The sequence below is a fragment of the Aotus nancymaae genome, unplaced genomic scaffold (assembly GCF_030222135.1).
Source record: "Aotus nancymaae isolate 86718 unplaced genomic scaffold, 86718_ANA_hifiasm-v0.15.2.pri h1tg000003l, whole genome shotgun sequence".
NCBI lineage: Eukaryota > Metazoa > Chordata > Mammalia > Primates > Aotidae > Aotus > Aotus nancymaae.
Genome location: NW_026988414.1, coordinates 2,260,177 through 2,316,970, shown reverse-complemented (window position 1 = coordinate 2,316,970; position 56,794 = coordinate 2,260,177). Strand labels below are relative to the sequence as shown.

The window sequence follows — 56,794 nt, the reverse complement described above, 5'->3', positions numbered from 1 at the left end:
CGTGACAGCTGAGGCCAGCAGAAGACCCTTTCCCAAGTCCCTCACCCCACCCATTTGCAGCTAGGAACTGGGGCTGCCACCAGCCAAGGATATCACTTAGGAGGGGTCTGCAGAAAACAGGGTGAGGGATGGCCTGAGACCAGCCCCTCAACCTGTCCCCATGCCCCTCCTTCTGATGGGCATGCTCACGCAGGAAGCCAGGAGTGCCTTTCTGCTCAAAGTAGCCCCAGGCCAGCGCTGGGGAGGCAGGACAACACTCCCCCACTCCAGGGGCAGCAGTGGGGGACAACCCTGGCCCTTGGGGTGGTGGGTGGCGAGTGGCACAGCAAGGAATCCCAGAGTCAATGACCTGGGCTGATTCTCCCTTGTCCCGCCCCGACCATGCATCAATGTGCCCCCAAAGCACCAGCTATGGGGCTCCACGCATGAATAGCCTTGCACGGGGACGCCCCACTTTATTTATTTATTTAGTTAGTTAGTTAGTTTTTTTGAGAGGGAGTCTTGCTCTGTCGCCCAGACTAGGGTGCAGAGGCACAATCTCAGCTCACTGCAACCTCTGCCTCCTGGGTTCAAGCGATTCTCCTGCCTCAGTCTCCTGAGTAGCTGGGATTACAGGCGCGCACCACCACACCTGGCTAATTTTTTTGTATTTTTAGTAGAGACTGGGTTTTGCCATGTTGGCCAGGCTGGTCTTGAACTCCTGACCTCAGATGATTCACCTGCCTCGGCCTCCCAAAGTGCTGGGATTGCAGGCATCAGCCACTGTGCCTGGCCCTCACTTTAGTTAGAAGGTACAGCAGCTACACTTGTGAGTGAACCGAGGAATGTCTCCCACCTGCCCCTGGTACCCCCTGAATACTCCTCTCCATCCTCCATCCGGATTTCCACCGCAGGACCTCGTTCTTGCGGGTTGAGCACTGGCCCTTTCAGATGTGCAAACAGACCTGGGGAAGAGTGACCACCTGGTCGCCATGTGACTTCTTCCTTCGGTGGCTGGACAGCTTCCTCCCTGGCCGCAGCAGGGACTCTGACCAGCAGGAGAGCCTGGGGCACCGGTGGGCGCTGCGGGGAAGGGGAGGAGGATTCTACTGAGGTCTCCAGCTGCTCAGGCCCACCCCACTGTGCGGGCCAGGCCTGTGCCCTGGGGAGGAGGGAGAGGCAGATTTGTGTTTTCTGGCTCAGTTTGGCCTCTGCCTCAGGTAAGTGCTTTCTGGGCTTCCATTTGCCATTCTTTTTTTTTTTTTTTTCCTTGATACGGAGTCTAGCTCTGTGGCCCAGGCTGGAATGCAGTGGCATGATCTTGGCTCACTGCAACCTCCACCTCTCAGGTTCCGGTTCAAGCGATTCTCCTGCCTCAGTCTCCCGAGTGGCTGGAATTAACAGCCATGCGCCACCATGCCCAGCTAATTTATTTTTATTTTTATTTTTTTAGTAGAGACGGGGTTTCACCATGTTGACCAGGCTGGTTTTGAACTCTTGACCTCATGATCCACCCACCTTGGCCTCTCAAAGTGCTGAGATTACAGGCGTGAGCCACCTTGCCCGGCCCCATTTGCCATTCTTGCACTGAAAAAATACTATGAAACACAAAATCCCTGGCCACAGAGGCTGCACCATGCTACGAGGAAGCAAAGCTAAAGGAATAATCACAGCACCACTGAGGCTATGAGCGGGCGCTGCAGGGGCCCAGGGTGCACAGACGGGGCCCTCAAACCTCATTTAAGGCATCCTGGCAGGCTTCCTGGAGGAGGTATGCCTGGGAGGAAGAAGAGTACACTAAGGCCGGGTGCGGTGGCTCAAGCCTGTAATCCCAGCACTTTGGGAGGCCGAGGCGGGTGGATCACGAGGTCAAGAGATCGAGACCATCCTGGTCAACATGGTGAAACCCCGTCTCTACTAATACAAAAAATTAGCTGGGCATGGTGGCGCGTGCCTGTAATCCCAGCTACTCAGGAGGCTGAGGCAGGAGAATTGCCTGAACCCAGGAGGCAGAGGTTGCGGTGAGCCGAGATCGCGCCATTGCACTCCAGCCTGGGTAACGAGCGAAACTCCGTCTCAAAAGAAAAAAAAAAAGAGTACACTAGATGAAGAGGGGAGAGGCGACAGTCTTTCTGGCTGAGGGGACGGTGTGTGTGTGCAGCGCTGGGCAGTGGCGCGATCTTAGTTCACTGCAACCTCCACCTCCTAGGTTCAAGCAATTTTCCTACCTAACCTCCTGAGTAGCTGGGATTACAGGAGGCTGCCACCACGCCCAGTTAATTTTTGCATTTTTAGTAGAGAGCAGGTTTCACCATGTTGGGCAGGCTGGTCTCGAACTCCTGACCTCAGGCGATCCACCCGCCTCGCCCTCCCAAAGTGCTGGGATTACAGGCGTGAGCCAACGTGCCCGGCCATACCTTTCTACTTTTCAACCCAAAGGGAGGGCACCCTGAAGAATGGCTAGGCTGAAGCTGCCTGTGCAGTGATGGGGTCACACCAGGTGGAGGCCTGGGAGGTCGGTCCCAGGAAGGCCGGCTTCAGAAAAAGCGGGAGCCCTTCCCACGGAGGCGCTGGCCCTGCCGTTGGACCATGAGGATGTCAATGACACTTCCTCCCTGTGCTCTGGAGAAAACAAACTGCCTTAATCGTTCACACATGCTGCTCGGAGAAGCTGAGGGAGGGGTCGAGGCGGCCCTCCCTGTAAAAGAGGAAACATTCAAACACTGCTGTCGCTATTGTAGCCCTAATTGCAGGGCTGTGTGGGCACATTCCTGGGCACCCATCCCAGGATATCGTTTTTGCATGAGGATGAGGTACCCAAGGTCTTGCCCCAGGCTGGAGAACTTGCTGCCTTTGCTCATTTGGCCAAGCGAGCTTGAGCCTGGGAGAGGGCATTGTGGTGTCTGCCTTTTTTTTTTTTTTTTTTTTTTTAATGAAATAAAAGAACTTGAGAGAGAAAGGGAGTGGGAGGGAGAGAGAGAGATTGAAGGAAAGACAATCAGCTCTTGCAAAAACCCAAACCAGAGAAATAAAGACTAGAGTTTCTGGTCCTGTGACCCTGGACAAGGCACTTCTCTGGGACTTGGTTTCCTACTCTGTAAAATGGGAGTGATTACAGAACCCCCGGAACAGTGTTGTTCCCATCCAGAGGCCGGGTGCGGTGGCTCATGCCTGTAATCCCAGCCCTTTGGGAGGCCGAGGCAGGCAGATCACGAGGTCAGGAGTTTGAGACCGTCCTGGCCAACATGGTAAAACCCCGGCTCTACTAAAAATACAAAAATTAGCCAGGTGTGATGGTGGGCACCTTTTGTAATCCCAGCTACTTGGGAGGCTGAGGCAAGAGAATCACCTGAACCTGGGAGTCGGAGGTTGCAGTGAGCAGAGATCGAGCCACTGCACTCCAGGCTGGTGACAGAGCGAGACTCCGTCTCAAAAAATAATAATAAGTCCTGTCCATGAATGGGCACTTCAGTGTTTATGGTGCAGGAGCACAGAGTGAGGGATGGAGTTTGGGAAAAGATACGTACTCCCCGTCCTGGGGTGAAATGGCGCTTTCTCTGTCCAGAGAACCGGCACACCCGGTTCAGCTCTTCCCCTCCCCGCTTCCTCTGATACCTGCCTTAGGCGCCCCACTTGGGGACCAAAACCAAGTGATACCTCCAGCTCCTGCACCTCCGCTTCCCGCCCCTGGAGGGCGCCGTGGGGCCGCTGCAGGGCCCTGCGCTGGGTTCCCGCGGATGTGGCAGAACACACCCCATCCCCTGCCGTCCCGGAAGATCTCCAGGGCTGGCCACGGGCTCCTGACCCAGCCTCCTCGGGAAAGACAAAGAAGCACATCCAAATGACCAGCAGGGGCCACAGCGTAAAGCTGAGCTTAAGCGTTCGGGAACTGGAGCCAACAGCCATGAAGACGTTCGCACGCTGTCACCCAGCAAACCCATCTCTAAGCTCTACTTTGAAAAATAATGAAAACCGGCGGGGGCGGGCGGGGAAACGATGTGCACAGCAATGTCTATCACACATTTTATACGTGCAGTGTAAAAAATCTGGGAAGACACAAGCCAAAATGTGAATAGCTTGATTTTTTTTTTTTTTTTTTTTTTGAGACCGAGTCTCACTCTGTCACCCAGTCGCTCAGGCGGGAGTGTGGCACAATCTCTGCTGACTGCAACCTCTGCCTCCTGGGTTCAGTCGGTTCTCCTGCCACAGGCTCCCGAGTAGCTAGGACTACAGGGGTGCGCCACCACGCCCGGCTAATTTTTTGTATTTTTAGTAAAGATTAAAAATACAAAAAAGCCAGACCATGTTGGCCAGGCTGGTCTCAAACTCCTGACCTCAGGCAATCCACCCACCTTGGCCTCCCAAAATGCTAGGATTACAAGCGTGAGCTACTGCACCCAGCTGGATAGCTTAAATTTTATGGTGATTCACAATCCACAAGTCTCCATATTTTTAAAACAACTTTATGGAAAAACAAAGCAGTCTTTAAAAAGAAAGCAGGGCCGGGCACAGTGGCGTGTGCCTGTAGTCCCAGCTACTCAGGAGGCTGAGGCTGGAGGATCACTTGAGTCCAGGAGTTCTGGGCTGTAGTGCGCTATGCCAGTCGTGTGTCCACATTAAGTTCAGCATCAATATGGTGACCTCCCAGGAGCGGGGGACCACCAGGTTGCCTAACGAGGGGTGAACCGGCCCAGGTCAGAAACAGAGCAGGTCAAAACTCCTGTGCTGATCAGTAGTGGGATCTCGCCTGTGAATAGACACTGCACTCCAGCCTGGGCAACATAGCAAGACCCCTCTCTTAAAAAAAAAAAAAAAAAGAGTCCAGGCACAGTGGCTCACGCCTGTAATCCCAGCACTTTGGGAGGCCTAGGTGGGCAGATCACGAGGTCAGGAGATCAAGACCGTCCTGGCCAACATGGTGAAACCCTGTATTTAAAAAAAAAAAAAAAAGAAAGAAAGCAGGCCATGTAACAGCCTCAAGTATGGAATTTGAAGCTGTTCAAAGGTTTAAAAATGTGCCTTCTTCTGTGTGTTTTGTGTCCCGCTGGTGCCTCACGCAGAGCTGGACATGTATGTCCCCTGGACGCTTGTCGGTCAGTGGAGGTACTGGAATCTGCGTTTGAGAACATCCATCTCCCAGGCTGGAGTGCAATGATGAGATCCTTGCTCACTATAACCTCAAACTCCCGGGCTCAAGTGATTCTCCTGCTCTGGCCTCTCAAACTGCTGAGATTACAGGTGTGAGCCACTGCATAGTAGCTCTCCAAGAATTTCTTAATTCTTACTTCTCATCTTAGAAGAAGTAGCAATGGATCGAGCTTGCGATGTAAGGCAGCCAGGAGTGGGCGCCTTGAAATCAGAAGGGAGACTCAAAAGAGCGACGGTGTGGTAGACATAATTCTTAGACGGCCCTGCCAGCCGGGTGTAATCCCAGCACTTCGGGAGGCCGAGGCAGGCAGATCACCTGAGGTCAGGAGTTTGAAACCAGCCTGACAACATGGCGAAACCCCATCGCTACTAAAAATACAAAAAATTAGCTGAGTGTGGTGGCAAATGCCTGTAATCTCAGCTACTCAGGAGGCTGAGGCAGGAGAATCGCTTGAACCCAGGAGATGGAGGTTGTGGTGAGCCGAGAGTGCGCCATTGCACTCCAGCCTGGGTGGCAGAGCAAGACTCCATCTCAAAAAAAAAAAAAAATGCTACCGTGATTCCACCCCAGGTAGCCCCACCTTTGCGTAATCCCTTCTGCTTGAGTGTGAGTGAAACCTGTGGCTTGTTTCTGACTAACAGACCGTCGGCAAAGGTGAAAGGATTTTTCAGATGTAATTAAGGTCTCCAATCAGCTAACGCTGATATAAGCAAAAGGAAGATTTTCCTTGGTGGGCCTCGTCAGGTGAGCCCTTTGAAAGATCCGGTCGTCCCTGAAAGAAGAGATTTAAGCAGAGAGCCACTTTCCCGCAAACAGCTGTGTTGAGAACTGCCTTTGGAGGGGGAGGCCGCCAGGAGCTGAGGGCCTCCGTTTCAGAACCACAAGGAGCCAAATTCTGCCGACAATTCAAACGAGCTTGGAAGGAGATACTGCGCTCCAGGTGAGACGCAGTCTGGATGACACCTTGACTGCAGCTCAGGGAGATCCTGAGCAGAGCACCCAGCTGGGCCCTCCCCGGACTCCTGACCTACAGAAACTGTATGATCATAAATGTGTATAGTTTTTTGTTTTGTTTTGTTTTTTGTTTTTGAGATGGAGTCTCGTTCTGTTGCCCAGGCTGGAGTGCAATGGTGGGATCTCTGCTCATCACAACCCCCACCTCCCAGGTTCAAGCATTTCTCCTGCCTCAGCCTCCCAAGTAGCTGGGATTACAGGCATGTGCCACCACACCTGGCTAATTTTTTGTATTTTGAGTAGAGATGGGGTTTCACCATGTTGGCCAGGTTGGTCTCAATCTCCTGACCTGGTGATCCGCCCGCCTCGGCCCGGAGTGCAATGGTCTCCCAAAGTGCTGGGATTGCAGGCGTGAGCCACCGCGTCCAGCCCATAAACGTGTGTAGTTTCAAACTGGCAACTTGTTGCGCAACAATAGAAAACTAACACAGGGAGGAATGAAGTTTGAAAGTTCACCTTGAGCTTGGCCTCCCTTGACGCACGGGACACCCAGGGAACCCCCAGACCTGCCATGGAGCAGCCTGGATGGTAGGCCCCTGCTCGTTTCTTGCCAGGTCACAGCAGCGGCTGCTTGTCTTATTTATCTCCTTCCTGGCCATTCTGCACAGTCAACAGGCTAATTGTCTAACACACAGCCTTGATCACATCTCTTCCCTGCCTAAAGCCTCCCTTGGCTCCCCAGGGCCCTCGCAGCAAAGATCAATTACCCAGGCCAGTTGTCTGCAGTGCCACCATCCAGTCTGAACCCTGCCTCGCCCCTACTACAGATTCTTTTTTAATCTTTTTCCTTTGTTTGCTTCAGCCCTGCAATTTTTTCTTTTTTGAGACAGAGTTTTGCTCTTGTCGTCCAGGCTGCAGTGCAGTGGCACAATCTCGGCTCACTGCAACCTCCACCTCCCGGGTTCAAGTGATTCTCCTGCCTCAGCCTCCTGAGTAGCTGGGATTATAGGCCTGCACCACCACGCCCAATTAATTTTGTGTTTTTAGTAGAGATGGGATTTCTCCATGTTGGTCAGGCTGGTCTCGAACTCCTGACCTCAAGTGATCCGCCTGCCTCGGCCTCCCAAAGTGCTGGGATTATAGGTGTGAGCCATGGTGCCCAGCCAGATTCTTCATACAATCCTAACAATTCAGTCCCCTCTTTCCACTATGTCCCTCCTCCCCCAAACCCTCTGCCAAAAAACCCACTCCAGTTAGTTTACACCATAGTGTCACCTTTTCAATTTATTATTATTATTATTGAGAGGGAGTCTCGCTCTGTCACCAGGTTTGAGTGCAACGACATGATCTCGGCTCACTGAAACCTCCACCTCCTGGGTTCAAGCAATTCTCCTGCCTCAGGCACCCGAGTAGCTGGGATTACAGGCATGTGCCACCATACCTGGCAAATTTTGTATTTTTAGTAGAGACGGGATTTCACCATGTTGGTCAGGCTGGTCTCGAACTCCCGACCTTGTGATCCACCTGCCTTGGCCTCCCAAAGTGCTGAGATTACAGGCATGGGCCACCACGCCCGGCCAGTACTATTATTTTTTTGAGACATGGCCTCACTCTGTCACCCAGGCTGGAGTGCGGTGGCGTGATCTGGGTTCGCTGCAACCTCCACCTCCTGGGTTCAGGCAATCCTCCTACCTCAGCCTCCCAAGTACCTGGGACGACAAGCATGTGCCACCACACCCAGGTAATTTTTGTTTTTTTTTTTGAGACAGGTTTTCACCATGTTGCCCAGTCTGGTTTTGAACACTAGGCTTAAGTGATCCATCCACCTCCGTCTCCCAAAGTGCTGGGATTACAGGCATGAGCCATTGTGCCTGGTCAATGTCACCTTTTTTTTTTTTTTGAGACAGGTTTTCACCATGTTGCCCAGTCTGGTTTTGAACACTAGGCTTAAGTGATCCACCCACCTCGGCCTCCCAAAGTGCTGGGATTACAGGCGTGAGTCACTGTGCCTGGCCAGTGTCACCATTTTTTTTTTTTTTTTTGAGACAGATTCTTGCTCTGTCTCCAGATGCCAAGTCGGAGTGCAGTGGTGCAGTCTCGGCTCACTGCAACCTCTGCCTCCGAGGTTCAAGCAATTCTCCTGCCTCAGCCTCCCGAGTAGCTGGGACTACAGGCCCGCGCCACCACTCCCAGCTAATTTTTGTCTTTTTTAGTAGAGACGGGGTTTCACCAGGTTGGCCAGGATGGTCTCAATCTCTTGACCTCGTGATCTGACCACCTCGGCCTCCCAAAGTGCTGGGATTACAGGCGTGAGGCACCACGCCCGGCCCAGTGTCACTTTAAAAAAAAAAAAACAAGTTTAATTCTGGTCAGCAAATATAAAAAAAAAAAACTATTACTCCGTGTTATAATTTTATATTTGGAAAATGGAGGGAAAAAGCCCTATTTTCATAATTGAAACTTCTAAAAGTGAAGCTACTCAAAGCCTTCTTGGCTGGTGTCGATGCTGAGGGGGCAGCCACCGTCACGTGGGTGGCCTCGAAGCCGCATCTCCAGGGACCGTCAGAAAATCATCAAAAGGGGCTTAGAGGTGCAGAAACGCTGCCTACCTCCCAGGCTCACTCTCTCTTTTGGACACATATGTATCCACGTATATCCATATTACATTATATATATTTAACATGAATAGTAAAACAATCTGGAACGTCGTAAACTGTAGCGCGACCAGGGATTTTCTCAGGGAGGTGGGATTCTGGGTGGTCTCTGTTCTTTACATGTGCACTGGTAAATTTCTCTACTTGGGTACTAAAAATTGACAAAACTCTAAAACATCCTATCCAAACTGGAGCCGTATTTCTGGAGGATGCTACGTACTACATTCCTTACAAACAGACGTGCGTTTTTGACCCCCTAATTTTACTGCTGGAAACATATTTTAGGCGGGGTGCAGTGACTCACGCCTGTAATCCCAGCACTTTGGGAGGCTGAGGCGGTAGGATCGTTTGTGTCCAAGTTTTTGAGACCAGCCTGGGCAACATAGCAAGACTGTCTCTACAAAAAATGTCAAAAAATTGGGCAAGCGTGGTGGTGCATGCCTGTGGTCCCAGCTATTTGGGAGACTGAGGTGGGAGGATCACTTGAGCCCAGGAGGTCAAGGCTGTAGTGAGCTATGATTGTGCCACTGCACTCCAGCCTGGATGACCAGAGCAAGACAGGAAGGAAGGAAGGAAGGAGGGAAGGAAGGAAGGAAGGAGGGAAGGAAGGAGGGAAGGAGGGAAGGGAAGGGGAGAAGAGGGGGAGGGGGGAGAAGAAGGGAAGGAAGGGAAGAGGGGGAGAGGGGAGGAGAGGGGTGAGAGGGGAGGAGGGGGTGAGAGGGGAGGAGAGGGGTGAGAGGGGAGGAGAGGGAGAAGGGGGAAACAAAGAAAGGAAGGAAAGAGGGAGGGAGGGAAGGAAGGAAGGGAGGGAAGGAAGGGAGGGAGGGAAGGAAGGAAGAACAAAAGGAAACGGAAAGAGATGGGGAGGGAAGGAGGAGAGGTAGAAAGGAAAGAAAAAGGAAGGAAGGGAGAGAAAGAAACAGTTTAACGAAATGCCTGTGAGGTAGGAGGTAGGACTCAACTCTGGAGGCAGGGCTCAGACACTGGACCAAATTGAGGACTAGCTAAAACAGGGATGGGGCAGAAGCAGCTTTCCATAACACAGGTCACCAGTGTGCCAGGTCAGTTGACTATTGCCACGGCAACACCCGGGAGTTACCCCCTTTTCCATGGCAATGACCCAACGACCCAAGTTACTACCCCTTCCCTGGAAATTTCTGCATAAGCTGCCCCTTAATCTAAATAATTAAAATATAACTAAAAGTGGGTATAAATATGACCGCAAAACTGCCCCGAGCTGCCCCTGTGTCCCCGTGGGGTAGTCCTGTCCTGCAGGCGCAGTCACGGAGCTGTGGATCGGCCGGAGCTGTGACGCCGCCGCTTCAGTGAGGCTGTCTCTTGTGCTCCACCGTGGCTCGCCCTTGCATTACTTCCTGGGCAAAGCCAGGAATCATCACGGGCTAAGCCCTGCTTTGGGGCTCGCCTGTCCCGCATCCGCCGTGCACAGAGACGGATGTGCGAAGGTTCCCATGAAAGCGTGGCGTGTGCTCATTGCAGCCTGATGAATTCATTATCCAGCAACCAGGGCTGATTAAATAAATGATAAGCGGACCGAGCCAGGACGCTGTCACAGTTCATGCTACTGACCATCGAGAGCCCTCGGAGGACGTGCAGATGTGTGATCAGAGGACATTCCCAAGTGATGACGAAAAAGCAAATCTGAGGTCCCTCTTCAAGGCTGTGAACACCCACCTCTGTGACACGCTGGTGTCTCCCCAGTGCCGAGAAACCCTCCGTAAGTATTTTTTGCTGTGGAATTCCATCCTGAATATAAACAACCCTCTAGTCTTCAATTTGGTCCAGTGGGGGAAGAAACAACCTGAATCTCCCTGTGACCCTCTGAGTATACGCACAGACACACGCATGTACACACTCATCGTTCACATCTGTTTCTTCACTTAACAGATCTGCCCTAGGAGCTGGGGGCACAGGCACGGCAGGGAACAGAGCAGACCTAAATCCCTGCACCGCTCGAATGCATATTCTAGTGGACACAGGCAATGAGATAAGACACAGGCCGGGCGAGGCGGCTCACGCCTCTAATCCTAGCGCTTTGGGAGGCTGAGGTGGGTGGATCACAAGATCAAGAGATAGAGACCATCCTGGCCAACATAGGGAAACCTCGTCTCTACTAAAAATACAAAAATTAGCTGGGTGTGGTGGTGTGCGCCTGTAGTCCCAGCTACTCTGGAGGTTAAGGCAGGAGAATCAACTGAACCCAGGAAGCGGAGGTTGCAGTGAGCTGAGATCATGCCACTGCACTCCCTCCTGGCAAAAGAGCATGACTCTATCTCAAAAAAAGAAAAAAAAAAAAAAAAAAAGGGCAGGCACGGTGGCCCAAGCCTGGAATCCCAACACTTTGGGAGGCCGAGGAGGGCAGATCATGAGGTCAGGAGCTCAAGACCAGCCTGGCCAACATTGTGAAACCCCGTCTCTACTAAAAATACAAAAAGTAGCCAGTCATGGTGGCAGGCGCCTGTAGTCCCAGCTACGTGGGAGGCTGAGGCAGGAGAATCACTTGAACCAAGGAGGTGGAGGTTGCAGTGAGCCAAGATCACGCCACTGCACTCCAGCCTGGCAACAGAGCAAGACTCCATTCCAGAGAGAGAGAGAGATAGAGAGAGAGAGAGAGAGAGAGAGAAAGACACAGAAGGTAAAGGGGTTCTGCACACGGATGACCTCGAGGGACCTTGCTTCCTCATGAGAACCTGACCTCCCTCCGAGCAGGTGAAAGCCACCTGACGGCTTTGCACGCAGGGGTGATGGGAGCCTGTGGCCCTGGGTGGGGACTGGCTGTGGGGGCTCAGGGTGGACTTGGGACATGGTCGGGAGGTGCTGCAGTTATCCAGGACCTCATCACAAGACACTTGAACAGGAGTCCCAGAGTGTCTGAAGCCTGGCCGGGGTCGGCCTCTGCGTGGTGAGAGTCCTGGAGGGATTGATTTTCTTCTGTGAGCGTTCCCATCGTTTCTAAACCTTTGACATTGACCATTACTTATAAGTACATGTAATTAACAAATGTTTCAAAACTTCTGAAACAGGTTTAGAAATTTAAACAAGTCTTTCTTGTGTTTTTGAGACAGAGTCTCGGTCTGTCGCCCAGGCTGGAGTGCAGTGGTGCAATCTTGGCTCACTTCAACCTCCAATTCCCAGGTTCAAGCGATTCTCCTGCCTCAGCCTCCTGAGTAGCTGGGATGACAGGCACCCGCCACCACACCCGGCTAATTTTTATATTTTCAGTAGATATGGGGTTTCACCATGTTGGCCAGGCTGGTCTTGAACTTCTGGCCTCAAATGATCTGCCTACCTGGGACTCCCAAAATGCTGGGATTGATTTACAGGAGTGAGTCACCACACCCAGACTAAAAACGTAAGCGTGTTTTAAATATCCCATCGTGCCAATTCAAGCAATGCCTCTTCTGGGAAGCCTGCCTGGATTCTCACCAGCCCCAACAGATAATACCCTCTTTGAACTGCCTTGAATTAGAAACAGTCCAACCTTCTAGCCTAGCCTGCCTGGAAGCCTGCTCCCGATGGCAGCGTCCTACAGGGATACGCACACAGAGGCCCAGGCCTCCCCTCAGTCCTGTGGGCTCTGCCTCCCCAGGGGGTCCCCCGGTTCGGTCCCTGCCTTGCAGACCAGCATCCACGGTGATGAACAACAGGCCCCTCTGTCCACCGTCATCACTGCCTGCTCTCATCCTTACCCCAAAGTCCTCATGCACCAGGGCACAGCTGCCATCACCTGCCTCAAGCTTCCTCCTAAGAAGGCATGTGGGGTGGGAATGAAGTCTTCCTTTTTTTTTTTTTTTTAGAGATGGGGTTTCATCGTGGTCAGGCTGATCTTGAACTCCTGACCTCAGGTGATCCGCCCGCCTTGGCCTCCAAAGTGCTTGGATTACAGGCGTGAGCCACCACACCCGGTCCCGCGCAACTCTTAAAAAAGAAAAAGAAAAGAGAACAGAAAACCATGAGTTGCCCTCCCTGCCTCGCTGGCCCACTGTGTTCTGCTGCTGCCCAGAGGCTGGCGCTGGCTCTCTGGGGTCCTGGCTGTGTGCCAGGAGGCATCTCCCTGGCCCTCGACTTCCTGAGGATGGGGTCTGATCTTGGGCAGGAGCAGCACAGTCCTCCAGGGTCTCCTCTCCCTTAAAAAATTCACTGGGCTCCTGACAGCAGCCAGCACACCATCCTGGGTACTGCCCCTCCCTTCCCTCGGCCGCACCTGGGTCCTCCAGCTCCTGGGTGAGCAGCCAGGGCACTGTCTGAGCCACTGGAGAAGCAAGGGTCACATCACTGCCCACTGTGTCCACTGCCCAGCTGTCCACCCCTCCCTGCCCTCCCCATGGCAAAGCCAGAGGTCCCTTAGGAAACAAACCCAGCCATACCAAGCCTGCCCTGGCATGGCCCATGGCCCCGAACTCCCTGATAAGGCCCAGAGGCTCCAGTGATGCCACACTGCTGATCCCTTTACCCCTCCCACACCTATATCTCCTTTCTATGCCACCTGCCCCCACCCCCACCTCCCTTCAGTCCCCACTACTCCCCCACCCATCCCCACCCCACCGCACCCCAAGCCTCCCCTCCATACCCCAATCCTCCCCCACACCCACCCCACCCCTGCCCTTCCTTTCACAGCCACCGCTCCCCACACCCATCCCCACCCCACCCCACCCCAAGCCTCCCTTCCATACCCCACTGCTCCCCCATTCCCAACCTACCCCATCCCAAGCTTTCCTTCCATACCCCCCTCCTCCACATCCACCCCCAACACCCACCCCACCTCACTACAAGCCTCCCTTCCACGCCCCAATCATCCCCCACCCCCACCCCACCCCAACAACCACTCCACCTCTACCCCTCCCTTCCATATCCACCCCTTCCCCACATCCCCTTGCCTCCCTTTCATACCCCATACCTCCCCCCACCCCCACTCCCTCTCCCCACCCCACACCCCCTCCCATCTCCCCTCCACACCTTCATCCCCGACACTCCCCTCCCCCACTCTCCCCACCGCCCCTCCACTCAGCCTCAGGACGGAGGGGTCTGGGGAATGGTGCTGAGCTCTCCTTTTTGCTCCTCGCTTTCTTGGCTTGGACGTTCCCCTCAAAACCGGTCTTTCACCCCCCACCGCAGGTGAGGAGCCACCTCCCCAGGCAGCCTCTCCGTAGCAGGGGTTAGACAGCCCCCATCTGCCTCCATGGGGCGCTGAGCGCTTGGGGTTGTCGCCGAAGCTGTCCTGCTGAGCTGCCCACCCCAGACCGGAGCTGTGGGGGGCCAGAGGGCAGGACGAGGTTACCACCCCACCCCAAGGAGACACTCGCAGTCCGGCAGAACAGGGGCGGTGCCAAGGAGAGGACCTCGTGGTCCCATGGTCTCTGGGCTCCAGTGCGTCAAGGGCCGCCTCCATCACCCAAGCTCCAGGTTCGTGCCCCATTGCCATGGGCACCCGATGCCCCTGCTCACCCGGGTCCCGTGAGTTCCCACAGGTTATTCAGCCCACAGAACCCCTCTTTCCCCAGGAAGGAAAATATAAATATAAAAATGCACCTTGGGTTCACCCCCTGGATGGCCCGTGCCCTGGGGTCTGTCCGCCCTCTGGCCTTACAGTGTCCCAGCCCAGGGACAGTGGGCAGGTCACCGCTCTCCTGTGAGGAGACCCCCCTCACCAGCCTCCTTCCTGTGAGCCTCGCCTCCTTCATCTAAAAAGCAGAAATGCCTCCCCTCTCAGATTGTTTTAGGATACCCAGGAGGGTGTCCGGGCTGCTGTCAGGAGCTCAGTGAATTTTTAGGGAATTTTGGTTTTGTTTTGAGATAGTCTCCCTCTGTTGCCCAAGCCGGAGTACATTGGTGTGATCTCGGCTCATTTCAGCCTCAACCTCCCAGGCTCTAGTGATCCTCCCGCCTCAGCCTCCCGAGTAACCGGGACCACAGGCGGACACCATTACACCAGGCTAATTCCTTTTTTTTTTTTTTTTGGTAGGAAGGAGATCTGCTAGTCTCAAACCTGCCCTAGGCTCAGATCTTCCCACCTCAGCCTCCCAGAGCGCCTTGAATTACAGACGTAAGCCAACCACCAGCCTGTTTTAAGGATCAGGTGAAAATAATCCAACTAGCACGCGTAGCCCAACGCTTAGCAAACAGTAGGCGCTCAATACTGGACGGCGCCCTTCCGGTTTCTCTCCCGCTGGCCGCTGCGGCCCGAAACAGAGGCGCCCCCTTTCCACCAGGGGGCAGTGTTTCCCCTCTCAGCCCCGAGCGGGAGCCGGGGACTCGAGGCGCGCTCGGGCGGGGCCTGGGGTCCCTGCGCTGCCTGAGAACCCGCGGCACGGGAGGTCCCTTCAGTCAAAGGGCGCCGGCCTCGGGGTGCAGGGAGGGAAAGTGAGGCCGTGCAGCCCAGGGGCTCCACACGGGGGCTTTGGGAGCCTGGCCCTGCCCTTCGGGGTGCTGGTCCCGGAGCCTCGGAGGGAGCTGATGGTGGCCGCCCGCGGGCTGAGCAGCCCTGCAGAGAGGGGCGACCTGACCAGGGCAGCATTCGGGTGCTCCCGGCTCCTCTCGCCAGATGCCACCTTACCCGCCCCCCGGGAGGCAGGAGACTGCTGCTTGCCGTGTGATTGACACCCAGTCAGGGGTGTTTGTGTCTGCGCCAAACTGGCCCTAGACAGTCACCGGCAAGAACGCCCAGCGCGCTGGAGCATCAGGCCAGCTCGGGCAGCAGGGGACACCAGGAACGGGCAACCCAAGATGAGTTGCTGGGCCGAGCTGGACAGACACTTCCATTTAATGAACAAAAACCACACATCTCAGTTCATGGGTCTAGGAGAAACCACACACACACAACACACACAACACAACACGTACACACACACACACACACACACACACACACACACACACACACACACACACACGGATTCCCCATTGAGGAGACATCTGCAGTTTCCAAACCTTGAAGATACTGAAGGGACCAGAAAATTCCTTTGAGTGGCTCGTCACCCAAAGCTCCCTGTCCTCCACCCACAGCCCTTTGGAGGGACTCAAGCCTTGGGAGAAGGCTAAGCTTCCTGTGGCCCCTCCCACCCATCCCTGAGCCAGAGAGAAGACTCCAGCCAGCAAAGACACCCAAAGCCAAGGCCAAGGGAAGCGTCAGAGAGGGCGGAGGAGCCAGCCCTGCCCTTGGCTCACTCAGCTTCCACCATGCAGGACCCCAAGACCCCAGCCTTGCTTCCACAGAGAACTGGCAGGGGCTTACTGGCCCGGCCATCACGGGGACTCACATGGGAGCCTCTTAAAACTCCAGATGGTGGCCCGGCGTGGTGGCTCACACCTGTAATCGCAGCACTTTGGGAGGCCAAGGCCGGTGGATCACTTGAGGCCAGGAGTTTGAGACCAACCTGGCCAACATGGCGAAACCCCGTCTCTACTAAAAATGCAAAAATTAGCCAGCCTTGGTGGCACCCACCTGTAATCCCAGCTACTCAGGAGGCTGAGGTGGGAGGATCACTTGAACCAGGGAGGCGGAGGCTGCAGTTAACCGAGGCTGTACCACTTCACTCCAGCCTGGACAACAGAGCAAGACTCCGTCTTGGGGGAAAAAAAAAAATCCAGATTGGCTGGGCCAGAATCTCTGGGGTGAGTCTGAAAAGTCTGCATTCTTAGCCCAGGATTCAGATGATCATTTGATTTGGGAATCTTAAATAGAGTCTCCCTTCTCGCTTTTCACTCTTAGGGAGGGTGATGCTCTGTTATTTTAGCTGAAGGATTTTCTATCAATCTTCACAATCTGTCCTGAAATGGTTTCCATCAGCCACTTCATGCAGGAATCCAAGGGGCTAAGAAACACACACATACACACACACACACACACGCATGCACGCACTCACACACATGCATGCACGCACTCACACACAGGCCCACTGGGCCCAGAGACCCCCCACATGCAGCAGGCTGCCAGGAAACCAGGACTCAGTGCCCACCACAATCTGGAAGGAACATCAAGTCCCCAGGTACAGCCACGGCGGCTCTTGGCCTATGGTCTGGTGGCCAAGGAGGCGTCTGCTGCTGGTCACAGGTGGCGGGCCGCTTCCCAGAGGATCTGCAGAGCCATGGAGGCACAGGGGAGCTGGGCCAGGGTGTAGGTCACGGAGCGGATTGGTGCCCGCAGCTTTCCCAGGTAGGCCACGGTGTGCAGCACGCGGCCCAGGAGGAAGACCAGGAAGTGCATCCAGGCAACAAAAGGGTTAGGACCCAGAAAGGTGTAGACAAAGCCCAGGAAAAGGAAGGGGTAGATGGTCTCCATGTCGTTCCGGTGGGCCCTGGGGAGAAACAGGGGTGTGGTTAGCTAGGAGTTAGCTTTGGGGACATGGGCCCTTCTGAGAGTGTCGTGGAAGCTGGGGCGCTCTGCCCTGACAAAGCCTTGACCCACTGGGGGTCACTTCAAGCATCCCAGACTCTCAAATCCATTCGTGACCAGGTCAAGGAGACGCCGACCCCAGAGTCCAGAAGAAGAGCAGCTCCAGGCTTATGCTTGCAAGCCGCTGAGACAGAGGCCCCGGCATGGGCCGGGAGTCACAGAGGGCTGCTGGCCTCCAATGCTCTCACCACGGCCCTTACCCTGGCTTGCCAGGACCCCACTCCTGCCGCACTCTCCCCTCCGTCTTCCTCTCTAGTCCTTGGACACCAGGCAGGAAAAGTGGGGCTCAGAGGTGCTGAGTGCTTTACAGAGCAGCGAGTGGAGGAGCTGGGACTTGAACCAAGTTCTGACTCGACTTTGTGCCCTTTACCTCCAGGGCAGGGTTTCTCTGAGTCAGGCCTGAGGTCACCCTCCTTTTTTTTTTTTGAGATGGAATTTCACTCTTGTTGCCCAGGCTGGAGTGCAAATGGCATGATCTTGGCTCACCGCAACCTCACCTCCCAGGTTCAAGCGATTCTCCTGCCTCAGCCTCTCGAGTAGCTGAAATTACAGGCATGCGCCACTACGCCCGGCTAATTTAGTATTCCCCTCTCCATGTTGGTGAGGCTGGTCTCGAACTCTCAACCTCAGGTGATCCGCCTACCTCGGCCTCCCAAAGTGCTAGGATTACAAGCGTGAACCACGGTGCCTGGCCTCACCCTCCTTCTGAATGCAGGTTCCTGGGCCCCTCCCAAGTAGAAGCCAGAGCCCAAGAGCAGACGTTTGACATGAATGCTGGGCTGTTTCCTGCCGCTAAATGTAAGTTCCACCCCTCCTTTTCAGGGACAGTCATCACAAGATCCGCTTCCACTCACTGGAACCACCCGCTGGCCAGCCTCTGCTGAAGCTCTTCGTTTTAGAAATGCTGTCCTGCCTCTTTTTTGGTTGAAAGTAATCAAGCATGTGCGTATGTGTGGCGGTTGTGGGGGGTAGGGCTCTGTCTAACCCCACCGCAAATAAATGACCCACAAGGAAAACTCACCCACTTCTGCTGAGAGTTGCTTCACATTTTCTATGACTCCCACTAATGGTTGGCTTCCTTTATGAAAGGTGGGGAGGTTGAGTCCCATACATTAGAGGCTGAACGAGCAACTAAAGCCATCGATTGCCACATGGGAAGCGCAAATAAACAGGAACTCGGTGCCCAGGGCATGGCCTCCCCCAGGGACAGGCCCCAAGTGTGAGGTGCAGGAACAGAAGCAGGTTCTCCAGGACTTCCTGCTCCAGGCCTTCTTGCTAAAATGCGTTTCACCAATAACTCCGTGTCCTCTGGTCAGGCCCAGACTAGCAGCACCCGTGTGGGGACCCGCTGCTCGGTCCTCCTCTTCCTTCCCACTGGCAAGACAAGTCTTGGACCAGGGCAACTGTGTGCGGGCCTGACCAGAAGAAAGCGGGCAGGGCACGGAGGGGGCAGAGAGGGGGCAGGGAGGGGGCCTGGAGTGCTTCTTCACCTAGCACTGTAGGGGGCTTTGCAGTGTGCCTGGGGCGGGGATGGGCAGGGAAGGAGATGTCTGTGTGGGAGCCTGAATGATGAGAAGCTGGCCCTGCAGAGGAAACACTTTCCAGGGAGGAAGACTGGTGCGTGCAAAGGTCCTGAGGTCGGAGCAAGCACGGCATGTTCAACGTGCAGGTAAGTGAGCCCATGGCTGCGATGCGGGGCACAAGAGGGAGTGAGGCAGAATAAGAGCGGAGGAGGAATTCGATCCGAGTGTACAAAACTCCTGTAAACCCAGCAGGGCCTCGATCTTTCTCAGACCAAACTCAGGACACAGCACCTGGCATAAGGGTCCCCATATCCTAAGACTGACATGAACCTCTCTTCTCCTTTTCTGTCAGATCCTGACCTTGCAACCCAGAAACAAGAAAAGCAAGTCTGTGGCAGACCAGGTCACCCAGGGCAGGGCAGGCCAGGTCACCCAGGGGTAGGGAACACCGTGGCCTGCCTATGTCAGAGAGAGTCTGGCTCTGGGTAGATCCTGGGGTACTGCCCTCAGGGAAGAAAAGAGAGGGAGGAGCCGGGTGCGGTGGCTCATGCCTGTAATCCCAGCACTTTGGGAGGCCAAGGTGGATGGATCATCTGAGATCAGGGGTTGGAGACCAGCCTGGCCAACATAAAAAAACCCTGTCTCTACTAAAAATACAAAATTAGCTGGGTGTGGTGGTGCATGCCTGTAGTCCTAGCTACTCAGGAGGCTGAGGCAGGAAAATTGCCTGAACCTGAGAGGTGGAGGTTGTGGTGAGTCGAGATCACACCATTGCACTCCAGCCTGGACAACAAGAGTGAAACTCCCTCTGGGCCAGGTGCAGGGTGCGGTGGCTCATGCCTGTAATCCCAGCACTTTAGGAGGCCGTGGCAGGAGGATCACAAGGTCAGGAGTTCGAGACCAGCCTGGCCAACATGGTGAAATGCCATCTCTACTAAAAAAAAAAAAAATGGTAGGGTTTGGTGGCGTGCACCTGTAATCCCAGCTACTTGGGAGCCTGAGGCAGGAGAATCGCTTGAACACGGGAGGTGGATGTTGCAGTGAGGGAAGATCGTGCCATTGCACTCCAGCCTGGGTGACAAAGTGAGACTTCGTTTCAAATTTAAAAAAAAAAAAGAAAAGAAAAGAAAAAGAAAAGAAAAAGAAACTCCCTCTCAAAGAAACAAAAATAAAAGAGGGAGAAACCAAAGACTGGGGCCACCTCCAAGTCAAGTAAGTCCCTTACCGGGACTCATGAGGAAAAACACTAAGTGTTCCTCCAAAATCACTCCATCCTTGGCCAGGTGCGGCGGCTCACGCCTGTAATCCCAGCACTTTGGGAGGCCAAGGTGGACGGATCACTTGAGGCCAGGAGTTTGAGACCCCGTCTCTACTTAAAAGTACAGAAAAAAAAATTAGCCGGACGTGGTGGCGGGCGCCTGTAATCCCAGCTACTCGGGAGGCTGAGGCAGGGAATCACTTGAACCCAGGAGGTGGAGGTTGCAGTGAGTCAAGAACACGCCACTGCACTCCAGCCTGAGCAACAGAGTGAGTGAGTCTCTGTCTAAAAAAAAAAAAATCACTCCATCCTCTGGAACTGAAGCTGTGGGTACCCACATCCCCCTACACGCTGATTAGAGGGACGCCTTTGGAAAACCCATTTTCAATTATGTCCCAAAATGAGGTCTGCCTGTCACAGTGATTCACAAGAGAGTGCCACCTGGATGAGGAATTTTGTAATGTTTACTTGAAAGTTGCAGGAAAAGCACAAGTAGCGTATGCAACCCGTCCCCGGCTATGGCGACCCGTCCCCCGGCTATGGCGACCCAGCCCCCGGCTATGGCAACCCAGCCCCAGCTATGGCAACCCGTCCCCCAGCTATGGCGACCCGTTTCCCGGCTATGGCAATCCATTCCCCCGGCTATGGCAACCCGTCCCCCGGCTATGGCAACCCGTCCCCGGCTATGGCAACCCGTCCCCCGGCTATGGCGACCCGTTCCCCGGCTATGGCAACCCATCCCCACCCCCAGCTATGGCAACCCGTCCCCCGGCTATGGCAACCCGTCCCCTGGCTATGGCAACCCATTCCCCCGGCTATGGCGACCCGTCCCCCGGCTATGGCGACCCGTTCCCCGGCTATGGCAACCCATCCCCACCCCCAGCTATGGCAACCCGTCCCCCGGCTATGGCGACCCGTTCCCCGGCTATGGCAACCCATCCCCACCCCCAGCTATGGCAACCCGTCCCCTGGCTATGGCGACCCATTCCCCCGGCTATGCCTTAAAGTATGTGTTGGTATTTTAAGAGCACGTCAATGTTTAGGAAGCTGTTAAGAGAATCACAGGACAGACAGTTCACAGACACAGCCAAACACTGAAGAGTGGGTGGAGGAAAAAGTTGGGGAACACAGGTGGGAAGGAGGAACAAGCAGTGGGGAGGTTTGTGGCAGACGTGGGTCCCGCTCTGCGGGGCATGTCTTCTGCTAGCTGGGGAGGAGCAAGCCTTGCAGAAACCGTGTGGTGGGGACTGAGCACCCCCTTCTATTTCCAGCCATTGGGCAGCGACTCAGAGGTCACCAGCGTGGTAGGAGAGGTGGTCAGGAGCTCTGACTCTGAGCCCCTGGCGCTGGCCCAGCCCTCCCTCCCTCGTCTGGTCTGTCTCAAACCGCAGTGGGGCCCCTCCAAGGCCGCAGGGGTGCCAGGGACAGGGAGCAATGGAGACATCAGGAATGATGGAAGGAAGCTCACTGCCCTCCTCCCACCTCCAGGCTCCAAACCGAGAGACATGGAGGCAGGCACGTACCACAGACATGCTTGGGTGAAATGCATCATTCAAATAATAACCACTTTTTTTAAGGTAAAAGCCACTCAAAGCAGATTCCTACTAGACCGGACTTGTAGCGTCTGCTGCAGCATCGGGCCCGCCTCACCCTCCAGACTCTTCCACGCCAGCTGCATTTTACTGCATAGGTGACAGCGGTGACGACAGTGACCCCCAGACGTCCAGGACGGGGCAGCTGCCGGCTGCTCCAAACGGTCTCCTCTTCTCTCCCCCGCGCCCCGCCGGCATCCATGGTGGCAGTTTCCTTGAATGTGTCTCAGGGTTGACACAATGCAGTGCTTGCTTCGTTTCAAAGGCAGGTATACAAGACAGCGACATCACCTTCTCGGAGAGGGACAGCCTCAGGAGCAGGGCCAAGAGTGCCAGGGTTCTCAGAATGCCAAGTGGGTGGATCCCTGGAAAGCGCTTACAACACTCCTGGACACTGCATAGGGAAATCGTTTTTGGTTTTTTTTTGGAGACAGAATCTCTGTCACCCAGGCTAGAGTACAATGGTGCAATCTCGGCTCACTGCAACCTCCACTTCCTGGGTCCAAGAGATGGAGTTTTGCTCTTGTTGCCCAGGCTGGAGTGCAATGGTGCTGTCTTGGCTCACTGCAACCTCCGCCTCCCAGGTTCAAGTGATTCTCCTGCCTCAGCCTCCCGAGGTGCTGGGATTACAGGCAATTGCCATCACATCCGGCTAATTTTTGTATTTTTAGTAGAGATGAGTTTTTGCCATGTTGGCCAGGCTGGTCTCAAACTCCTGACCTCATGTGATTTGCCCACCTCAGCCTCCCAAAGTGCAGGGATTACAGGCATGAGCCACTATGCTCGGCTGAGTAGGGAGATTTTAATCGAGCCACCATCTCCTCCATCGCCATCACGAGCCCTGTCCTGGACACCATCGCTAAAGCTCTTTACCCTCTTGGCTCTGCCAGACTTCCTGACTGCCCTCAGATGCCCAGGCCAAATGAATAAAAAGTACTTTATGGGGCTGTGTGTAGTGGTGCACACCTGTAATCCCAGGCTGAGATGTGAGGATCACTTGAGCCCTGGAGTTTGGAATCAGCTTGAGCAACAGAGCAAAATCTCATCTCTACAATAATAAAAATTTAAAAATTAGCCAGTCATGGTGGTACGTGCCTGTGGTCCCGGCTACTCAGGAGGCTGAAGTGAGATCATTTGAGTCCAGGTCACGGCATCAGTGAGCCGGGATCCCACCACTGCACTCCAGCCTGGGCGACAGAGCAAGATCCTGTCTCAAAAATAAATAAATAAAAAAGGCCGGGTGCAGTGGCTCATGTCTGTAATCCCAACACTTTGGCAGGCTGAGGCAGGCGGATCACCTGAGGTCAGGAGTTCGAGACCAGCCTGACCAACGTGGTGAAACCCCATCTCTACTAAAAATACAAAAATTAGCCAGGCGTGGTGGCGAGCGCCTGTAATCCCAGCTCCTCAGGAGGCTGAGGCTAGAGAATTGCTTGAACCCGGGAGGTGGAGGTTGCAGTGAGCCGAGATTGCGCCATTGCACTCCAGCCTGGGCAACAAGAGTAAAACTCCATCTCAAAAAAGTTTTTTTTTTTTAAGCACTTCATGGCGTGGTGGAAAGTGAGTGTCAGGTTGGAAACCTCCCGTTCTGCTGTGGTGCTAATTAGCCCCATGGCCTCAGGCATATCTCACTCTCTGGGCCTGCCGTTCACTATGTACAAATGAATATGCTGGATGACATCTAAGGGACTTCTAGGGCTGACATTTTGGGACCTAAATTCCTGACAAACCAGTTCACTCAGTTTAAGTCTATACATTCCAAACAGAGATACTCCAGCTTAGGTCACATGTCTGCCTCCCTTCTTTGGGACCACAAGATAACCCCCTCCATATCGTTCCACACACACAACCTCAGATTTTGGCCAAAACGCACATTGCCAGGAACTCTGGAGAGGTATCCTGAAAAGGTGGCTGGTCCCCGGCTTCTCCCTGAGCTGGGCTCACATTTGGACTCCAACATGTGCTAACCTGCAAGGCAGATTTATGCCCAAGAACCAAGTCTCGAGTGCTTTCCATTTGACAGAAGGTGACTAGAGTCACACCATAAACCCTGGTCTAATATTTAACCCACTTTTGCTTCCAGGTGGCCTCTCCTTCGGGTTCCAGCCAGTTCTCCGGTAGCAGACACAGGATGTAGAATTCTCTTAGTTCTGCACTCTTGAGTTTCCGTGATGTTCTGTGAAATCAGGTGGCAGATGAGGGGCCCAAGGGACCCAGGCACTCCCCAGATCTGGCATGAGCCCAGTGTACGGCCGGCCTCCAATAAATCCTCACCAAATGGCTATAAAGTATTATTAGATAAAAGGCGCTCAGAAAGTGCTGAGTTGAATTTCAACCATTTAAGCCCCAGTACTACCGATGATGGGTTATTTTGGGCTGGGCGCAGTGGTTCACACCTGTAATCCCAGCATTTTGGAAGGTCGAGGCAGGTGGATCACCTGAGGTCAGGAGTTCAAGACCAGTCTGGCCAAGATGGTGAAACCCCGTCTCTACTAAAAATACAAAATTTAGCTAAGTGTGGTGGTAGGCGCCTGTAATCCCAGCTACTCGGGAGGCTGAGGCAGGAGAATCGCTCAAACTCGGGAGGAGGAAGTTGCAGTGAGCTGAGATCGTACTATTGCACTCCAGCCTGGGCAACAAGAGCGAAACTCCGTCCCAAAAAAGAAAAAGGATGATTGGTTGGTTGGAAATATCTTGGCACCGCCCGGGTCTATTGTCTCTCCCTGGCATGGTTTCAGCCAGTAAAAATAAACCAAGTGTCTGTAAGGCCACTTGACCGCTCCTATGCCACATGAAAGCTTGGCTACAGAAAACCTCTGCAGTCTGGAGGAGCCAAAACGCATCCTGTTGGTGGCTGCTGTGAGCTGGCCCCGGGTGACCCACCGTCCTGGCTGCTTGCTGCCTGAACAGCTCATCCCGTCCTTCTCCACTGTCCAGGAGGGACGAGACAAGCAGGAACAAGAGTCACCAATGGGAGTCATGTATGGAGGGGACTTTTGTTCATGCAAGTACAGCTAGTGCTTAGCACAGGGTCTTGGACATAGTAGGTGCTCATTAAAGGACAGACAGATTTCATATGAAGGATTTGAAAGGGTGAAATAGCAAGGAATTCCACTTCCTACATGACACGTCTGTAATTTTTTTTAAAAAACACAAGTGTGCATATTATTGTCAATGGCCAAGAAAAGCATAAGAAAACAACCCACAGGCTTTCTTTCAAGTGAAAGACATTTGTATTATTTAAATGACAGTGCCCCACCCATTTCCACCTGTGACGCAGGGGAATGTGTTGAGACCCGTGCGACGGTTTGTCTCCGGCCTCAGCCCGTCCAGCTCCCCATCCTCCCCACTTCCCCTTCAAGCTCCTCTGATGACCCCCAACCCCTGGAGTGCCGCCACCTCACTCTCCAGTTAGCTGGTGAAAAATGGCAGAGCAGAAACTGCCAAAAAATTTTAATATTGACTGTGATTATGTGAAATCAACATTTAGTCTCTGATGGGATTTTTTTTTTACAAAGCCACTTTTTTCAAGAATCTTTTTTTTTTTTTTGAGGTGGAATCTCACTGTATCCCCCAGGCTGGAGTACAGTGGTGCGATCTTGGCTCACTGCAACCTCTGCCTCCCCGGTTCAAGCGATTCTCCTGCCACAGCCTCGCAAGTAGCTGGGACTACAGGTGTGTGCCATATGCCTGGCTACATTTTGTATTTCTAGTAGAGACGGGGTTTCGCCATGTTGGTCAGGCTGGTCTTGAACTCCTGACCTCGGTGATCCTCCCACCTTGGCCTCCCAAAGTCCGGGATTACAGGCATGAGCCACTGCATCTGGCCAAGAACCATTTTTTGAGTAACATTTACCAACGTGGAAAGTGTTCGTGAAATAACGTTAAGAGAAAATCAGAACTCCAAATTGAATGTACCGAATGCATGCCTAATTTATGAAAAATATTTAGATACAGAAAACAAAGAGGAGAGAGATGCAAGCGCGAACCGTGACTAGAACTGTGAGTGGCGGCCGGGTGCGGTGGCTCACGCCTGTAATCCCAGCACGTTGGGAGGCCGAGGTGGGCGGATCACTAGGTCAAGAGATCGAGACCATCCTGGCCAACATGGTGAAACCCTGTCTCAAAAAATAAATAAATTATTTTCCTGTAGGCAAGCATAAGAAAAAAAAAAAGAAAAAATTAAATAATTAAATATATATATGTGTGTGTGTGCATATATATATACATTTTGTTATTTTGTTGCACCCTGCGGTTTTGCTCACACACAACCACAAAGACAAATGAAAGAGGTGTTGAGACCAGGTGCGGTGGCTCACGCCTGTAATCCCAGCGCTCTGGAAGGCTGAGGCAGACGGATCACCTGAGGTCAGGAATTTGAGACCAGCCTGGCCAACATGGTGTAACCCATCTCTACTAAAAATACAAACATTAGGCAGGTGTGGTGGCACGTGCCTGTAGTCCCAGCTACTCGGGGGGCTGAGGCAGGAGAATCGCTTGAACCCAGGAGGCGGAGATTGCAGTGAGCCATTGTACTCCAGCCTGGGCGACAGAGCAAGACTCTGTCTCAAAAAGAAAAAAGGAAAAAAGAAAAGAGGTGTCGAGGTCTTCTGTTCATAGCGCAGAAAGACCCCAAATGCCCATCGGGGGGGAATTGGTTAGAGAAGTTACAGGCCATACATTCAACAGAGTGCAGCGTGCTGGAGCACCAATACAGTGAAAGCAGCTCCTCTGTGAGCGGACATAGAACAATCTCTGTTGTCATATTAATAATAATTTTTTAAAAAGCACAGTACAGACCAGTGGATAAAGGGTGAGTCTATGGGGTAGAGCAGGAAAAGCGAAGCACACATGTTTGTAAATGCAGAAAGTCTCTGTGGGAAAACGCGTGGCCCCTGGCAGGAGGGTTTGCCCCTGGACAGTAGAACTGGGTAGTTAGTGCCTTGAGGTCAGAGGTAGGAGGGAGCCTGAATTTTCACTGAATATACCTTTCTCACTTTGTAACTGTGAGTCATGACCATGTCTTACAAAGTTTATTAGAAATTAAATCACTGAATAAAGTAAAACAGTCAGAGCAGAATAGGAACTCAGAAAACCTCAGCCCCTGGGAATCCTCCAACCCCCCACCCTGTGTGCAGAAGAAAGTCTGGAAGGGCAGGCCACGTCGAGGTGTGGCCAGGCGGGGGGCCTGAAGTACTTGCCTGAGGCAGCGCTCCACGTCGGGGTCGCCCCGGCAATACTGGAGGCCTCCATGTCTCAGGGCGTCCTCGGGGTTGGCAAAGGCCTGAAATACACCAATTGAGAGTCACTTCTCATGAGACGAATGGCCCAGTCACCTGGGGCTGTGTTTTGTCCGTGGCCAGAGTTCACAGCAGCAGGACAGAGGTGCAGTTACAAGTTACACGCACGCCCATCCAACCGTCATCCATGACTCCTACCCTGAGCCAGGGGCTGGGAGCTCACTGTGAAAAGGCCCCCCGGCCCTGCTTTTATGAAGCTCACAGTCTGATGGGGGAGTTGCCAATGAACCAGGGAAGGCCAGGAAGGTTTCACCTGGTAAGGAGAAGACAGGGCTGGCCTTGAGGACATTTACACGGGACCTGACCCAGTCCGAAGGTCTGAGAAGGCTTCTCTGAGGCAGTGACATGAAAGCTGAGGCTTAGGGCTGGGCGAGGTGGCTCACACCAGTAATCCCAGCACTTTGGAAGGTCAAGGCAGGAGAATCGCTTGAGCCCAGGAGTTCGAGACCAGCCTGGGCAACATAGCAAGACTCTCACCTCTAAAGCCAGGTGTGGTGGCTCATGCCTGTAATCCCAGCATTTTGGGAAGCCAAGGTAGGAGGATCTCTTGAGCCCAGGAGTTTGAGACCAACCTGGGCAACATAGTAAGACCCCATCTCTAAAACAAGCCAGGTACGGTGGCTCATGCCTGTAATCCCAGCACTTTCGGAGGCCAAGGCAGGTGGATCACTTGAGCTCAGGAGTTCAAGCCAGCCTGGGCAACATGATGAAACCCTATCTCTACAAAAAATTAGCTGTGTGTGGTAGTGCACACCTGTGGTCCCAGCTACTTGGGTGGGGGCTGAGGCAGGAGGATCACTTGAGCCCAGGAGGTTGAGGCCACAGTGAGTCGTGATCTCAAGGCTGCACTCCAGCCTGGGCCAACAGAGCCAGACTCTGTCTCAAAAAAAAAAATAAAACAAACAATCTGAGACTTGAAAGATGTGTTGACATGAACCAGATGAAGGAAGGGCTGGAACAACAACATTCAAGGCAGAAGGGACAGCATGTGCAAAGGCCCTGGGGCCGGAAGAAGCAGGGCATATGTGAAGAACAGAAAACAGGCACGCTGGAGCACAGAGGGCAAGGGACAGGGGCCCAAGATGAAGGTACAGGGATCATCGGGGGTCCTGGAGGAGCCTTAGGAATTTGGACCTTGCACTAAAAGCCATGAGAGAGTCTTGAGAGCCCCGGGCTGAAAACCCAGCTCCACGCTGATCAACCACAGGATCCTGAACTCTGCAAACTCAGGATAAATCACAGCTTATGTGCCATGTGACGAGGGAGAGGGAGACCTGGAGAAGCCACTAGGAGTGAGGAAGGAGACCCTTAATCACCCTTAAGCATCTGAGACCACCTCCCCCTTGACTTCCACATTGACCAGGTGCCACCTTTACTTAAACACAATCAAACCCCCACCTAAATCACTGTACCCTACCCTACTCCAGGGCCCAAGACCCTTTCACATGTAAATCCTAGAGTTGTGGACCCAAGACCCTTTCCCGTGTAATATCTAGAGTTGTTGGCCTTTATAAAGGCAGAGATTTCCTTTGTTAGATGAGCTTGGCTGTTAGGCAGCCATGCCACCTTGCTCCCGGCCAAATAAATCACCCCTTTCTTCCCAGTTCAGTGTTCAAGAGGTCTGTTTCCCAAGGCTGCTCCTGCTTCAGGATGACACTCAGCACAAGGAGGTGCTCAGTGAATCGTCACTTTCACTGGAAAGCAGAGACTTAAGGTCACACTGAGATCATCGGAGGTCCATGGCTCCTGTCCCAGTGTTCCCTGCTGGCGTCCAGGCAAAGCCAGACCCCACCAACCCCACAGTAGGGCCTGAATTTCAGCAGCACCTTTTCTAAATTGTTCAGCTGATGGCAAACGCTGTGCTTCTGACTCATGACTGTCCCCCAAGGACTGGTTTGTACTCCCTGGTGGGCCTGCCCTGCCCTACCCCAGAGGAGACTGCAGCTCAGATTTGCGAGATTGGAACCTTCACACACAAAATTCCTCTCTGCTGGCCCTTAAATCAGTGAATCACCAATGCCCATGGCCTCCTCCGTGAATCTGTGATAACTTTCAAAGGGCCTCAACACGGCCGGGCACAGTGGCTCACGCCTGTACTCCCAGCACTTTGGGAGGCTGAGGCAGGTGGATCACCTGAGGTTGGGAGTTCGAGACCGTGGAGAAACCCCGTCTCTACTAAAAATACAAAATTAGCCAGGTGTGGTGTCACACGCCTATGATCCCAGCTACTTAGGAGGCTGAGGCAAGAGAATCACTTGGACCCAGGAGGCGGAGGTTTGGATGGGCCGAGATCACGCCACTGCACTCCAGCCTGGGCAACGAGAGCGAGACTCCATCTCAAAAAAAAGGGGCTTTTGTCTGCAGTGTGTAGGATCCACTCTTTCCCTTGTTGGAAGTCTCGCTCCTGGCCTGCACTTCTGCCTTTACCAGAACATGGAATAGGCCCATCCTAAGGCCCAGTTAAAACAAAGTCCTTATTTCAAAAAGAAGACACAAGCCAGGGTCGACTGCCTAACTCAAATAGTAGGCTCCTGAGGACTTGCTCTGAGGAAAGAAACCCCTCTTTCCTGTCTCTTATCTCAAAGAAGGAGAACGTAAAAGCTGAGACATAGCAGGCATGAGGTCAGTGGCCTGGAGGTTAAAGATTAAACCCCCCCACCATTAAAATCTCAGGCGATCTTAAGGGTGGGGGCGATATGGAGAAATGCCCTGTATGGTTCCCATTCAATCTTGTCAAACCCCCACGGGTACTTCATCAATCAGGACCTCCTCACATGTACTTCCTAAAACTGTAAACCCAAGGTCCTTTCACATGTAATATCTAGAGTTGTGAGCCTGTATAAAGGCAGAGGTTTCCTTTGACGGACGAGCTTGGCTGTTAGGCAGTTATGCCACCTTGCTCCCGGCCAAATAAACCACCCCTTCCTTCCCAGTTCGGTGTTGGAGAGGTCTGTTTCTTGTGGCCGCTCCTGCTTCAGCTCCACACTGAAATGACCATCACAAAATAACTGCCTTAGGAGTCCACTGCCCATGGGATTGGTCCCTCTGCAGATAGAACTTGATACCAGTTAGCCAGGCCAGAGCCAGCTGCAGTGCAGACCAGGAGGCCCAATTGCGCTCCCTTGAAAGTGACCTGAGGCTGCTGTGCCCATGTTAATTTCAGTTACTTATAAGTCTTTTTTTTTTTGAGATGGAGTCTGTCGCCCAGGCTGGAGTGCACTGGCACAATCTTGGTTCACTGCAACCTCCGCCTACAGGTTCAAGCAATTCTCTGCCTCCGCCTCCCGAGTAGCTGAAATTACAGTCACCCATCACCATGCCCGGCTAATTTTTTGTTTTTAGTAGAGATGGGGTTCCACCATCTTGGCCAGGCTGGTCTTGAACTCCTGACTTAGTGATCTAGCTGCCTCAGCTTCCCAAAGTGCTGGGATTACAGGTGTGAGCCACCACACCCAGCCTGGAAGTCCTTTTTTTTTTTTTTTTTGAGACAGAGTCTCGCTCTGTAGCCCAGGCTGGAGTGCAGTGGTGTGATCTCCACTCACTGCAATCTCCACCTCCTGGGTCCAGGTTCAAGCAATTCTCCTGCCTCAGCCTCCCAGCTAGCTGGAATTACAGGAAGGCACCACCATGCCCAGCTAATTTTGGTATTTTTAGTAGAGACGAGGTTTCTCCACGTTGGCCAGGCTGGTCTTGAACTCCTGACCTCGTGATCTACCCACCTCGGCCTCCCAAAGTGCTGGGATTACAGGAGTGAGCCACCGTGCCCAGTACTTAAAAGTCTTAAGAAGAAACATTGATGAGGCGTTGCATTCTCCTGGCACTCCTGTCATGACCCTATTTATAGATGAGGACACTGAGCTCCCAGACTTGCCCAAGTCCCCAGGCTGGTGGGCGGAGAAGCCAGGGCCTGCGACTGTCACCTCCACCAAGTCATTCCTGGACGACACTGAGCACCCAGAGCAGAGATAAGAGGGGGCCACGTTGTCATGAGGAACACCTCAGGGTCAGCCCAAGGAGCGGGGGTTTTCTTCTGTGGTGTCCCTGCCAATCAGGCAGAAAGGCGCTGGGACAGGCTTGCCTCCTCCCCTCCCTGAATTCATATTAAAAGGAAATCATCGGCCAGGCGTGGCAATTCACGCCTGTAATCCTAGCACTTTGGGTGGCCAAGGCGGGTGGATCACCTGAGGTCAGGAGTTCGAGACCAGCCTGGCCAACATGGCAAAACCCTGTCTCTACTAAAAATACAAAAATTAGCCTGGTGTGGTGGCACACGCCTGTAATCCTAGCTACTCGGGAGGCTAAGGAAGGAGAATTGCTTGAACCCGGGAGGTGGAAGTTGCAGTGAACCGAGATTGTGCCATTGCACTCCAGCCTACGCAACAGGAGCAAGACTTCATCTCAAAAAAAAAAAAAAATTGAAATTGTTGCTGGGTGCAGTGGCTCACACCTGTAATGCCAGCCTTCTGAGAGGCCAAAATGGGAGGATCACTTGAGCCCAGGAGTTCGAGACCAGCCTGGGCAATCTGGCAAAACCCCACCTCTACCAAAAATAAAAATAAAAAATTAGCCGGGCATGGTGACACACACCTATAGTCCCAGCTACCTGGGAGGCTAAAGTGGGAAGATCACCTGAGCCTGAGAAGTTGAGGCTACAGTGAGCTATGATGGCACAACTGCACTCGAGCCTGGGACACAGAGCAAGACCTTGTCTCTAAAATAAATAAATTATATATATATATATACACACACATATATATGTGTGTATTTTTTTTTAAAGGGGCCTGGCACAGTGACTCAAGCCTGTAATCCCAGCACTTTGGGAGGCCAAGGTGGGCGGATCACAAGGTCCGGAGTTTGAGACCAGCCTGGCCAATACGGTGAAATCCTGTCTCTTACTAAAAATACAAAAATTAGCTGGGCATGGTGGTGCACACTTGTAATCCCAGCTACTTGGGAGACTGAGGCAGGAGAATTACTTGAACCCGGGAGGCAGAGGTTGCAGTGAGCTGAGATCCCACCACGGCACTCCAGCCTGGATAAGAGTTTTGAGACTCTGTCTCAAAAAAAACAAAAAACAAAAAAGGAACCCCAGCCTCCAAGACAGGATGTGGGCTCCAAAGCTGGACACTAGAGTTCAAACCCAGCTGTGTGACCTCCACGAGTGATGTCTCCTCTCTGAGCCCTGGTTCCTCACCTAGAAGACAAGATGACCATGGTGCCTCCCCTGCTCCCCAGGGCTGTGGTGAGGATCTCAGGCTCAGCTCTGGGCCACATTTATCCTCCGGGAAGGATTCAGTGAGTGAATGCAGCTGTTCTGCTTGATGCCCAGATCCCACATCCCAGGACCAGCCAAGGCAGGGAGAATTCAGAAGCCATCGGCGTGCCGTGGCCTCTGGGCGTCCTATCACTTGGGCAGCTGCCCTGCCTTTAATCCTGCCTGTACCTGCAGCAGGGCCTGAGCCTGGCTCTCGGCCAAGATCCTCACTCCCCAGGATCCACCCGCATGCGGTGCCGGAGCCAGCCTCGTCTCAACTTTGAACTGGACACAGGGGAAGACAGAGGCAGGAAATCATTGCTCTATTAAAATACCCAGGAAGGAAGCAACAGGTGCCCGGGCCCTTTCTGCATTCTGCCACCAGGACAGCCGACGAGCTCAGCCTATGACTTTTCAGACTCACCGTCCAGTGTGGCAGACGCCGCTGGAATTTTTTTTTTGAAGAAGGGGCCGGGTCCAGCTCTGGGACTCCTGATTGTTGTTTTGGTTCAGGGGCTCGGATTAGTGGGGAAATTCCTCCCTGAACACCCCGATGGTGCCCGGCTGAGAGCTGGCCTCGGGAGGCTGCAGTGGGCTTGTCAGTGACATCTGCCAGGAATTGGGAATTTCCACTTAAATGTTTCTCGGACTCCTGTTTTGCCGGTTCCCACTCCACCCAGATATCAGATCTCCCGTGCCGGAAAGCCACCAGGCTTTGTGCTGTCGCGCTCCCACACGCCACCCTCCAGAACCTGCTTCTCTCAGAGACACTCGCCGGCTCTCCCCGTGCAAAGAACTCAGCCTGGTGGCATGGCAAGCGAGTAAGTACGTGCTCTTGAGCCAGAGAGGAGAAGGTGAAGGCCTTGCTGACCCACGGGGCTGGCAGGGAGGCACCCGGGGGGCTAGAAGAGGTGCCCAGCTCCAAGCCCTGCACGCACCTTGGCCATGTTTCCGATCCCAGGGCTTTCCTGGCAGGGCATCGAGGGAAGCGAGGACGACCTGGGCCGGGGCCCCCAGGGCGGCACGTACCTTCTTCCGCAGCCTCACTTGGCCCGTGATGATGGCCACCACATACATCTTGATGACCAGCAGCGTGCTGCAAAGCAGGAAGGCAGGGAGGGCCGGGCTGCTCATCGCCAGGCTGTGGGCAGGCATCTCTGGTCAGCGCAGCTCAACTGTGGGTGTGATCAGCTCGACGGAGGAGCAGCCTGCGGGGAAAGCAAAGTGGGCGGAGAGCCTTTTGCAGTCAGCACGGCCAACGCCCCGCCCCACGACTGGCAGGGCTCCCTTCTGTGAAGAGAAACAAAAGCAGTCCCTGGAGCTCCAAGAAGCAGAGAGCCCCGGTGTGTCCCGGACCCAGCCCCTGGCTCTGGACCCCTCCTCCCTGGCAAATCATCACTTTCAAATCTGTTTCAAAGCTACTTCCTTATCTGTAGTATGGGAGCGTGTGGTGGTGCCTGCCTTCTGGGGGAATGACAAGGCTGGGCACCTGGTGGGACCTCCGCACGTGGTATCACTGCTTCCTGCTCACCTCCCTCAGGGTCAGGGTAGGTGGTGGGCATGAGAACCACGCCACACGCCCCTCACTCAGCCTGGACACTGGAGCTGCAGCCACATCTACAAGGACATTGCCATGTGGCAGGCTGAAAAACCCCCTCCATCCCCATCAACATCCACGTCCCAATCCCTAGAACCCGTGACTGTGACTTTCTGTGGCAAAAGGGACTTTTCAGATGGGACTTAGTAAGGATCTTGAGATGGGAGAGATGATCCTATTTTATCTGGGTGAGCCCAGTATAATCAGAGGAACCCTTCCAAGAGGGAGGCAGTAGAATTAGAGAAAATATATAAAAACAGACGCAGAATTAAGAGAGGAGATGAAAGGACAGTGCAGGAGTCAGACAGGAGAGATGCTACCCTGCTGGCCTTGAGGATGAAGGAGACCATGGCCCAAGAAATACCAGTGGCCTCTAGAAACTGGAAAAGGGGACCGGGCTCGGTGACTCACGCTTGTAATCCCAGCACTTTGAGGGCCGAAGTGGGCAGGTCACGAGGTCAAGAGATCAAGACCATCCTGGCCAACATGATGAAACCCCATCTCTACTAAAAATACAAAAATTAGCCGGGTGTGGTGGTGCGCACCTGTAGCCCCAGCTACTCAGGAGGCTGAGGCAGGAGAATCGCTTGAACCCGGGAGGCAGAGGTTGCAGTGAGCTGAGATCACGCCACTGTACTCCACCCTGGCGACAGAGAGAGACTCCGTCTCAAAAAAAGAGAAAAAAAGAAAGAAACTGGAAAAGGGGACGAAATGAACTCTCCCCTGAGCCTCCAGACATAATGCAGCCCTGCCCACACTTTGATTTTAACTCTGTGAGGTCCACGTCAGGCTTCATCTGCCAGAGCAGATCTCCCCACTGCACTCTAGCCTGGATGATGGACCAACACAGAGAATGAAGCTGTGTCGTTTTAAGCCATTAAGTCTGTGATAATTTGCTATAGCAGGGAGGGGGAACCAGCACGTGGCTCCACTGACTTCCTGACCATCACTTGACTTTTCTGGGACTCTTTCCCCAGGCAAATGGTTTGATTCTTCATCATGAGATCTCCCCAAAAGACCCAATGACTCTTTGGTAGAAAGCCTGAATGGGCCTGGCACCGTGGCTCACACCTGTCATCCTAGCATTTTGGGAGGCCGAGACGGGCAGCTTGCTTGCACTCAGGAGCTCAAGACCAGCCTGGGCGACATAGGGAGACTCCATCCCTACAAACAAATTTAAAAATTAGCCGGGCATGGTGGTGCTCGCCTGTGGTCCCAGCTACTCGGGAGGCTGAAATGGGAGGATCACCTGAACCCGGAAGGCTGAGGCTGCAGTGAGCCATGATCTCCCCACTGCACTCTAGCCTGGGTGACAGAGAAAGACCCTGTCTCAAAACAGAAAGCAGAATCAATGGTTTGTGTCCTAAGATTCTTTAAATTCCTCACTTCAAAATCCTCACCTGGCCAGGCACGTTGGCTCACACCTGTAATCCCAGCACTTTGAGAAGCTTAGAGGAGTGGATCACCTGAGGTCAGAAGTTCCAGACCAGCCTGGCCAACATGGAGAAACCCCCCGTATTAAAAATGCAAAAATTAACCAGACGTGGTGGCAGACACCTGTAATCCCAGCTACTTGGGAGGCTGAGGCAGGAGAATCGCTTCAACCTGGGAGGTGGAGATTGTAGCAAGCCAAGATCATGCCACTGGACTCCAGCCCGGGCGACAGAGCAAGGCTCCGTCTCAAAAAAATCCTCACCTTGCTGCATCGTGCCCCCTTCCCCAGGTTCTGGGCAGGACCTCTACAAGGGCAGGGATCTTGTACATGGTTCTTGCTCATTTATTTTTGCCAACACTTTGGCTTTGCTGAGACGTACGCTGGGGAAGCTGGGCAAAAGGGAAAGGAAAAAGCCAGTCTCCCGTGCCTGCTGCACTCTTGGGTTTGACCGGGTGCTTAGGGACCGCACCTGCTCAGAGGGACAACTGTGTCAGTCCAACCTATGCCCCAAAGCCCCAGAGATCAAAGGGAAGATTAACCAGAGCCAGATTTAGCCGGCTTCGAATCCCAAAGCCAGCCCTCAGCTGCGGTTCTGTGGCCTTGGGCAGACAGTTTCCCCCTCTGAACTGGTTTCCTCAGCTGTAAAATGTAGCTGACCCTAAGTGACTCCCCACTGCAGTTGTGGGAGCTAAAAGGAGTCTCATCTATCAGTCACAATCATTAAGCCCCTGGCACACAGGTAGCCCTCCGTTCAGTATCAGCCTCTGAGCTTCAGGTTCCTCCTGCTCAAAGCGAATAATGATCCCTCCCTAGCAAGGTTGTCAGAAGAAAGACTTATAGAAAACCCTGCCCTCGCTGCTAGGGGAGGTGGGTGGGAGGAAGGTGGGGGTGGCTCCTTGCCCATTTGCTGTGTGCCAAGCAGTCCTTTATCCAAACAAAAGATGTGCTTGATAAACTGGCTCCCATGGTTCTAAAGCGTGGGGAACTGCCAGGCCAGGCTGTCCCAATCTCGCAAGATAAATGATAAGTCACCGTACCATCAGGGACGGGACATGGAACATACGAGATGTCCTGAGACACATTTTATCTCTGTTGTATGTCAGAGGAGCTGTGCAAGCTCGTTTCTTGCTGGTATTTCTGTCGGAGAAGAGAAGACATCTGCCTCTCTTGTCCCCAGCCCGAGGAAACCCCTGCAGATAGCTACCTTCCTTGTCAAAAAGCTCAGTTATGAGGTTGGGGTCTGGTGGCTGCACCACTCCCAGAATCATGGACCAGACACAGCCCAAGAGCGGCCCTTCGGTTGCCCTGCTTGGACTAGGGAGCCTGGCTCTTCTCTGCTTGGTCTTCTGAAGTAACAAGATAGAAAGCAGAGGCTGGGAAAACCAGCGTGGGGCGAAGAGCAGACGGTCAGCTTTTGCTCCCTTGAGCTGAAAATCAGAGAGACTTGGCCAGGCACTGTGGCTTGTGCCTGTAATCCCATCACTTTGGGAGGCCGAGGCAGGTGGATCACTTGAGGTTGGGAGTTCGAGACCAGCCAGATCAACATGGAGAAACCCTGTCTCTACTAAAAATACAAAACTACCCGGGCATGGTGGCACATGCCTGTAATCCCAGCTACTCAGGAGGCAGAGGCAGGAGAATCGCTTGAACCTGGCAGGCGGAGGTTGCGGTGACCTGAGATCACCCCATTGCACTCCAGCCTGGGCAATAAGAGTGAAACTCTGTCCCATCTCAAAAAATGAAAAAAGGCAATAAGAGAGACTCTGTAGGGGACTATGACTGATGGGCGTGACCTCAAGGTAGGAAATTTTTCCTCACTGTCTACTGATATGAACCTGCTAAGCCAGGGCCTACCAAGGAGGGCACAATCTCTGATATTTGGCCAAGACGTTCCAGGAATCTGCTCTTGGCCAAGGGAAGCTGCTGTTGTGGTTTTGGGGTCATGGTGATGGTGGTGTCACTTCTCTCTGAGCTTCCATCTCTTTGCCTGTAAGATGGGCTTGGTGTCTCCTGCCTGCAGAGGGTAGGGGACAGGAGATGGCGTGTGTACAGGTCTGGGGCTGGGGGACACTCACTGTGGCCTGGTCCTGAGGCCCACAGGAACCACAGCAGTGTACCCATACCAGTGAGGATAAAAGAAGCCCCTGGAAATATTTTACATCTTGTCCTGGGTGGTGATTACCCAGGTGGATACATATGTCAAAAGTCACTGAGATGGGCTGGACCCGGTGGCTCACGCCTGTAATCCCAGCACTTTGTGAGACCAATACAGGTGGATCACTTGAGGTCAGGAGTTTGAGACCAGCCTGGCCAACACAGTAAAACCTTGTCTCTACCAAAAATACAAAAATTAGCCAGGCATGGTGGTGTGTGCCCATAATCCCAGTTATTCAGGAGACTGAGGCAGGAGAATCGCTTGAACCCAGGAGGTGGAGGTTGCAGTGAGCCAGGACCGCACCACTGCACTCCAGCCTCGGCAACAGAGCAAGACTCCGTCTCAAAAAAAAAAAAAAAGTCACTGAGATATGTCTTCAAACCTTTTTACTTGATTTTCTTTGACACACGAACGTGAAAGTTCTTCTTATCCCCATTCTACAACCCTGAGCAGAGGCGCTGCCCTGTCAAAAGCCATCCTGTGGCTTAGTCCAGCGCCCTTCTTGGCATTTCCTGAGGATCAGAAACCAAGCTCTTTACGCTGGCTGATTGTCCCTAACATCAGAGGAGGCTTAGAGGGAGGAGGAAGTGGCCCTGCCTCGCTGCTGGTTCCTGACTTTTGGGAGTATTGCTAGGCTTTCTGTAACCAGTGATGGGGAAATAAATGCACAGTGATTTTTTTTTTTCTTTTTTTTGAGATAGAGTTTCACTCTGGTTGCCTAGGCTGGAGTGCAGTGGCATGATCTCCGCTCATTGCAACCTCCACCTCCCAGCTTCAAGCGATTCTCCTGCCTCAGCCTCCGGAGTAGCTGGGATTACAGGCGTTCGTCACCACACCTGGCTAATTTTTGTATTTTTAGTAGAGACGGGGTTTCTCCATGTTGGTCAGACTGGTCTCGAACTCCTGACCTCGTGATCCGCCCACCTCGGCCTCCCAAAGTGCTGGGATTACAGGTGTGAGCCACCGTGCCTGCTCACGGTGATTAAAAAAAAAAATGTGGCCGGGCGCAGTGGCTCATGCCTATAATCCCAGCACTTTGGGAGGCCAAGGCGGGTGGATCACGAGGTCAAGAGATCGAGACCATCCTGGTCAACAAGGTGAAACCCCGTCTCTACTAAAAATACAAAAATTAGCTGGGCATGGTGGCGCGTGCCTGTAGTCCCAGCTACTCGGGAGGCTGAGGCAGGAGAATTGCTTGAACCCAAGAGGCGGAGGTTGCGGTGAGCCGAGATCGCGCCATTGCACTCCCAGCCTGGGTAACAACAGCAAAAACTCCGTCTCAAAAAAATAAATAAATAAAAATTTAAAAAAAAAAAAAAGTAACTGAAGTGACTCAGACTTGCACCATAGTCATGGCTGCGGCACCAGCCCTCATTAAGAGAGTTGTGTTTGCGAAATGTGGTGTGTGGTCTGCAGGCACAGCGCTGTGCAAACCTACATCCGCGAGTCCTTTCCATGGCTCTGCAGCGACCCCCCTTCCCCCTGCCCAGACAAAAACCCCTGGACTTCCCTTAGGATGAGCAACTCAGTGAGGCTCCTCTCTCTAAGTTCCTCTGATGTCACAATTAGCCAGCGTGAAGTCAATGAAGGATTGTTGATTTTGTCTGCCAGCTCACCTCTCCCTCCTGCCTTCTGGGAAATCATACCCTTTTTTTCAGGGACTGTACTCCTTTTGACAATGATTCTTTTTTTGTTGTTTGTTTTTTTCAAGACGGGATTTCACCATTTGGGCAGGCTGGTCTCAAACTCTTAACCTCAGGTGATCCGCCAGCCTCAGACTCCCAAAGTGCTGGGATTACAGGCGTGAGCCACCGTGCCCGGCTCCTGACAATGATTCTTTTTTTGTTTTTTTTTAAAGATGGGGTTTCACCCTTATGGCCAATGATTCTTACGGCTTCGCCAACAGGAGCCCCCCATCCTTTTGGTAGTCATAGCCATGTGACCCAGGCCAGCCAATCACAAAGTTACTGGCATCTGGCCCCGCTAGGGGCTAATCAGATAATTTTCCCAGGAGTTTCTATTCTAACACTGATAGGGAGATCCCCTCCCCCCCCCCACCCCCGCCGGCCTTGGTTCTAGGATCTTGCTGGGCTACGGGGTGGGGTAAATCTGAAGCTGTGTGCAGCCATGCCCCCTTCCCACGTGAAGGCAGCCTGTATCCAGCAGGAGAGAATGAGGCCCCAGCCTCTGACTCAGCCGAGCCTAGAAATCTGGGATTTTTCTTTGTTGTTTATAAAAAAACATCAGTCAAATCACTTCCTTCCTTTTCAGCAGATACTGCAGTGGCTCCCATCTGGCTCAGAATAAAAGCCAGCCTCTGGACCACGGCCCATGGTCCTGTCCTGGTTGTCCCCATTTCTCTTGGAACGCCTCTTTTCTTCCGCCCCCTCACTCACTAAGCCCAGCCACGCTGCCTTCCGTGCTGGTCTCAACCCTGTCAGACACAGTCCTGCCTCTGGACCCTTGCTGGGGCCGATCTCCCCCAGGCTTCCACGTGGCTGACATGTCATTTCCTTCAAATCGTGGTTTGAATCTCAGCTTCTCCATCAGGCTCGTCTTGGCCACCTTATCTGTTCATCTGTTCTGAAGTCTGCCCCGGCCTGAGGCCACTTCTCTGCCTCTACTTTTCTTTCCGTAGCAGCGCATATCACCCACTAACACAACATCAATTTTTTTTTTTTTTTTTGAGGCGGAGTCTTGCTGTGGCTGAACCTCAGCTCACTGCAACCTCCATCTCCTGGGTTTAAGTGATTCTCCTGCCTCAGTCTCCTGAGTAGCTGGGGGACTACAGGCGCGCACCACCACACCCAGCTAATTTTTGTGGTGGTTTATTTGTTTTTTTGTTTCTGTGTTTTTGAGAGATGGAGTTTTGCTCTTGTTGCCCAGGCTGGAGTGCAGTGGCGCAATCCCGGCTAAGTGCAACCTCTGCCTCCCGGTTTCAAGCGATTCTCCTGCCTCAGCTTCTCAAGTAGCTGGGATTACAGGCATGCGCCACCATGCCCGGCTAATTTTGTATTTTTAGTAGAGACAGGGTTTCTCCATATTGGCCAGGCTGGTCTCGAATTCCTGATCTCAGGTGATCCACCCGCCTCAGCCTCCCAAAGTGCTGGGGTTACAGGCATGAGCCACTGCGCCTGGCCTAATTTTGTATTTTTAGTAGAGACGAGGTTTCTCCATGTTGGCCAGGCTGGTCTTAAACTCCTGACCTCAGGTGATCCACCTGCCTCGGCCTCTCAAAGTGCTGGGATTACGGGCATGAGCCACTGTGCCTGGCCTCACATTATCTAACTTAGCCTTACTGCCTAACATCTGTGCCCCTGGGGCAGGGCTCTTGGATCACCCATGAACCACGGGCACCAGTATTGTGCCTGCCGTATAGCCACAACCACAATTTGTTAAATTGAACTGAATTAAGCTAATCTGGTTTGGATTTCTCTCCCTTATAAACAAAAGAATCTACACTGACATAAATGAAAACCTCCACTTCTCTTCCAGGAGCTTGGCTCTGGGTCCTGAAGCTTGACCCTGGGTCCTGACTCCTGCCTGCCTACTTCCTGGAACAACCGGGGGACGGTGGCGGGGGGCGGGGGGGATTCCTGGCTGACCTGTCTTCTGATGGGGAGAGAGCCAGGAAAGAGGCCTGTGTGTCTCCGAGAGGGGCTGGCTGCTGGGCAGGCTGGGATCAGAACAGGGCCACCGAGGCATTGCCGCAGCACACCCGCCTTTGGTAACCATTCCGTTGGGACTGGAAAAGACTGTGCATTTCAAATTTATTTTGCATATTGACACCACAGACACCCATCCAGGAGTGAAGAACACAGAAGCTGACATTTATTGATGAGTGGTTAGGACTGGAAGCTGCCTGTTAAGGAACCACTAATTGGCCAGGCGCGGTCGCTCACACCTATAATCCCAGCACTTTGGGAGGCAGAGGCGGGCACGAGATCAGGAGTTTGAGACCAGCCTAGCCAATATGGTGAAACCCTGTCTCTACTAAAAAATACCAAAAAAATAGCCGGGAGGGTGGCAAGTGCCTGTAATTCCAGCTACTTGGGAAGTTTAGGCAGGAGAATCGCTTGAACCCGGGAAGTGGAGGCTACCAGTGAGCCGAAATCGTGCCACCGCACTCCAGCCTGGGCGAAAAATCGAGACACCATCTCAAAAAAAAAAAAAGACAGGGCATCCACCCAGTGGAATATTACTCAGCCATAAAAAGAAATGGAACCTGACCTGTGCTGTGACGTGGCTGAACCTGGAAAACATGATGCAAAGGGAGAGAGGCCAGACACAAAAGGTCACTTTTTTTTTTTGAGACGGAGTCTTGCTCTGTTGCCCAGGCTGGAGTGCAGTGGCGCCATCTGGGCTCGCTGCAACTTCCGCCTCCTGGGTTCAAGCGATTCTCCTGCCTCAGCCTCTGGAGTAACTAGGCCTACGGGCGCGCAGTCACATGTTTGATGAGGATTCCACGTATATAAAACGTCCAGTATAGGCAAATCTTTAGAGAGAAAGCAGGGGGGAGGCGGGGTGGGGAAACGGGAGTGACTGCTTCATGCATATGAAGGTTTCTTCTGAGATGATGAAAACATTCTGGAAATGGCTGGTAAAGACAGTTGCAAAATGTGACTGTACTAATGACACAGAATTACACACTTGAAAATGGTTTGGGTTATGTTAAGAAAAAAGACAAACTGGTCTTCTGTCTTATTCATGGCCGAATTTACAGTGCCTAGCGTGGTGTGTGCCCAGAGCTGAGCTGTGCTTGGTAAATATTTGTGAAGAGACAGACAGCCTGAACGTGCGCGTTAGGTGCGGGGGAATTCCTGCAGCCGACTGTGATGCCGTCCTCTCTTTCTGTCTCTGGAGAGACAGACACACTTTTGGCTGCTTGAGCTCTGACCACAGTGCAGCAGCCCCTGATGGAGCCCATCTGCTGCTCCCTGGACTCTGGGCCTCTCATCCCACAGCTGATGTGCGGGGCTGTGGTCAAACCAGGAGCATTTCCTGGCTGTGGCTCACAGGACAGGCAGATGGGGGAGGAGGTAGAGGAGAAATGTTTGTCTCAGCACAAACCACTGCCATTTCCAGGGAAGCTGCTGTCACTCTGAGTGTGGCTTGAGGCAGAGGCTCTGGGGTCAGAGGGAGCCAAGACTCTCCCATGCCCAGCTGCCCCTGCATTAATTAGGCACAGATAGTCTCGTGCACGCACACACACTGCCCACGGATACTGTTTTCCCACGACTGCAGAGGAGATGGGCAATTCCTGTGTGCAGCTCTCAGACGCATCAGGGACCCATTTCCTAGGAGCCCGAGCCAGGGAGCTCTGCATTCCTCGGGTTGGACTCAGCCAGTGATTAGCTCCTGGGAAGTTGGCTGGAGTTTTCAAACACAGAAATGATGGGAACTGCTCCCACTTTTTCAGTAGCCTCCAAGCCCAAAACAACCTCTATCACACAAGCATCACCACCCCTTTCCCTGAGGGCCTTGGACACGGGACAGAATTTTATGACTGGTTTGTGGTTTTTTGTGTGTTTGTTTTGTTTTGTTTTTGAGATGAAGTCTTGCTCTATTGCCCAGGCTGGAGGCTGGAGTGCAGTGGCACGATCTTGGCTCACTGCAACTTCGCCTCCTAGGTTCAAGCAACTCTCCTGCCTCAGCTTCCCGAGTAGCTGGGATTACAGGTATGCGCCACCACGCCCCACTAATTTTTTTGTATTTTTAGTAGAGATTGGGTTTCACCATGTTGGCTAGGCTGGTCTTGAACTCCTGACCTCAAGTGATCTGCCTGCCTCAGCCTCCCAAAGTGCTGGGATTACAGGCGTGAGTCACCACGCCTGACCGACGGGTTTTTATTAATCATCCAAATATGCCAGATGCTGCAATTGTCAAGGGGGAAATGTGTGCGTCTTCTTTTACTTCTGATACAAGGGTCATCTCTGCAACTTGCTGATGGCCCCTCTCAACTGCAACCTTTCCAGGCCAGGGGAACTCATTACTTTACAGTAATAGTAATAACAACAACATATGGCCAGGCGCGGTAGCTCACACCTGTAACCCCAGCACTTTGGGAGGCCAAAGTGGGAGATCGCATGAAGTCAGTAGTTCAAGACCAGCCTGGGCAACATGGCGAAACCCCATCTCTACTAAAAATACAAAAATTAGCTGGGCATGGTGGCAGGTGCCTGTAATCCCAGTTACTCGGGAGTCTGAGGCTGGAGAATTGCTTGAACTCAGGAGGCAGAGGTTGCAGTGAGCCAAGATTGCACTCCAGCCTGGGCAACAAGAGCAAAACTCTGCCTCAAAAAAAAAAACAAAACAGCAAACAACGGATGTTATTTGCTAGGCAGCTCCTATTGGCCAGATACCCTTTAAGTGCTTTATATTTTATCTTCAGCATCATCACCCAGTACTGTAGAGCATAATCAGGCCTACTTAACCAAGGGAGAAACAGGGTCAAGCTAGTGAATGACCTTATCTGAGATCACAGATGTGGACAGAGATGTAGCTGGCTCCAGCCAGAGCCCAGGCTCTTGACCCCCAGGCAGAGCTGAGGTTTGAGTTTAAGCCAGCTGTTCCCTTCTTGCACAACTTTCCATGTTCCAAATTCTTCAAGATTCTTTCCTTATGCTGAGCTGGATCTGCCCTTTAGGGCCACAGAGAACACACACAAATACACACACACACACACACACACACATAAACACACACTCAATTGCTTTTCCTCTCCACTGCCCTTCAGAAATTGGACACCACCCAGTTCACCCAAAATCTTGTCTTCCAGGCAAAACAACAGCCGCCCCGTTCACTCACCCTTGGAGCTCAGGTTTCCCAGCTCCTGTAACCACTGGTTCCTTGCAGTTTGTAAAGGTCCCTCTTAGAGGGGGCTTATCCCATGGGCTGCTGACTCAGCTCAGACTGCAGGGGGCCTCCTCTATCCTTTGCTGGGAGCCCCTCACTGCTATAAGCAGAGGAAGAAGTCCAGTGCAAAATGAAAATGCAAACCCCTTGTTCAAAAATTGTTCAGAACTTCAGAACAGGGACAGAGAACATTAAAGCAAGCCTGGGGGGGGTCCTTCTTCTTGTGGGCCCTGCGTGACTGCAGGAAGCCAGCCCAAATTCCAAGCTCAGGATGACTCAGCATAGGGTGAGTAAGGAAGGCATGTCCTACTCAAAATCCACACAAGGACAACATCTGAGATAGCTGAAGATGCCATCGGCTTGACAGGGCCTCTCATGATATAGCAAATGCCAACATTTTATTATGAATGATAACATGAGCAGTAAATAGCAGCTAGCATTTTTTAGTGCTGTGCTTCCCCCCAGCCAAGAAACATGTAATTAGTATCATTATTTTTTGAGATGGAATCTCGCTCTGTTGCCCAGGCTGGAGTGCAGTGGCACAATTTTGGCCCACTGCAACCTCTGCCTCCCGGGTTCAAGCGATTCTCCTGCCTCAGGCTCCCAAGTAGCTGATACTACAGGTGTAATATCAGCTGTAATTTTATTAGAGACAGGGTTTCACCATGTTGGCCAGGCTGGTCTTGAACTCCTGACCCCAGGTGACCTGCCTGCCTTGGCCTCCCAAAGTGCTGGGATTACAGGCATGAGCCACTGCACAAGGCCTAATTTTTGTATTTTTAGTAGAGACAGGGTTTCACCATATTGGCCAGGCTGTTCTCGAACTCCTGACCTCAGGTGATCTGCCTGCATTGGCCTCACAAATTTCTGGGATTGCAGGTGGGAACCACTGCGTCTGACCCTGAGGACCCCATTTCTCGAGGCTCCTAGGCTCAGAAGAACTTTTGGCTTCACCTGTCCCCACCTCTGGCCAGGTGGCATCTTAACTTCCAGCTCAAAGGAACTGTTGTTGTGTCTCCTGCCAGAAGCACTGCTCCCTCTGGAACTAAGATCTTCTTTATTTATTATTATTATTTTTTTAGAGATGGGGTTTCATGGTGTTGGCCAAGCTGGTCTCGAACTCCTGACCTCAGGTGATCTGCCCGCCTTGGCCTCCCAAAGTGCTGGGATTACAGGTGTGAGCCACCGCACCTGGCCTAGATTACTTATTGCTACCAAAACTTGTTGCTCACGAGGTCCAATCAGAATAATGTCATCAGGTCGGGTGCGGTAGCTCACACCTGTAATCCCAGCACTTCGGGAGGCTGAGGCGGGCAGATCAGTTCAAGTCAGGATTTCGAGACCAGCCTGGCAGGCAGGGTGAAACCCCATCCCTACTAAAAATGCAAAAATTAGCTGGGCGTGTTGGCTCGCACATGTAGTCCCAGCTACTCAGGAGGCTGAGGCGGGAGAATTGCTTTAACCTGGGAGATGAAAGTTGCAGTGAGCTGAGATCGAGCTGCTGCATTCCAGCCTGAGTGACACAGCAAGACTCTGTCTCAGAAAGAAAAAGAAAAAGAAAAAAGAATGTCATGAATGTAATGGATCGGTGTGGTATTTTGTGTAAGATTATGCTAACTAGATTATGACGCAGGGTTGGAGAGGTGACGTGCCCCAATAGGACAGTGAAGGTGCATCGCTGGCCTTGCCGGCTAAAAACAAACTGCCTCTGGCGGCCTTCCGGACAGGAATGCAGAAAAAGGCACTTGCTAGGCCGATAGCTGCTACCAGGTACTGGAGGATGTGTTAATTCGCTCAAGCAATAAAACCACAGCGGTACAGCAGCTGCAATTGGAGTAACCAAATATCTGGTTAAATGTATAATAATCCACTGTCATTCTCCAAGATCCGTCTGTCTTCTGCACAGGACAAATAGGAGGGTTGAATGGGGAAGTGGGGACCCTACATCTTTTGAGTCCTTGATGGTGGCACTCATCTCTGCCATCCATCCAGGAATAAAGTGCTGATTTTGATTTACTAGGTAGAGGCAGTTCAATGCCTTCCACTTGACTTTTCCCACCTTCAGGAAATCAACGTGGGATTCTGCCAGCTGCTTGTATGTCTATTCCAAGTATGCATCTGGAGCTGGGAAAATAGCCACAGGATGGGCTTGGGGGCCCACTGGACCCATGGTGAGATGGACTTGAGCTAAAACTTGTGGATCACGTGACCGTCATAAACCCCCTGCTCTGACTAGAGGGCCACAGTGACATGTGAGATCTCCTGGCGTCAGTAACAGTTCAGAGCCGGTGTCCAGTAGTCTCTGAGAGATCTGATTATTTCCTTCCCCCAGCACACAGTTACCCTGGTAAAGGTCTTTTTGGGGGAAGGCTGGGAGAAAGATTGGGAGTATAAATTTTCAGTAGCATACCGAGGTCCTTCGCCATGGGGACCCAGCCTCTTCCTCATTTAAGAGGTCCCGGCTCTATAAACTGTCTCAAGGGTGAGAATTCATGGAGGGGACATGACTCTCTGTTTTTATGATTCAGGTTGAACTTTTGTTCAGTTTATTTAGAACTTTTCTGCCTGTACAAGTCAAGTAAGAATTTAGTGGGCTTCCTATCTATTTCACTTCTAGGAACCAGTGATAACTTAACCAACACTGCAGGCCTGTGGAGTCAGACTGTTCTGAGCGCAGTAGCCACACCCACCTCGCCTTAGGCCCATGGGTGTTGCCACGTGGCCCCTGCCAACCCCCAGATCCAGTTGCTCCCACCGCATTTAAAGTTCCTGAGTTGGTGACTGCAGTTCCCACTTCGAGGTCTGGCCTGCAGAGAAGACTGATCACAGAGCTCTTCAAGAATGTCTGGACCCCTCTCAGATTTATTTCTCACAGTATTGATGGAAGGTGTGTTTCCCCTGCCCTGCCCAATGTGGGTGAGGAGGTCTCAAAGGTCTAGGCCAGGCCAGTGCCTCACACCTGTAATCCCAGCACTTTGGAAGGCCACAGCGGGTGGATCACTTGAGGTCAGGTGTTCAAGGTCAGCCTGGCCAACATGGTAAAACCCTGTCTCTACTAAAAATGCAAAAATTATCTGAGCATTGTGGCCGGTGCCTGTAATCCCAGCTACTCAGGAGGCTGAGGCAAAAGAATCACTTGAACCTGGGAGATGGAGGGTTCAGTGAGCTGAGATGGTGTCACTGCACTCCAGCCTGGGAAACAGAGCAAGACTCCACCTCAAAAAAACAAAAAACAGTCCAGGCACGGTGGCTCACGCCTGTAATCCCAGCACTTTGGGAGGCCAAGGCGGGTGGATCACCTGAGGTTAGGAGTTGGAGACCAACCTGGCCAACATGGTGAAACCCCGTCTCTACTAAAAATACAAAAATTAGCCGGGCATGGTGGCAGGTGCCTGCAATCCCAGCTACTCGGGAGGCTGCGGCAGGAGAATTGCTGGAACGCGGGAGGCAGAGATTGCAGTGAGCCGAGATTGTGCCATTGCACTCCATCCCGGGCCGTCAACAGCAAAACTCTGTCTCAAAAAAAAAAAAAAAATTCTGTTCATCGTTCTAGCATTCCAGTCTCCCTAAGCCTTTGAATCCCTTCCTCAGTGCTGGCTGGTCTCGAGCTCCTGACCTCATGATCCGCCCACCTCAGCCTCCCAAAGTGCTGGGATTACAGGCATGAGCCACCGCGCCTGGCCTCCAACCTCAGTGCTAAGCCGAGGCGTGCTCAGTGTTTCCAGTCTAATCACAGTGGGCTACCTCCGTGTCCCTGCTTCAGCCAAGCAACCAAACCACGAGAGCCTTTTCACTCCCCGGACTGCATCATTGAATGCAGAACACCTGCTTAGTGAGTCCTTGTCAATAAACTTGGCCTGGCCAGGCAGGGTGGCTCACCCCTGTAATCCCAGCACTTAGGGAGGCCAAGGCGGGAGGATTGCTTGAAGCCAAGAGTTCGAGACCAATAGCCAATATAGAAAGATCCTGTCTCAAAAATAAATAAATAAATAAATAAATTTGTCCTGAAACTTTATGCTCCTTCCACCATGATCCTACACTGCTTTTTTTTTTTTTTTTTAAAGAAAGACAGGGTCTGGGTCTGTTGCCCAGGCTGGAGTGTGGTGGCATGATCATGGCTCACTGTAACCTCAAACTTCTCGGCTCAAGTGATCCTCCTCACTCAGCCTTCTGAGTAGCTGGGTCTACAGGCATGTGCCTTCACACCTGGCTAATTAAAAAAAAATTTTGTGTGTGTGGAGACAGGGTTCCCTATGTTGCCTAGGCTGGTCTCAAACTCCTGGCCTCAAGCAATCCTCCCGCCTCAGCCTCCCAAAGTGCTGGGATTACAGGCATGAGTCACCACGTCTGCCAGCCTATCCCATTCCTACACACATTCCCCAGATTTCTGTCTGTATAAATTAGAAACTCAAGTAGTCCGGGCAAAGGGGCTCACAGCTATAGTCCCAACACTTTGGGATGCTGAGGTAGGAGGATCACTTGAACCCAGGAGTTTCAGACCAGCCTGGGTAATATAGTGGGATCCTGTCTCTACAAAAACAAAAATAAAACATGAGCTGGGTGTGGTGGCGCATGTCTGTGGTCCCAGCTACTTGGGAGGCTTAGGCAGAAGGATCACTTGAGCCTGGGAGGTGCAGGCTACAATGAGATGCCGTGATCATGCCACTGCACTCCAGCTCGGGTGACAGAGTGAGACCCTGTCTCAAAAAAAAAAAAGGCAAACTGATGTAGTTCTTCTGGAGTATGGAGTATAACATGCTTCCTCGCTCTTAAACCTGAGAAGGAGGTCATGAGCGCCTCTGATTTAAACCTGTTGGTTGGAAGCACAGGTGACAATCTGGACTCGTGATTGACATCTGCAGGGGGGTTAGTCTTGTTGGCCTGAGCCTTTTTTTTTTTTTTTTTTTTTTTTAAGACTCAGTCTCACTCTTGTCCACCAGGCTGGAGTGCAATGACACAATCTCGGCTCACCGCAACCACCGCCTCCCGGGATCAAGCGATTCTCCTGCCTCAGCCTCCCAAGTAGCTGTGATTACAGGCACCTGCCACCACGCTGGCTAACTTTTGTAATTTTAGTAGAGACAGGGTTTCACCATGTTGGCCAGGCTGGTCTCAAACTCCTGACCTCAGGTAATCTGCCTGCCTCAGCCTCCCAAAGTGCTGGGATTACAGGTGTGAACCACCGCGCCTGGCCGGCCTGAGCCTTTAACCTGTGGAGTCTATGCTAACTCCCGGCAGTTAGTTTCAGAAATGAGGCTTGGTGTGGAAAATCCACACATTAGGTGTCAGAAGTACTATGAGTAGCAGAAGAAAAAATTTTCTTTTTTCAATGCCTGTATATTACCATTTTAAGGTGTGATTAATATTTACAAATTATTAGTGAGACATTTTACTTTTTTTTTTCCATATTAGGTCTCGAGGTCCAGCGTTGATTTTACACTCACTGTGCAAATCAGTTGGACTCAATTTCGTCACATTTTGGGTGCTTGGTGACCACACCTGGCTTGTAGCTGCCATATTGGACAGCACAGTTGTATAAAAAGAGATGGGCGAGTGTCGTTTACTTTTTACTATGTAATAAAGTGTTCTAGGCCTGGTGCTGTACTGGTTCAAGCCTGTAATCCCAGGACTTTGGGAGGCCGAGGCAGAAAGATTGCTTGAGCCCAGGAGTTCGAGACCGCATCTCTCCAAAGAAACATAAAAAATTATCGGACCATGGTGGCACAGGCATGTAGTCTCAGCTACTTCTGAGGCTGAAGCAGGAGGATCGCTCAAGCCCAGGAGCTCAAGGCTGCAGTGAGCTATGATCATGCCTGTGAATAGCCATTGCACTCCGGCCTGGGCAACATGGCAAGGCCCCATCTCAAAAACAAAACAAACAAAGTAAAGATGACGCTGCTTTTGAGGGAGGTGCCCGAGTCACAGGCTGATCTTGAGCAAGCTGGTCTTAAAGGTCACCTCTGCAAACCCCAGCTTAGTGCAGAAAGAACAGCAAAAATTCCTCTTCCCTCCATCTGTGAAATGGGAAATGTAAGAAAATCAAAAGGAAAAAGAAAAATGCCCCTTTTTGCCTGGGCGAGGTGGCTCACGCCTGTAATCCCAGCACTTTGCGGGGCTGAGGTGGGTGGATCACCAGGTCAGAAGTTCAAGACCAGCCTAGCCAAGGTGGTGAAACCCCATCTCTACTAAAAATACAAAAATTAGCTGGGCATGGTGTCACACACCTGTAATCCCAGCTCCTCAGGAGGCTGAGGCAGAGAACTGTTTGAACCCAGGAGGCAGAGTTTGTAGTGAGGCAAGATCGTGCCACTGTACTCCAGCCTGGTAACACAGACTCCTTCTCAAAAAGAAAAAAAGAAAAATTTCCCTTTCCATCCAAGATAATAATCCCAAACTAGGGGCTGAGTTTCACTATTTGAAAAGTGCTTATTTTCTGTGACCACTTCATGCATTAAATCTTTTCTTTTCTTTTCTCTTTTTTTTTTTGAGATGGAGTCTTGCTCTGTCACCTAGGCTGGAGTACAGTGGTGCGATCTTGGCTCACTGCAACCTCCGCCTCCCGGTTCATGCCTCAGCCTCCCTAGTAGCTGGAATTACAAGTGCCTGCCACCATGACCGGCTAACTTTTTGTATTTTTAGTAGAGACAGGGTTTCACCATGCTGGCCAGGCTGGTCTCGAACTCCTGACCTTGAGTGATCCGCCCACCTCGGCCTCCCAAAGTGCAGGGATTACAGGCACGAGCCACCATGCTCGGCCACATTAAACCTTCTTAACCCACTTGAGGACTAGAGGAAACTGAGTCCTGGAGAGGCCAAGTAACCTGCCCACGATGCCCCGTCAGCTGAGGTTACCACCAGGCACTGTTGCTTCCCAGCTGAGCACCATACTGAGCCTCACTTCTTCCATCTCTAAAATGGGCATGATAATAGACCTTCCTTTCGGGATTACTGAGAGAGTCCAGGTAGCAGGGAGTCGTGCCTGGTGTTACATGTAAGCTAGCACTGCTGTTGGTATTGCTGTTGTTATTTTAACAACCGAGACTCAACCAAGCCAGGCTAATCCCAGAGGCCAAGTTTTTATGCAGAGGACAAGCTTTTATCCAGTCCCACCAGGTAAAAGGGGTAGGAAGTGAGTGTACCACCAACCACATTTACTCTGAGACACTCAACGAATACGCAGCAGCCGCTCAGGACACACAAGGAAGTTAACTCACCCCCTGATGACCTGGATCGCCAGGGTCAGACGTGCTCCTGCCAGCACAGCCCGGGGAGGAGGGAACGTTTCGTGGGAGCTGCCTACCACCCCATCCTCCGCACCCGGTGAGGTCAGCACCCGCTTTCCCACAGCTACTGGGTAAACACTCACCCAGCAAACCCTGCCAGAGGCCCAGGGGCGGGGGCGCATGTGTGAAAGTCCGCAGCCCTCCACCGACTCTCAGTGCAATGGGGGTAGAGACTGGAAAGAAATCATTGTCGGGCGGGCGTGGTGGCTTACGCCTGTAATCCCAGCACTTTGGGAGGCTGAGGCAGGCGGATTACCTGAGGTTGAGAGTTTGAGACCAACCTGACCAACATGGAGAAACCCCATCTCTACTAAAAATACAAAAATTGGCTGGGTATGGTGGTGCATGCCTGTAATCCCAGCTACTCAGGAGGTTGAGGCAGGAGAATCACTTGAACTCGGGAGGCAGAGGTTGCGGTAAGCTGAGATCAGGCCATTGCACTCCAGCCTGGGCCACAGAGTGAGACTCCGTCTCCAAAAAAAAAAAATCATTGTCTCAGGCCAGGTGCTGTGGCTCATGCCTGTAATCGCAGCACTTTGGGAGGCTGAGGCAGGAGGATCACCTTAGCCTTAGGCGTTCGAGACCAGCCTGGGCAATACAGGGAGACCCTGACTCTGCAAAAAGTAAAAAAAAAAAAAAAATAGCCAGGCAGGGTCGTGTGTGTCTGTGGTCCCAGCTACTTGAGAGGCTGAGGTGGGAGGATCTCTTGAGCCTGGGAGGTCAAGGCAGCAGTGAGCCGTGATCATGCCACTGCACTTCAGCCTAGGTGGAAGAAAGAAAAAAAGAAAGAGAGACAGAGAGAAAAAAAGAAAGAGAGATGGAAGGAGGGAAGGAAGGAAGGGAGGGAGGGAAGGAAGGAAGGGAGGGAGGGAGGGAGGGAAGGAGGGAGGGACAGATTTTTCTCTCAACATAAGAACCATAATGAAGACATGTGTGTCTGCCAGGTAAGGAGAGAAACACAGAGAAGAAACGGGAGGGTTGGTGGGTCCCCCAGGAGCCTGGTTGGCTGGTTCGAAGCCAGAGGATGCACTGGACAAGGTCCAGAAGCGGACCTGCCTGGTGCCCTATAAGGGGTCTCTCCCCATCCACAAGTAGACCCATCGCCCCCAGGGAAGCAGCCCTAAGTCACTCCTCACTGCATGCCTCACGCTCCTCTCCCAGCTCCCTCCACCACGGCCACAGCTGATGGGCAGGGGTGAGCACCTGGCCGCAGGCAGCCAATGGTGAGGCCAGCCAGCAGCCGATGAAATCCACAGCTCAGCCAGAGCTCCACTCAAACTGGGCTTCCCCAGTGTGAACTGAAGATGCCAGCAAGAGAAAGAAAGGTGGGTGGACCCCCACACACTGGTCTGAGACCACCCCCCCCACCACCACCCCCGCCGCCACCGGGAGGAGGCTGGGCTCAGGGACAAGGACTCGGCTGCCAGCAGCAGGAGCAGGCAGAAGAATGTGTGCCCCAGGGGAAATCCACTTCCTCAGTTCGCCTCTGGCCCAGCAATGGCAATGAGACCAACAAAGTGCCACACACCAGCGCTGGTTCCCGCGGCTCTGCCACCGGCTCTGTCGGAGGCTGGGGTCCACCAGAAGCCAAGACCCCGCCAAAAGTCATTTCAGGTCTCACTTGTCATCCGGGCACTTAGGGTAAAAGGGGATATTTCTTTTTCTTTTTTTTTGTTTTGAGACAGAGTCTCACCCTCGCTCTGTTCCAGGCTGGTGTGCAGTGGCGCAATCTCGGCTCACTGCAATCTCCACCTCCCGGGTGAAAGCAGTTTCCTGCCTCAGCCTCCCTAGTAGCTGGGACGACAGGCGCTCGCCACCACACCCGGCTAATTTTTGTATTTTTAGTGGAGACAGGGTTTCACCATCTTGGCCAGGCTGGTCTTGAACTCCTGACTTTGTGATCTACCCACTTCAGCCTCCCACAATGCTGGGATTACAGGCATGAGCCACCGCATCCAGCCAAGAGGATATTTCCCTGTCTCTCCCATCCCCTAACTCCACCACCACGAAGGCCTCCCTGCTCTCACCCACACCAACAGCTGGGTTTTCCCTGGCACAGATAGCACAGCACAGACCCAGACCAGCCCTTTGTCATGTGTGTCCTGCCAGGCTGTTCCCCGGACGTGATTCTGGCTACACGGACCCATCAAGCACCAGCAGGGCCATGGGCGTGTTGCACTGTGACGCAGGTCGCTGAAGCAGGGCAGAGGAGAGACCAACCAGCGCCCTGGGGAGGGGGTAGAGCAGAGGGTGGGAAGCCACAGTTTGGCTTCAAGCCAAGCAGAAGATCTGGCCAAAGAGAACAGGCTCATACCTCCTGGACAGGGTGGCCCAGAGACAGGGCTTCAGCTGGGGCTGGGACACCAACTGGGCAATAAAATTAATGAAAATAATGATTGTGATATAACAATGTCGATGACATTACTGGCCAACTTCACCTGCCAGACACTCTGCTGTGTGTTTCCTGTAGATCAGCTCATTGTCCTCATGTAGCAATCCCAGGAGCTGGGTCTATTACTGTCCCCATTTTATTTTATTTTATTTTTCTTAGAGGTGGAGTCTTGGTCTGTCACCCAGGCTGGAGTGCAATGGCACGATCTTGGCTCACTGCAACCTCCGCATCCCAGGCTCAAGCAATTCTCCTGCCTCAGCCTCCTGAGTAGCTGGGACTACAGGTGCATACCACCAAGCCGAGCTAATTTTTTTTTTTTTTTTTTGTATTTTTTTTAGTAGAGATGGGGTTTCAACATGTTGGCCAGGCTGGTCTTGAACTCCAGACCTCAGGTGATCTGCCTGCCTCAGCCTCCCAAAGTGCTGGGATTACAGGCATGAGCTACCATGCCTGGCCTATTATCCTCATTTTAAAGATGAGAAAATTGAGGTTCAGAGAAGTGACATGACTCAACCAACGTCTGTGCTAAACTACAGTAAGATGATAGATAGACTGATCAATATCACATATATCTCATTTAACACTTGTATGGGCAAAAGGCTGTTGACCTCTCTCTTTGTGATTTATCAATCTATCTTCTATTTATGTATCTATCTTTCTATCCACCTACCTGTCTACCTACCTATCAATCTGCCTACCTCTCTATCTATGTGATATAATGTGAAAAAGACTCTTCAGAGAACTGACGAGGGGCTGATGCCCGGAGCAGCCTGCGGGAGACCCATCGAGCTGATCTCCCATGCTGGGCCCTGTTGGATGTTCTGACCTTACTCAGAGTGTCCGCATTCCAGTTTGACTATCTGGGAATCACAGTAAAGGGATGTGGCACTGCAGTTGACTGCTCAGCCCAGAGCGCAGGGCTGGGTAACCTTATTCCCAAAGGGTTCTGAAGCTGGAGCCTGGAATGGGCCAGCTATGCCCCTTGCCATCCAGCCCCACCCCCACCCCTGCAGCCGGGGACCCAGGGACCCAAGCAGCCCAGCTTGATGGTCCTGGGAGGCCCTGACCTCCCGCTGGGATCTCATCATCAGCAAAGCACCCAGGTCCTGGGGACAGCGTGGTCCGGGGCCTCTGCATTGGCCATTATTCTAGCGGGAAGCAATGCTTCTCCCTCCTGGCTGAAAGCTGCCTTTGCTCCGAGTGATCAGTTGTTCCCCAGCTCTGCGCAGATTGACCTGCACACCCAAGCAGGCAGACACAGTAGGCCTGAGACCAGAATGCCAGGGTGAGGCCCAGGCAGAACAGCCATTGGAGTGGGATGCCAGAGTATCCCAGATGATGCCCGGGGGTGGGGTGGACCGCTCGCCACAACAGAGTCTCCAACCGGGGCCTGGCTTCACCCGACACAGCCGTGGCCCTCCCTCTCACCTCTTACCCTGTCCCAGGCGCCTCTGCCTGAGCTCATCAGGCAATGACCTCAGCGACGTCACTCATCACTCGGGAGGCCTCGGCCAGCTTGAAATCCAGGGGGCTCTGGGCGCCTGCCTGCTCCTCCCTCTCTCTCAAGCATGACTCAGGCCGGGACTGGCCCTGGGCTGCAGAAAGGCTCTCCACTTTTTCGCAATCTCTTTCCTCACTAAAACCACAGGCCCTGTGGCGGCCCCCACCTCTGTCTCTCAACCCTCTGTGGTCAGGGTTCAGACGCTGGGCAGATGAAGGCCAACACCAAACCTCAGGAAATTGCCACAGTGAAGGGATGCTTCCTCCAGAGACACCCTCTGCCCTGCACTACTGGGTCCTGTCAGAGCCTCTTCATCCTCCCTCCTCCTTCCTCCTCTTCCTTTTCCCATCTCCTCCTCCCCTTTCCTCTTCTCTGGCCAAGAAAGTGACCTGATAACCAAATTCAACTGGTTAGTGATGAACCTATAATTTTTCCAAAGCATTGCTAGATCTCTGGTAATAGAACATGTGTTCTTTCATTCATTCATTCATTCATTCATGGAGGCATGGAAGAGCAGTTAAAATCATGGTCAGATACCCTGTGGGTGTGTCCCAGCTTCGCCATTTGCCACCTTTGCAACCGTGGCCCAGTGACTTCCCGTCATTCCCCTACCCCCTCATCTGGGCTGTGGCTCCGGCTTGGTAAGATGAGGCTTGCTGGGTGCTCACAGCAGTCAGGACCCAGCCCAGGACAAGGTGATGATTAGGAGAGAAACTGAGGCTGGGCGCAGTGGCTCATCCTTATATTCCCAGCACTTTGGAAGACTGAGGGGGACAGATCACCTGCGGTCAGGAGTTTGAGACCAGCCTGGCCAACATGGTAAAACGCTGTCTTTACTAAAAATACAAAAAATGAGCCAGGTGTGGTGGGCACGCCTATAATCCCAGCTACTCGGGAGGCTGAGGCAGGAGAACTGCTTGAACCTGGGAGGCGGAGGTTGCAGTGAGCTGAGATGGCACCACTGCACTCCAGCCTGGGAGACAGAGCGAGATGCTGCCTCAAAAAAAAAAAAAAAAAAAAAGACAGGGGGCGTTCTGCTCCCCAGAGAGACAGTGACCCCCTGGGGATGGTCACTGTCTGGACACCTACAGGGTGGCAGGAAAGAGACATGTGGCAAGAGACCCAACCAGAACACACAGAAGACAACTACTGAAGGATGCCATTTAAGAGAAGAAAGAGGGTGTCTCCAAAGGGGATGGGAGGGTTCTAGAAACGCAGAAAGCAGAGCCGGGCCCCAGGCGTGGGGAGGCCCAGGAAGGCAGATTTCTCCTTAATCACAAGGAAAGAAAGAACATTTTCTAGCAACAGAGAGGCTCCGGGTTCGCGAGGTGCACAGCCTCAGGCCCACAGCAACTATCACTGAACATGTTCCACCGTCCTGCAGGGAGGGAGGCAGGCCGCAGGAGGTTCAGACTCCCCAGAGAGGAATGCACGGAAGCTTCTTTCCCTGCTGTCCACCTTAGTCAGCTCAGGCTGCCATAAAACAATGGCAGTGCCAGGTGC

At 52.7% G+C, this 56,794-nt stretch overlaps 1 protein-coding gene across 2 annotated transcripts; it reads right to left on the bottom strand.

The window, feature by feature from the left end:
- Positions 1-16,006: 16,006 nt before the first annotated feature.
- Positions 16,007-55,339, bottom strand: PTGES (prostaglandin E synthase). Of its 2 annotated transcripts, none has more exons than XM_012457981.3 (4): positions 55,226-55,339; positions 33,103-33,281; positions 26,721-26,803; positions 16,007-17,048 (listed from the first exon to the last, which is right to left on the bottom strand). In XM_012457981.3, the coding sequence occupies exons 2-4, from the start codon at positions 33,226-33,228 to the stop codon at positions 16,799-16,801; spliced, it is 459 nt and encodes a 152-aa protein (XP_012313404.1). In that variant the 5' UTR covers positions 33,229-33,281; positions 55,226-55,339; the 3' UTR covers positions 16,007-16,798. The 2 variants fall into 2 exon arrangements, with proteins under 2 accessions (XP_012313404.1, XP_012313405.1); XM_012457982.3 differs by lacking the exon at positions 55,226-55,339 and adding an exon at positions 44,068-44,108.
- Positions 55,340-56,794: the final 1,455 nt, after the last annotated feature.

What these genes read in the sequence shown, in the direction of transcription:
- PTGES (XM_012457981.3), bottom strand. Translation starts at nt 33,228, where the DNA reads ATGCCTGCCCACAGCCTGGCGATGAGCAGCCCGGCCCTCCCTGCCTTC. An exon ending in AAGTGAGGCTGCGGAAGAAG is followed by an intron (nt 26,804 to 33,102) that starts GTACGTGCCGCC and finishes GGTGTATTTCAG; the next exon opens with GCCTTTGCCAACCCCGAGGA. An exon ending in GACGTGGAGCGCTGCCTCAG is followed by an intron (nt 17,049 to 26,720) that starts GCAAGTACTTCA and finishes GTTTCTCCCCAG; the next exon opens with GGCCCACCGGAACGACATGG.